This window comes from Protopterus annectens, chromosome 3.part0 (genome assembly GCF_019279795.1).
Source record: "Protopterus annectens isolate FY-2018-M chromosome 3.part0, PAN1.0, whole genome shotgun sequence".
NCBI classification, from domain to species: Eukaryota; Metazoa; Chordata; order Ceratodontiformes; family Protopteridae; genus Protopterus; species Protopterus annectens.
In genome coordinates, this window is record NC_056731.1 from 658,851,962 (window position 1) to 658,924,050 (window position 72,089).

Sequence of the window (72,089 nt, forward strand, 5' to 3'; positions counted from 1 at the left end):
TAATTAATCAATGGGGAGGTGAAAGCCAACACACTCTGGCTAGGCTTATAAATGCCCTCGGGCAGATAGCCTAGTACCTACATATGAACCTATATATATATATATATATATATATATATATATATATATATATACACACACACACGTCTGTCAGATAATCGCAGTTCCAAAACTTCAAAACGTATATGGTCAAGATAATATTATCAAAGTTTTGGAACTTCCAACATTTAAAAAAACTAAAAAAAAAAAAAAAATTTTTTTTTATGTTTATGCAGGGGGGCAAGATAAAATTGCCCTCCTGCAAATTAAATATACCAACTCCAGAATTGCACTACATTGAGGAAAAGGGCAAATCTCACATTCTGTGATGTACCGTGATCTCCATTCAAACCATTCAAAGTTCCAAAACTTTGATCATATGGTCCGACCATATGAATTTCGAAGTTTTGAAACTTCAGTAATCTGATATGGACTCATGCTGCACACACACACACACACACACATATATATATATATATATATATATATATATATATATGTGTGTGTGTGTGTGTGTGTGTGTCCCATTTAGATCATCGAAACTCCATATAATTGAAGACCTTGTCATCAAACTGACAATATCAAAAACCCATTTCAGAGAACCAAAGCAGCAATGAAGATCTTCCCAGGGTAAGTAACCCATTGGCAAACAGGGTGAACTTTGTCCTTTTTCCAACTGTAGTGTGATCTTGGAGTTGGTATATTTAGTTGGGGGGGTGTAGCCCCCCCCCCCCACCTGGTGGGTTAGGGATGGTGTCATTTAGGTTTTGTTAATATTTGGATGATTGGTTACTTACCCTCGGAAGATCTTTGTTGGTGTGGTGGTTTGCTGAAATGAGATTTTTATATTGTCTCGACATTCCAGTCTTCGATTATATGTGGTTTTGACGATCTGAAGCAGACACACACACACACACACACATACATATATATATATATATATATATATATATATATTTTTTTTTTTTTTTTTTTGCAGGTGCAATGTTTCAAAGTCATTCTGTTTCACTAGATTGTTTGTGCTCATTTTTGAGTTCTGTAGCAGAGACCACTTATTTCCATTCAGTTAACTGATCTCTATATTCTACAAATAGTTTTCGACATTTAATGCTATCCTTTTCTGTTAGGATTGCCATCCACTTAAGGGCACACTTGTGTGCTGCTGCTGCTGCTTTTCCATGTCTTTTAAAATTGCCTTCATATGGGTCATCATCAACAAAAGAAGTTGATGCTTGTAAACATCCTGTCCAGCAGTTGTAACACACCTCTGTTTCTGTGTAGCCAATGGGCAGACCATGATATATTCCATTATCAGGTGGCTGCTATGCTTAAACAGGTTACTAAGTGTAAGTGGGTCCCTTGAAATTATAGTTCTGAACATCAGGCCAATCAGTCTTCATTCTCTTCTCCTGATTAAATGGTATGACGGGCAGGTGCTGCTGTTCTGATTATGTCCGTCAGCTCAATGAACTAGCTTGTATAAACTTAAAAAAAAAATAAAACTCTAAAAAACTTCTGTGAAGCATTGCATTCCTCCTTCTGGGAAAGGGTTAAAGTATTGAAAGGAACTGTAGTATCACTTTGTAAAATATACAAAGATAGTTTACACCACAGGTGGGGAATATGCTGGGATAAGAACATATGCTACCGTGCATTATTAATTTGTTCATGGAGCCTGAGATTCTTTGTACATATGTTTGAGTGACAATTATGCTTAGTATTAATAATTATCATTATTATTACTATTGTTATTGTTATATTATTAATAATTAGTATTACTACTTAACATTACTGTGCTTCTAACAAAGCCTGTTCTGAGATGCCTGATGGTGGGTGTCAACTGAGACTATGACATTTTACACTGAACTTCAGTGTAACAGAAAAATAGCATAAAGTGTTTTAAAATAGTTCTAGAAAGCAATATTTGGTATTGTAATACTTTTTTTTGATAGAGCTGTGAAATACTCATGCATTTTATAAGCATCAGAAAAAGAGGAAGAAATGAATATACATTGTTAACAACCGAGCATAATTGTGTGGTAACAACTGCTATTCTTCTCTGAGATACAAGAACTATGACACTTTGATTTCCATGCTGCCATCACAGGAAAACAGCAGACAGTATTTGAAAAATGTCAGCAGAACATTTGACACACACTGTAAAATGTAAGCTGCAAAGCTAAAAATAGGGCAGACGTTATTAGGAAGATAGAATTATAGTGTAGTAACAAGCCCTATAATGTCCTGTAGAGGCTGTCCAAACTTACTGTACTAATTTAAAACTGAGCTATAGTGCCTATAAACATCATTATAGCTGTGCAGTGGTCACTGACAGTGCTTATACACATCATTATATCTGTGCAGTGCTCACTGACAGTGCTTATACACATCATATCTGTGCAGTGGTCACTGACAGTGGTATATACATCATTATATCTGTGCAGTGGTCAATGACAGGGCTTATACACATCATTATATATGTGCAGTGGTCACTGACAGGGCTTATACACATCATTATATCGGTGCAGTGGTGACCGACAGGGCTTATGCAGGGCTTATACACATCATTATATCTGTGCAGTGGTCACTGACAGGGCTTATACACATCATCATATCTGTGCAGTGGTCACTGACAGGGCTTATACGCAGAATCATATCTATGTAGTGGTCACTGACAGGGCTTATATCATATCTGTGCAGTGGTCACTGACAGGGCTTATACACATCATATCTGTGCAGTGGTCACTGACAGGACTTATACACATCATTATAACTGTGCAGTGGTCACTGACAGGGCTTATACACATCATTATAACTGTGCAGTGGTCACTGACAATGCTCATGCACATCATATCTGTATAGTGGTCTCTGACAGTGCTTATATACACCATTATATCTGTGCAGTGATCACTGACAGTGCTTATATACATAATTATATATGTGCAGTGGTCACTGACAGTGCTTATATACATTATTATATTTGTGCAGTGGTCTTTGACAGTGCTTATACACATCATTATATGTGTGCACTGGTCACTAATAGTGCTTATATACATTATATCTGTGCAGTTGTCACTGACAGTGCTTATACACATCATTATATCTGTGCAGTGATCACTGGCAGGGCTTATGCACATCATTATATCTGTGCAGTGGTCACTGACAAGGCTTATGCACATCATTATATCTGTGCAGTAGTCACTGATGGTGCTGATACACATCATTATATCTGTGCAGTGGTCACTGACAGTGCTCATACACATCATATCTGTGCAGTGGTCACTGACGATGCTCATACACATCATTATATCTGTGCAGTGGTTACTGACAGTGCTTATACACATCATTACATCTGTGCAGTGGTCACTGATAGTGCTTATGTACATCATTACATCTGTGCAGTGGTCATTGACAGTACTTATATACATCATTACATCTATGCAGTGGTCACTGACAGTGCTTATATACATCATTACATCTGTGCAGTGGTCACTGACAGTGCTTATGTGCATCATTATATCTGTGCAGTGGTTACTGACCATAGCTCTTCTTCACATAGCAGACTGTAAGGAACATAGTGCTTTTTGATTGTATGGTTTTGGTGATGGGACTGCAGAACTAGCAGTACCTTGTACTGAACTTGTTAAAGCAATTCATGCAGTGAAACATACTTTCCCAAGTAGAGCTGTGACATTTTGCTTTCCACGTTTTCATGATGAAAAAGCAGGATTGACCAGTATAAATATTTGTCGAAAACAACATTTGATATTCTGATAAATAAAACAATGGCAGTGCATACATTGCTTATAAGATAGTATTCTTGTGGGGTGTCATACTCTGTTCTAACACTTGATGTGAGTCCTAAATGGAGTTTTGATGTTCTGTATTGCAGTTTATAACAAAACAGAAGTAAATGCCATAGAACAAAAGTAAGTGGCTGTACAGTTCCAGCTGTACTTAGATAAAGTTATTTTGAAAGGTTTATAAGCTTTACTCTGTCTGGTTAGTACACAATGACAGTAGCATTGTTTTATGTAACAGATTTATAGGGAACAGAGCACTATTCAATGATAACATCAACAAAGAAGTAGAATTGCATTGTACAATATATAATATTATAGCACACTGTACCTGTTAGATATATATTTAGAGATTTATAAATGCATGTACTTCTGTTTGCTAGTTAGATGCATATACACTTCTGTTACTATAAGATATGCAGGAATAATATACTCAATTAGATGCATACGTTTCTGTTTGCTGTCATACATATATTAAAGGGTTAAACAGTTCTCAGCTAAAAATCAAATAAGCGGCATTCATCTGTAAATGTAACATGAGGGTCTAATACAGCTTGAGAAAAATGCTGATATGGATAAGCTGCATGTTTAGTGTTTGATGCAGACTTCAAGGATTACAGATAAGGAGTTCCTAAGATGCAGGTACAAGGAAGGAACTGAGCTGCAGGCAGGAACAACTTACTGAACTGTCATGTAATTCACCTTGAAACAAGAACACAGAGGAGCTTATTAACAGACTGCATGACATCAAGTGCGGGCAGTATCAAAAGACTTGTTCTCAAACAAAAACATTCTCAAACAGGAAAAACTCCCTAAAAGTTTAATAAACAGACTGTATGGCATCAGAAAATACCAAAGTAATGACTTTGACAGTTCCCAAAAGACTGCTTGCATAAGAATGTATATATGTGAGCTGTAGTCCGATTTTTTGTTAGAGCCGCTTAGTGGAGAACACCTTTCATGTTGTATGAGAAGCAAACTTGAAGACATTAAAGCTGTAAAGTGTACAGTATTGTACGTCATCTGTTATATAGACAAGTTACTTCAATAGTTCTGCACAAGAAAGGTAATAATAATATACTGCTTAAAAGGTTAATAATCTGCAAAATTTATGTACACTAACTAGACTTTATTTCTTACAAGGCAGTAAATCAGCAGCTAATCAGACTTTGGTTCCAGCACCCAAACATTTATTTCTACTAGGCACCAACACAGAAGCTGCAGTTGGCAGTATCAGTATGTAAGACAAGACTGTCATTTAGTGCCATTCATTCATTTATATAACTTTTCAATTGCGAGCCTTGCCTGCATTCGAACACAGGGGGAGTGGTGCATGTGTCTTGTATAAGGTCACTTCAGTAAAAGCACAGTAACTAACATTTATGTAAGTGATTGAGTCTGGAATAGGAGCACTTCAATTTTCACAGTTTGCAGCAGTATAGTTACCCAGACGTCTGGATCCAGAGAAGGACTACAAGGCATGAAGTAAGTAGTGCCATAAATTCTCCAAGCTGGTGATACTTCAGGTTCAAATCTGCAACTGCCAGATTCATTTCACCAGCTTTTCAAGTAACTACAAAAGTTTTCCAACCATCTATGGTCATCAGAATTGGCCCGCTTAAGTTATTGTGGACTTTGGTAAGCAAATTTTTGTGGTTACATGACAGCATAAATGTCCTAGAAACACAGTATTACTGTTATTATATCAATATTAGATAGACTACAGAAGTTGTATAAACAGCATATTAGCAAACGTAAAACCTTATTAGGGCAAGATGACAGTCAGGAATTATGTAAACGGATTACATTTGACTGGTATCTTAAACAGAGACATGACTGGTATGACAGTAAATGTTTATTGTGCAAGTCATATGAAACTGCTTTCTGTGTGCAATGTCATAAAAGTACAGTTCAGGCCATTGTTAATGGTAAACAACCAGATAAGGGTCATACACTTGCATTATGTCCTGTCACCACAAGTAAAATGTTAATTTCAGAGTTGCAACAGCAGTCAAATCAGTTATTGTCAGAATCTTCTGTACATCTTGTTAGACAAAAGTGGCATAAAACCACTGCACAGTACAACACAGATAAGAACAGAGATGAGGTATAAGGTCAATTCAGTAAAAGCACAGTAACTAACATTTATGTAAGTGATTGACAGAAAATTTTAATAAACTTCTAAAAGACAGACAGAGTGAGTTCAGAAAGTGTAGATAACATATGCCAACACTTTTTCAGAAGTGCATAAGAGCTTTAAAGTCAGCAGAACAGAATACTGAAAAATATCAGACAGCCCATGCAGAATCACAAGACAAAAAGAATCTGGTTAGTAAAGAGTTAAAGCAACAGCAGTTAGCTACACTTATAAAAAATAATTTACGACATTCTACTCTACATCTAGAAAATGGTTAAGTGTACACAGCAGTTATCTAATGTAACTGTCATTCAGTTAAAGCAAGACACTTATCAGTTAAACAGTAATATAAAACGTTTGACACTATTCCATACTTCTCAACCTGGAAACATATCAAAAATCTGGACATAGGCCCATGAAAAAAGATATAAATCGGTATGCTAATTAACATAAAATTTGCATACATTATGTAACCCCACCCACTCTGATGTAATTGTGGGATACCATCTTTCAAACACAAACTGAAGAACAGACAACCAAAATAGGGCCCCAGACCCTGTAGAAAATGGTAACCATTTTTTTGAAATGTGTAGCAATGATGATCACTGGGAAGGGAGAAGATGATGAACCTCAGGATTTTGTTTTTGGTGACTTGCAGTATGTGGGTTTTGTGGTAAAAGTAGGGCATTTAATAGTAGGCAATATTCTAATCTTAGCAAAAGAATATTGCAGTTTGCTAGGATTTCCAAAAGCCACTCTCCATGCCATACTGATCAGTGGCATAGCTAGAGTTTGTGTGTCTTTGAGTTTGCCACCCTCTCCCCCTCACAAAATCATGGTCGAATCGCCCCCCCATAAATAGCCCTCCCCCTGCAGCCATTTCAATGTCCCATTACTTGACTATTTCACCCCATTTACCATAAACACTATAATGTGTATACTGCTTTACTTCTACAGTGATTATTTGGATTTCATTTAAAACTTTTATTTTACATATTATAGCACAAACACCAATAGAAATCTGCTAAACAAAAGCAATACAGTCTCACAATGAAAATAGACTTAGCATTAAAACTTCTCTGCCCTTGAAAGTAAACGTACATTCATTGAAACAGCATTGAAACCCACATTCAAAGAAAATGCATGTGTAATTTGAAAACAGCCCAGAGATAATCTTTATCCACCACTGGACAGATGTTCTTGAATACATATTGTTTACACTTAGTGTACAGTTAGTGTAGGCTTTATTGAATCTGGCCTTAAGTGAAAAGGGTAAAAATAATAAAAGAAACTGTTTTTTTTTTCATTTTCTTCAAAAGTCTTACAACCCAATAATATGAAAAATCAATGTATGATATATTGAAACCTTTATAACTTGAGCAGCTGGTAAAGATATGCATCACGTTTTCAGAAACACACCTGATGATAAACTATATTTCCCCATTTTATCTGCAGTGAGTTTAATACTTTATCTGCTGTGATATGTATTCTACCTTCAAAGTCACAAGTGAACAGCAGTGTTTCTTGAGTGGTATAAGATATTGCCACAGCTCTGGATCTGTCACTTGGACATTTTTTTTTATTTATTTTTTTAATCAAATGGCTACATTACTTAATGACACAGAGGATTATGATGGATCACTGATCTTAATGTGTATATTATGTGTTTAAGTTATGGATGGAAAGAAACTCTCAGAGAGGAAGTGGTTTACTTCTTCACATATCTCCTGTATATGGGACACAGTTTGTTTCAAAACAGTGGATGCAATGTAGTGGGCAGCAGGCAGAAACAGAGTTGAAATGAAGCCAATCAATGTTCTGCTGCTGCTCTTTACTGGCCAGCACTGTCAGGTTTTAGTCCCAGCCACGATCTTAACAGTACATTCTAAGCATTGTTAAGATCAGGTCTTACAATACAGTAGCTCTGATCTAGCATGTTATTTAACTGTTAATGGAGCGTAGTCACTGTGCTTCATGCACAACGCAGATTTTATTGTCGTGAATGACTGTACTTCTTCCATTTCTTTTGCAAGTCACACAGCCCACATCAAAATATTAATGACCAACATATAACACATCGCAAAAATGCTTCAATCTGTGTTATTATAACTGTACCATTCTTTCATTGGGGTAAATCTGATATTAATACCTGCATATCTGAACATTTCTGGTGGCTAATTCACACTAAAAATTATAAGATAACATTACCATATTTGCAGCTTTTTGAAAACTGCAACATCTTCATGCAGAGAAATAACTATCATTAAATTTATTGTTTTAAACATTTTGTAATTCTGAATTAAATCTAATTTAAATAAATAATATTTATAAATCTGGACTCTGACTTAAGTTTGAAACTTGACAGTCAGTATAAAGGTAAGACGTGCACAATCCGTCCATAAGCTTTGTACTACTCATAGAAGAATAAACTTTCAATATTTTACTAATGGGGGCTACAAAAACAGTTTTAAGTAACCTGTCTCTCACACTATCTAATTTAGTCCAAATTTATATATAGTAGCCCTCTACAAGTCACATCGCATACTGGAGATTTACAAACAGACCAGTACATGCGGGCTTTACTTCATGCCATTCAGTGAATCTAATGTGTTGATTAATTCCTAGTAAATCCTAGTCCTGTCTTGAGTTATTGCATACAGAATACTTATTTTCATAGCTCCAGAAAGAAATTGTTCTGTTACTACAGTAGCATACTAAATGACTAATAGTTATTTTTCTGTGACATGAAATGACAGCCTTTTCAAGAATGATTATAGAAAATAATTTAAAATTGTAATTGCACTTTATCCTACACTGTTTATGCTCTAAGGAGTTCCAGAGCATGGAGATAATATTAGAAAAAAAACTTTCAATAACAGCAGATTTGTTTGTCAAGTAACTAAAACTGAGAGGTTTTAGTAATTACACTGGCAAAATATGTAGCATATCAATGACAACTTTTCAAGTACTAGGCAATATCAAGATGTATGATGCATTACCCTACAACATCATTATCCAAGATTTATGATGCATTACCCTACAACACCATTATTCAAGTTCATTTCAGCATGCTGAATTACCCTACAACACCATTAGCCATGTTCAGTTCAGCATGCTGCATTAGCCTACAACACCATTATCCAAGTTCATTTCAGCATGCTGCATTACCCTACAACACCATTATTCAAGTTCATTTCAGCATGCTGAATTACCCTACAACACCATTAGCCATGTTCAGTTCAGCATGCTGCATTAGCCTACAACACCATTATCCAAGTTCATTTCAGCATGATGCATTACCCTACAACACCATTATCCAAGTTCATTTCAGCATGCTGCATTACCCTACAACACCATTATCCAGGTTCATTTCAGCATGCTGTGTTACCCTACAACACTGTTATCCAAGTTCATTTCAGCAGGATGCATTACCCTACAACACCATTATCCAGGTTCATTTCAGCATGCTGCATTACCCTACAACACTGTTATCCAAGTTCATTTCAGCATGCTGCATTACCCTACAACACCATTATCCAGGTTCATTTCAGCATGCTGCTTTACCCTACAACACCATTATCTATGTTCATTTCAGCATGCTGATTTACCCTACAACACAATTATCCAAGTTCATTTCAGCATGCTGCATTACCCTACAACACCATTATCCATGTTCATTTCAGCATGCTGTGTTACCCTACAACACCATTATCAAAGTTCATTTCAGCATGCTGCATTACCCCACAACACCATTATCCATATTCATTTCAGCATGCTGCATTACCCTACAACACCATTATCCATGTTCATTTCAGCATGATGCTTTACCCTACAACACCATTATCCATGTTCATTTCAGCATGCTGTATTACCCTAAAACACTGTTATCCAAGTTCATTTCAGAATGCTGCATTATCCTACAATGCCATTATCCATGTTCATTTCAGCATACTGCGTTACCCTACAACACCATTATCCAGTTTCATTTCAGCATGCTGCATTACCCTACAATGCCATTATCCAGGTTCATTTCAGCATGCTGTGTTACCCTACAACACTGTTATCCAAGTTCATTTCAGCAGGATGCATTACCTTACAATACCATTATCCAGGTTCATTTCAGCATGCTGTGTTACCCTACAATACCGTTATCCAAGTTAATTTCAGCATGTTGCATTACCCTACAACACCATTATCCAAGTTCATTTTAGCATGCTACTTTACCCTACAACACCATTATCTATGTTCATTTCAGCATGCTGATTTACCCTACAACACCATTATCCAAGTTCATTTCAGCATGCTGCATTACCCTACAACACCATTATCCAAGTTCATTTCAGCATGCTGTGTTACCCTACAACACCATTATCCATGTTCATTTCAGCATGCTGCATTACCATACAACACCATTATCAATATTCATTTCAGCATGCTGCATTACCCTACAACACCATTATCCAAGCTCATTTCAGCATGCTGCATTACCCTACAACACCATTATCCAAGTTCATTCCTCATGATGCATTACCCTACAACACCATTATCCAAGTTCATTTCAGCATGCTGGATTACCCTACAATGCCATTATCCATGCTCATTTCAGCATGCTGCATTACCCTACAACACCATTATCCATGTTCATTTCAGCATGCTGCATTACCGTACAACACCATTATCCATGCTCATTTCAGCATGCTGCATTACCCTACAACACCATTATCCATGTTCATTTCAGCATGCTGTGTTACCCTACAACACCATTATCCAAGTTCATTTCAGCATGCTGTGTTACCCTACAATACCATTATCCAAGCTCATTTCAGCATGATGCATTACCCTACAACACTGTTATCCAAGTTCATTTCAGCATGCTGCATTACCCTACAACACTGTTATGCAAGTTCATTTCAGCATGATGCTTTACCCTACAACAGCATTATCCAAGGTCATTTCAGCATGCTGCATTACCCTACAACACCGTTATTCAAGCTAATTTCAGCATGCTGCATTACCCTACAACACCATTATCCAAGTTCATTTCAGCATGCTGCAACATGAGCTAGGAGTCAGAAGGAAGCCATTCTTTGGAACTCATGAACCAAGACCACATTTACAATTACTTTGGCAACTCCAGTGTAAGCCATATCCCAGATGTCATCAGTCCTTCTTGGCTACTGTCATCATTGGGCTCACTTTAGAATATATACTGTCCCAGAAGATGACATTCTGCTGCTTGTTCATTCCAGCCAACATCATTACCAAAGTATGCAGGCTTTCATCTTTACAGACCATCAAGACACACACAAGCAATTAATTCAATGTGGACTTACACACACACAGTAGAAATTAATTCAATATGGACTTGCGCGCGCGCGTGCACACACACACACACACACACACACACACACACACACACACACACACCAGTAGCAGCAGCAATTAATTCAATATGGACTTACACACACACACAAAGCAGCAGCTAACTGAATATGGAAGCAGCAGCAATTAGTTTAATACAGACTTGTACCATCTCCTGGAGGCAATGTTCTAACCTGCTTAGCAGCAGCAATTAATTCAATACACAATTAAAGCAAAAGCAATTAATTCAGTACTGAATACGGACTTGCACAAGCAACGTTCTAATCCGCTTATACTAAATAAATCTACAGAGCTCAATATGGATGAAAACAATGCACTGAATAAACATTAGCAGCAGCAATGAATTCAATACACACACACACACCTCCACTGAAATGAAAACAGCAGCAATTAATTCAATAATGAATACGAACTTGTACAATTTCCTGGAAGCAACATTCTAATCTGCTTACTGAATAAATCTACACAGCTCAATAGGGAAATGCACTTAAATGAAAACATAACATGAGCAACAGCAGCTCCACTTATACTGAATAAATCTAGAGAGCTCAATATGGACTTACACAGAGCAGCAATCCCCTGTACTTACACAGAGCAGCATTCAAAACTGAATACTGAATATGGAGTTACATGCACAATTTGAAAATAAACTAGTTTTTACTTAGAGCAGCAATCTCCCAGAAGCAACCCTTATAAACATAGAGCAACAATCCCTATTTCCCTCCAAAACAGTTCAAATATCCAGTCCAACAGGCAGTCTGTCACACGAAGCTGATGTCATCATGCACGCCCCTGTAGGCTGGCGATGCATGGTGATGTCAGCTATAAATTTAAAGTTGTATTTGTATATTAAAAAAAAAATAATCCAAAAAAATCGGGAATTAAAGGGGCCACTCAGAAATCCATGACACCCTATTACTTTGCCCTCAAAACCAGTAAATACCGAGGAATTCGGTATGGTTGAGAGGTATGCACTGTTCTCATAACTAAGTTGTTAAATAATTTTAAAATCACCATTTCAAATAACAGAACAGTTTCTAGGGCATAGAAACAAATGAGAGTAGTTAATAATAAAGACATGAGGTCAAAAGACTGACATGCATGCATTTTCTTTTCACCTAAAGTGCATCTGTTTAAAATGCACAAGAGCAAAAGGCAGACAGCAGCAAATGTAAAGAATGCAAATACATCTGTTTTAAGCATGTATTAGTTAAGCCAATATCTATTTTGTTTCTTAAGATACTTTGTAATTGTATAATAGAATCAAAAATAGCAGAGTCTCCAGCAAAAACAGAATTCAAAAGCAATGTTAGTAATATAAAGTTGTACTGAGTACATAATACTACAAATAAAACCCATGTTTAAAATGTATGCATAGTTATGCAAATTACAAATACTCATTATAGTTCTAAGTGTTTTACAACAGTATTCTAATATCAAGTTGCAAGTGTATTAAGAAATGACTGAAAGTAAAGAAAGTCCTGAAAGGGTTACAGGGTCTGGAAAGCGCAGATTGGAAAAAAAGTAAGATATTTTGTTTTATGTGAATTTGGATCTTCCCAGGTTTGGATGGGTAGTTACAAGAAATGTTGGAGAAATAAAATGTTACTGGTACTGACACTTATAAGGTAAAAAACAAGACTGGTTGCTGAGCCAGGTTGGCTTACATTTTTCTAAAACGTTGTTACTAAAACATAATTGTTAAGTATTCACATGCAGCACTAAGCGAAAAGCACAAAAGTTTGCAGAAATCCTATTTGGTATTTGTAATACAACGTCACAATTGTGTATACATGTCATTAATAATCTGTTTGCAGGTAAATGTTAAAAGAAAAACTCAGTTTCACCGAGTATTGGTCTGTGTTAATTATTAAAAGACAACCATACCTTAGTGATTTGGGTATCATTAACTTGTACGGTAGTGAGACAAAAATACCAAAAATACATTTTAATGTTTTAAGTAATGTTTAATTAGCAGTCTTCAATTTAATACTAAGTTTGCAAACTAGACTGAGTGTACATGACAGCCCATGTATGCACAAATACAAAAACATTCTGTACAAGCAAGTGTATTGTGTACAGTTAGTAGTTTAATATGCAAACAGTGTATAAACCATGTTTTCTACAGCACTCTGTAAATCTGTGTAAATGGACAATTTTGCATTCAAGTTTTAAACTGTTCACAGAAATTGATCCTCTTCTCATTAGTATGTATAGTAACATGTCAAACCTTGACATTTATGACATATGTGTTTATTCCAAAAAACAAGACTGCAATGCCTTTGCAATAAAATTCACAAGCATTGTTAATGTAAAATCACTGTATAGAGCATCACAGTATAGAGTCATATTCAGCAATTGCAAAATACAGCTCATAACTGGTGGAACATTTTTACAAGATGGTCTTCAAAGAAAAAAGTTGTTAAACTGGATAGTTCATTCAGTTCTAGCAGTAATGGTTGTCATCACTGCATTGGCAATATAAAACTGTGTTGCATCAAAAGAAAACTAAAGGTTTTGTTTCCTAATGTGTTTCATGTAATTGTATCAGGCTCTGGATTGCATTGCATAAGTGGAAATTCCTTAAGATTCCAAGAGCAGGGTAAGTTATTTCACTGAATTGCACTTCTGAAATGCTTATAATTGTGCTATACAGTTGATCTACTACATTTTGCACTGTTATAAAGCTTTTTTTATTGTTTCACTGCATTTATGTATGTTTTATATTGTTTTAACTGTATTTTTCATTGCTAGATACTGTTTCATTACTCTAATTGCATGTTTACTGAATTACTGTTTGTGAGTGTTCTGTCCGAGCTTTTCTGTGCATTTTTTATTTTTTGAGGTTTCTGTGTTCTACAGCTAGGAACTGTAATAGTGTGCATTACTATAATTGGCTGTTTACAGTTAAAAGCATTCGCTAAAGTCTGCTCCTTGATCTGTTTAAAACTTTCATTTAGTGGCTACAGATAAGAACTGTAATTTTTCCCACCCACTCTCCCTAGTGTCGTGTGTTCTTATACTTGGTGGCTTTGCAGTTGCCTGCCCATACTGTATATTTGATCTGTGACACTCCTCCCAGTCTAGTGTCATTAGTTCACTCAATCTAATTGAGAACATTTGTGAAGGCCAACCCACTCAGATTCTTAACGTTGAATTAACTTCTGTTCCAGCTTTCTCCATTTCCACTTTTACTGGAAAAAAAATTCTAAGCTTGCTTCCCCCCTTTCCTGTGACAGGTCTTGTCCAGATACAGATTTGCTGTGTCCAGGACTGTTTGTGAGCTACTATGCCCCCCCCCACTTAACTGGGGTTAAACTATTCCTGGCGCCATAAAGTCTGTTTTTCAAAACTTCCCTTGCAGCTAGCCAGCTTTTTAGTTTTAGCACTCAAATCGGTTTCTTTGAGCTCAGCACTTGTTCAGAACTCATTGTAAGCACTAAATAAGTTACAAATTACTACAGCACTCAACTTTCCTCACTTGTCTAGAGGAAAACAGTTTTTAGTACTTAATAAATAAGCACCTATTCAGGCATGTCTAAAGGTCAGCTCCCGGTGTTTTCTCCTATCTACCTGATGAATCTGTGCATCTTGGGACAATGCAGCAATTGCCTCATGTACACAGACAACCCTCTCCTCCTACCACCCAAAACTACGACCTGTGAGAGATGCACTTATATAGCCAAACTGGAAGCAAAGCTCTCTTCTCCAAAGACTGGCCTAGACAGTCAAGAGGAGAAGGCAAACACTTGCACCGCACCACACTCATCACATAGTCCCTCAAAACCTACACCACCAAAACACACACACAGAGCACAAACCACACACTTACATTCATGGAGGCTCTCAGTATAAATCTGCCCAGACAACAGAGACCTCCAAAGCAGAAATGCAAGCAACCTCCACCCCCCCAACACAACCCAAATGACACATAGCCCACATACTCAGTGTGCTACTCAACTACAGCCCATAAGGCATAACGTACCCAGCACTCTAGTCATAGGTGACTCTATAGTCAGGCACACTGATGTTCCACTCACCAGGCTAAACAAGGAAAAAGTTACTGTCAGCTGCCTGTCAGGTGCCAGGATCTGCCACATAATGCACACACTCAGGTCACTCCACAACAAGTACAAATATGACTCTGTCATTGTCCATGTTGGTGTGAATGACCTGAGACATACCTCCCTGGACTACATGAAAAGAGACATGGAGGAGCTCTCCGATCTTGTAGTCCATGCAGGTATGACCCTAGCCCTGAGTAGCATCCTGCCATCACCTAGAATGATACCACAGTACAAGGACAAAATGATTGACTTTAACAACTGGCTAAGCTTCTGGTGTCATTCTAAGGGAATCCAGTATCTGTCTGCATGGGATGACATGATTGACAGACCACGCTGCTTTGCCAGAGATGGCCTGCACCTGTCGCCCTTGGGATTCCGGATACTGGCAAAGGCTCTTGCCGCCCCTATAGTGCCTTTTTTAGACAAGGTTCAAATGACAAATTCACCACCGTAACAGGTACAAGCAAGCAAAATATGAGGGTAATGCTACTCAATGCTAGAAGTCTAAACCTCAAAATGCACTCACTCGAGGCACTCCTTAAAATGGAGAACATTGACATCTGTGCAGTGACAGAGACCTGGTTCAAAGCTCCAGAGAGCACCCCTGCATTACCAGGCTATAATTCATACCACATCTTCCGGCCACCAAACCCGGACCAAAACACTAAAGGTGGAGGCGTGTCCATATTCATTAAGGATATCCACATCTCCAAGCTAGTTGCTCAGCATAATGCATCAGAGATTATCCAAGTTCAACTAACTCTGGGCAAAACCACAATCCAGATTGTAACTTGCTACAGACCTCCCACCATGCCCCAGGATTCCCACTCCTCTTTTCTTGATACACTGGAAAATATTAAGGTATAACCCAACACTCTAATAATGGGTGATTTAAACTACCCTACCATTAACTGGGAAAACTACTCATGTACCAACTCTTTTGCTCAACATTTTCTGGAAATCATCAATTCCAATGCCTTGGATCAACTTATCCACACCCCCACCAGGGGCAGCAATATCCTAGACCTGGTCATCACCAACATGGGTGACCGGTGTTCCACACCAGAGGTCAGCTCCTTGTTGGTCAGATCTGACCACAAGCTAATCACCCTAGACATCCACATCCCGCTCCCACCCCCCATTAGGAAAACAACCGTAAAAAGTTTCTCCAAAGCCAACTTCACGCTTCTTAAGACAGAAGTGGCAAACTTCACAACACCCATGCAGATGGACACTAGAGGTACGATCGCTGAATCCTACACAAATGCACTTTATAAGCACTTACATGACTGCATGGATTGTGCTATCCCTAACAGAACCAAGATGCTATCCTCCAAAAAAAAGAAGCCAATCTGGTGGTCTTCTGTCATAAACAAACTCTATAACTGAAGAAAGAAACTGTTGCAAAAAAGAGTAAAATCCCACGATTGGAGGAACTCCCTGGTCAGCCTCAGTAAGAAGCTGAGATCCCTCATAAAATCCTCCAAAGCTAGTTATGAAAACAAAATTGCCACTGATTCTAAAGACAACCACAAAGTATTCTATAGCTATGTCAAGAATCTCAATGGCAACACTCACATCTGCTCTGAGTTACAGCACAATGACACTAAATATACAGAACCAACTGATATTGCCAACATCCTGGCAGATAGGTTCAGTGCTAACTTTACCCCCCTCTCACCCCCTAAAGGGCCCATATTTATACCGGAAGAATGAAAAGTTCCTGTAATCATGGCTGCACAGGTAAAAACCTCACTCTCCAAAGCCAAGAACACAGCATCCATGGGACCTTACAACATCCCAGGCTGCCTTCTGCATGAACTACAGAATGAACTGGCACCCCACCTAAGCACCATGTTCAGTCATAGCCTCACCTCAGGCTTTGTGCCCATTGAATGGCACACAATGACAGTTATCCCACTCCACAAAGGGGGGGCCACAACAGACCCCGGGAACTACCGCCCCATTAGCCTGATGAGCCTGGTCTACAAGGCCATGGAACGTATCATCATGGAACTCATAAACAAAGACATTGGAGATCTCCAAACTCTGGACCCCACACAGTTTGGGTTTGTAAAAGGCAGATCATGTCTCCTAAACCTGATAGACTTCTTTGAAGTAGTCACCAAAGCCATAGATGAGGGTAAGATGGTTCACACAGCCTATCTAGATCTCGCCAAGGCGTTCGACACCATCACCCACTCTGGAATTATAGATAAACTCACTAAACTAGGTATAAATCCCTATGTCACAAGGTGGGTTGCCAGCTGGCTTACTGACACAACCCACACTGTGAAAGTAGCAGACTCCAAATCAGACTTCAGACCAGTGACAAGTCGAGTACCACAGGGTTCAGTCCTGGGTCCTCTCCTGTTTGGTATCTACTTCTCTGAAGTACAGGCTAACACAGAAGGTCTTTGGCTAACTAAATTCACAGATGACTGCAAACTAGGAGCCATAATCGAAACTCCTAATGATGTGGACATCCTACAAAAGGGCCTCACTGAGACAGATGCCTGGTGTCAAAGCCATGGTTTCAAGCTCAATGCCAAAAAGTGCATTGTCATCCCCTTTGGTAAAAACTCTGTACCCATGAACTACCACATAGGCGGTAGTCTACTTAACACCGAAAGTGTGATAAGAGACCTTGGGACACAGGTAGACAGTAGTTTCTCCTTTGATAATCACATCGCCACAGTGGTCAGGAAATCCTTCTATGTGGCACACCTCATCACAAAAGGTTTCTCATCCAGAAAAAAAGAGGTCATTGTTCCCCTCTACTCATCACTCATTAGACCCATTATAGAGTACAACGCCCCTTTTGGTATGTACCTCACAAGACATCTACAACAACTGGAAAGGCCACAAAAATACCTCACAAAGAGGATTACTGGCCTCAAACAGATGCCTTACGCAGACCGTCTCAAAAAACTCCAGCTTTACTCCGTCGCATATCGCCTGCTCAGAGGTGATCTCTGCCTAACATACAAAGCTTTGTCAAATCCAGAGCTGTTGGACATGCTCCACTTAAAGAAATCCCAATCCCTCTGAGCTACACACTCTAGGGACCTAAACCTTGTCACCACAATAAACAGAACATGCTGGAGGGATAGATTCCTATCCCAGAGACTTCCCATACTCTGGAATAGACTACCTATCTATGTCAAACAGAGCTCCTCATTAGCACTCTTCAAGAAAAATCTTGATGATCGGATGGGTAATAGGAAATTCACTCCGGAGATCACTTCTGTGGTTCTGCTTGACAGGGGAACAGGAAAATAATTTTCTTGGGTGGCGAAAGCCAGGGTACCTTTTTGGCTATGCTTGTATAGGCCCTAGGGCCAATAGCCTAGTACCTACCTATGTACCTATGAGCCTATAATCAATGGTTTCAAACAAAACAGAGGGAACTGTTAGATATATATTTAGAGATTTATAAATGCATGTACTTCTGTTTGCTAGTTAGATGCATATAAACTTCTGTTGCTATAATATATATAGGAATAATTTAGTCAGTTAGATGATACATTTCTGTTTGCTGGCATAATATATTAAAAGGTTAACTGGTTCTCAGCTAAAAATCAAATAAATAAGTGACATTCATCTGTAAATGTAACATGAGGTTCTAGTACAGCTAGAGAAAAATGCTGATAAGGATAAGCTGAATGTTTAGTGTTTAATGCAAACTTCAAGAATTACAGATAAGGAGTTCCTGAGTTGCAGTTCCAAGGAAGGAATTGAGCTGCAGGCAAGAACAACTTACTGAGCTTTCATGTAATTCACCTTGAAACAAGAACACAGAGGAGCTTATTAACAGACTGCATGACATCAAGTGTGGGGAGTATCAAAAGACTGTTTTCACAAAGAAACATTCTCAAACAGGAAAGACTCCTTAAAAGTTTAGTAAACAGACTGTATGACATCAGAAAATAGCAAAGTAATGACTTTGAGAATTCCCAAAAGACTGCTTTCATAAGAATGTATATATGTGAGATATAATCTGATTTTTTGTTAAGAGCTGTTTAATGGAGAGCATCTTTCATGTTGTATGAGAAGCAAACTTGAAGACATTAAAGCCGTACTGTACAGTGTTGTACATGTCATCTGTTATATAAACAAGTTACTTCAACAGTTCTGTGCAAGCAAGATAATAATAATATATTGCTTAAAATGTTAATAATCTGCAAAATTTAGGTGCAGTAACCAGACTTTGTTTTTTACAAAGCACAAAATCAGCAGCTAATCAGACTTTGGTTCCAGCATGCAGAATTTTATTTCTACTAGGCATTAACACAGACTCTGCACGTGGCAGTATCAGTAAGTAAGACAAGACTGTCATCATTCATTTTAAATAACTTTCCCGAACCAGGGAAACATACTTTCTAAGGTGAATTGGAACATTTTGCTTTGTAAATTTTCATAATGAAAAAGGAAAATACAGCATTTGAAAATGTCTGTGAAAAATAAGATTTGATGTTACACTGCTAAATAAAAGAAGACAGGGAACACAAAGCATTATTGTAAGGTGATGAGCCCTATTCTAACATACCCAAATGGGAGTTTTCTAGCTGGAGCTGTAATGTTTTTATAGCACTTCACATAGACACAAAAATCAACAAAATGCAGAATGATGGCCCAGGAAGGATTCCAAACAAAAAACTATTGTTGGTTAACACTTTCATCCCAAATAATCAGAACAACAAATGTGCACTCAATCAATACCTATGTAACATCTGTGAATCATATCGGGACACCATTGTCATTTCCGACACAAAAAAAACATTTCAAGTAATATTGAAAACGATATGTTATTAACAAAATCTAAATTACAATTTTGGCAGCATGTAACTTTAAGATTGAGTTCATAGATAGTTTTTTTCAACCCCTGGGAAATGTTAGCATTCTTAATCTTGTCTTTCCAAAGTTTCTTTCCAGTAACCATCCCTTGGATTCCTTAATTGAGTTTCTAGTATGCTAAATATAAATTTCTTAAAATTAGTACAGATAATAAAATGTTTACTCAGGGCAATTTTATACACCTATTTTATGTCCAGCATATGTTCACATATGCATTTTCTTAAACTAACACTCGGTCTTACCTGCATAATGTGCTGGACATGACTGTCAAACAGCAAAGTATACTACAGGCATGGATTCACAGGTCCAGTAATTTTTGAACACAGCCATGGATTCACAGGTCCAGTAATTTTTTAACTTTATGAATCTGTAACTATAGACTTGAGTACAATCAACTTCAGAAACAAAAGGACGCTATGAATTATGTCCACATTTATAAATACCAGCATTTTGTAATGCACTTGATCTGGTATCATCTGTGAACTTTTAATATGTGTTTTATATTGTGTCCTATAGGAAATGTAAACCTTCAGAAATGAGAGAACACTGTGGGTGAGTTTGTTTGTTTGTACTGGGAAGAAATATTAGAAAGACAAGAATTAAAATGGCAATTGCTTTTTAATGCTGTTTTCCCAGAACTGATAAAAATCTTTATATTAACTCAGTGTTACATGCAGCAAGATTATAATTTAGATTTTATGTTTATTTATTAACTTATGGTTCTAAATATTACTTGAATGTTTTTGTAGTTTTCACTTATATGTAGCAAACAGTGACTAAAACTGAAAAATGCACATATCCTGTTGTAATATACTATGACTGTGTTGTAGAAAGCCCGGAAACAGCACACAGAGTTTGTATTAAACTTACTGCAGTATTAAAAAGCTGTGATGCATTCTTTATCTACCTTATTATGTTTGTGCAGTGCATAATGAGTTACACTACTATGTTCAACAACAGTTGAAAAGAACACATGACTGTGATTGGGTCTATGATCATAACCTGCTTGTTATGCATTCGAGACATGGATACCAAGAAATTTACTTTGAGAGTGAAGCTCAAGTGGTGAATCGTGGCATCCATGTTAAGAACACATAATAAAGGGTTATGATTGGGAGAGCCAGTTATAATTCTTTGTAATGCATGGAGCTTTATCCGCTCCATTCACTACTAGTTACAGGAAAAAGTGTTTTGCCAGCTTTCAAAGCTGTAAAGCACTTAGTGAGAACTGTCAAAAAGACAGTGTAAAATTCTGTTATGTTAGAAAAAGTCAGGGGTACATTACTGGCACAGACAGCAGGCAGAAACAAATCTGTTTTTTATTCTGCTACTGTCATTTGCTAGTCAGTACTGGCAGGTTTAACTGCCTAATATGATACCTGATCTTAGCAAGTGAAGCAAGGGGTGCTTAAAATTTGTTAAGGTTGAGTCTCGCTATGGAGGCATTTAGCTGATTTGTCTTTTTCCAGATACTAGAGCATATTTACTGTCCTCCATGCACTACATAATGCTATCCACTTAATTCATTTTGCTCAATAAAGGAGAAGCAAGATAACATTTGAAAATGTTTGCAGAAACCAATACTTGAGACAGTGGAGTTGAATAAAAATGATGGAACACACATTGTCAGCAATACAGTAATACTGTGTGTTGACAAGCCCTAGTCTGAGATATCCATGTGGGTTATAATAGTAATTGAGGAGTAACAAGTACTATTTTTAAATAATTCCCTAAATAAACCTTTGGCCCTGTAGTACTTTTCTGACTGGAGCTACGACATTCTGTTTTGCATTGTATGAGACAGAACACAACATAACACCAAGGCACTATTATGTGATAATGCAGACTATTTTGAAATAACCAAACTATGACATTATAGTTCACATGTTATTACAATGGACAAGCAGCATACAGCATTTCAAAAGTCTGTGGAAGACAGCATTTAACATCAAATTGTTGAATTAAAAAAGAAAATATATATGGGACATACACAGTTAATGTGTGTTTACAACCCCTATTCTGAAATATACATCTGGGTGGTAAATGCCAGCTGCAGCTGTAAGATTCTGTCTTGCACTTTACTGACAGCATGCATTATTTTAAAATTATTCCTAAAAGTAATGTTTGCCACTGTATTATTGTATTAAAAATGCACACACATTGTATTAAGATGCATACACACTGTTAATGAGCAAGAGAATGACAGCCATTTTCCCTTTCATGACTTCCGTACAAGACACCCCTTCTCATTCATATTAACTCATTCATGCCTCTAACAGGCACACAATTCCAAGAGCTGAGAGTCAGAATGAAAAATTATAAGTAAGAAAATCTTTTCAGCTAAGAAAAAAAGCTTATTGCAGTTTTTTTCAGCTGAAGTCATTTTGTAACATTTTATGTGCTTAAATATAGAAGTGAATACAGAAATTCAGTACCACACTTAAGTTACAGTGAAGCAAATTCCTGGGTGTGCTGAACCCTTTAAGCTCTATCACATTGAATGGGACATGACAACCCACTCAGGTAGCACTGTAGGCATGAGTAACACCACAGAGCAATTAACACTGTCAGCATAAATAGATTAATGATAAATGCATTCATCAGTGTACCACAAGGGTTAATCCTAGGCCCAGTACTTTCAATATTTTCACAAACAACCTGCACAAAACCAGCAAACTTGCCACCTTAGTACAATATGCAGATGATGCCATTGTAATCTGTTCAGCCTCAACACTTCCACAACTTCAAGACTCCTTCAGTTCCATAGAATTATGACTAAAGGGTCATCAGTTAATCTTAAATACCAAAAAACAAAATTAATGCTTTATGTGCCCAGATCTTTCAACAACTAGTACACCCTTTAATATTACCTTAACAAATGACATCACTATAGAAACTGTAATAAATGTCAAGCTACTAGGACAGTAACCTAATATTTGGTCTGTATATCACTTAGGCCATCAAGAAAACTCACCAAAAACTGAGCTTCCTCTACATAACAAACCCTACAGCGTGGACTCCTCAAGAACATTCTTAGCATCATCTTACCTTCTCCCCTCCCTTGTCCCCTATGTTCTCTATGCATCACCCATATAAACAAACATTCAAATCACCCTACTAAATAAATTAGAGGCATGCTTTAACAAAAACAGCCAAATTTGCACCTAATGCAGTCTACCATATGCACCACTGCTTAAAATTAAAGAAATTGAACTGGCTAGAACTACCTAATGACGTTATATTCACTCATCTTCAAATTACCCACAAAATAATACACATCCCAAACATATCCTCTTCTCTACATAACAGTCTCAAGCACTACTCCCCACCATGTTTCCTTCACTCAGGTAATCAGATCCTACTAATAACTTCCAAATCCCATAATACATCTGGAAACTCACTATACTCATCATATGCCACCAGCCAATGGAACTCCTTGCCAATCCCTGTAAACAAGACAGCTGTGCATCTGGCTTTAAGCACTACCTACAATAGCACCTAGACTCCTCCTGGCTCTGTTCTTGCTCACTTCCTGACTAACTTTATCTGTCTCTCAGATTTCCATACTATCACCAACCCCTAATTCTCCAGTTCTCCTTTCTTGTCCTATAAAAATTTTAAATAAATCATATCTACACTTATAACTATATATTGCTTTTCACCACTCCTATGTAAATGAAATTTGTATATTTCTGTATATGTAAATGCAACCTGTTTATTATTGCATAACACTCCTACAGAAACCACATTGCATTAACCTCTGTCTTGATTATATTACCCATTGCATGATTCTAAAACCCCATTTCTACTGTTAAGAAACTGAAATTCTTTTTTTTGTGTAATTTTTTTGTAGTTTTTGTAACTTAAATGGAGTTTTTCTCCCCAAGTTGTGCTGAGAATTGGTCTGATTGCCCAGTTAGACCATCCAAGTAAATAAAAGGCAATAAATAAATAAGAAGCTTTAGTCCATTACTGTTACTTTGCATACCTCTCAAATACTTTGCACATTCATTACTGTCATCTGTCCAATTGGCATTGTTACTTATTTAGTGCAATTCTCAATTTTAGTAGCATTTATATCTGTCAGAACTATTTGAAGTTTAGATCACTTTACACAAGGACCGCAAAAGAGATTACACTGGAACAACATGTTGCTCGCAATGTGCACAAGCCAAAAACAAATAATTGGCTCCTTGGCTAAAATAATCCATCCATCCCTAACCCCTTTTTCCCATTTGTGCACATGGGGTTGGGTGTCACTTCAACAGTAACAATCATTTAGAGCCAAGGTTTACACTACTGGGTGGTTAGCCCTGCCATGGTAGTTCTTCTACACCACACACTCCCACATACTCCTCAACTTCTTAGAGCAAGAAATCTGGACAAAGCCATAAATAAAAGTGGGAGAAAGGCTCAAAAATAAGGATAATTTTAAATATTGCTCTTACAAACAACTTAGAAAGTTGATAGCATAACAGGTTTTGCAGCAGCATGAATTTTTTGAAAGGCATGAATTCTGAAACTCAAATGTCTATCATTATTTTCTAACTTTAATCTTTAATGATTTGTTACTAATTTGCCAGAAAACCACAATTTTATGAAAAACGGACCAAAAATATGAGGCAAAAATCTGGACTTCTTCGAAAACCTGTACAGTTGAGAGGTATGCACTCATACACCTATGGCCAATTTAGAGTGTCCATTCCACCTACTTAATGTCTTTGGAATATGGGAGGTAACCGACACAAACCCAGGGAGGACATGCAAACTTAACACAGATGTCACCCCAGCTGACAATCAAACCAGGAACCTCCTGCTGTGAGGAGACAATACTATTCACTGTGCCACAATGAATGATCTGCTATAATTTCAGTGGTTTATTTTATTTCCCATTTTCTTAATGACATGTTTACCCTACTTTCTGTACATTCCTGGACTCATTTGGGTTGTTTACCATGCTCCAGCCCCACCCCCATGAAAAAAGCAGGAAATGCTTCTCCTTGCAAGTTGTAAAATATGTCTATATTACCTGCTGATATACATCAATATTGTTTGAAGTCCAAGTGTAAATGCAAGTGTTGTTACTGTAGTTCATTACATGATACACTTCAAAGACACATGTATACACAGGTACACAGTATAAGGAAACATCGTACCAAATGCCATTGTAGACATGTTATTTTTTCTCAATCCTTTCATCTCTAGAGAGGTATTCCTACCTCCCCTCTTTATTATTAAATATCTCTAGTAATAAATATCTAAGATACCTACTTGGTTAAATGTAACTGATTTCAAGGACTGATACAAATGTACTATATGAGTCCAACTTACATACATGAATCTATCCAGACATTGAAAACATAATCATAATGTTATCCATTCCAAACTGGTGCCTTAATATAATGTTTACTTAGAATATGGGATTCCACATATATTGCTTATTTATCATAAACTTTAATTTCTTTTCCTACCTTTTAGTACTGCCAGTGGGAAAAATGTGCTTTTAAATCAAGATGATTAACAAACCCCTTTCAAGTTTTTTTTTTCTTTAAGTAGAATGTACTGTGGTCATGAAGTTAGTAGATTTACAATAATATAAAGGCTTATAATGACTTTGTGCCTGAGTAGCTGCACAGTGTATTCATTCAATACCAGAATGTAGTACACAACCTAAAAATTATAGCACCGACAGCCATTAGAAGAACAACAACCATTCTGGCAAAACACTATTAATGGTCAGGAACAATTATAGAAACTAATATGACTGAAATCATAGATGTTAGCAATATGTACTTAATAACACGGAGCAAAAAAAATGGTATATGCACTTATATGTCAATACCATTCATAATCATATTTTATTTGTATAAAAATATAACACTGTATAAATTATATTATCTGTATAAAATTCATGTATCTAGACCTCAAAATTAAGTAACAAAAGAAATATAAGCCATCAGATTCTTGAGTAAGACAAAAGAATTTTGTAAAGCAATACCCGATTATAGACAAATTCTTAACAAACATATGCAACACAAAATTATTGGCGAACAGTTGTGAGCCACATACCCTGACTGACCTATATTCATATACTTTTTCCCCAGGCTATCACCTCTATCATAATAATGCCTCCTTTCCATACAATGAAACAAATTGTACCACTACTACCTTAGATTTTCAATACTCCATTTAATCAATGGCAATTAGTATTATACTAGTCCTAAAGACTTTTTGAAGACTTCAGTCTGCAATCATATTTGTTTCAACAAATTGATGACAACCTGGGTCTTCTTCTCCTTCTAATAACCCACATTGAACCTCAAATTAAAATAACATGTTTCAGTATTATTTACTATGAATATCAATGAAAAATAATTAACACTGAATGTATGACAGACCCTTTTAATGTGGAACTGTGAGAAATCTGAACTTTGTAATAGTTAAAATGAGAAACACTCCTCATAAAGAGGTACACTTGAAAGGTGTCAATGACTATAAATATCAGACATTGTTAAACTCTACCCTAGCTAAGTCATCCTTCTTGTTTAAGCATATTTTACTTATAATATGTATGTATACTTTCTTGGCATTTTAGAATATTTCTTGTATAAATGTATGATTTTACAGTAATTTACTGCCTTTAAAAATACAGTATTATTGTCACCATACTGTTGTTTTAAAAACTGTTCATGCTTATTATGTAGATTGCCTTAGTGATATACATTTTCACAGTTTGGATAATTTTCTGGTAATACAGATACTTTTTCAGAATAAGCTTGAGCTTCTTCACTTGGGCAAGCAGTAAAAGTTAGTCTAGAATGTTTTAAAATATCAGGTATAAAATAACAGTTGAGGAATCACTCTATTTTCACCGCATAATACGTTGGGCTTCCAGAACTGAACTTCATATTTGGTGGATAGTCAAGCAGAGCAAGTAAACAGGGAGTTTACCTGTTTATATGCTCTTTATTATAAAGTAAAGATAATCAAATGTCACACAGTACATCTAGAATTACTTATTGACTTCTTGTAGAGATTAGTTCCTTAGTAGAAGAGTGAACAAAGCACAGTGTGTGGGTAAAAGTGCTGAACACATTCTTTATAATGAGGAACAAATTCGCACAATATGGAACACTTACTAACTCCTTAAAAACAGTGTTGACTAGATATCACACAGCATGGTTAAATTGTGTTTGTTTTATATTTATAAAACATTGTTTTGATGGATTAACATGTTTCAGTATTATTTGCCATGAATACCAATCAAAAATGAATAACAGACGTGTGCAGACCCTTTCAATGTGGAACTGCAAGAAACCTGAATTTTTTAAGATTCAAAATGAACATTCCTCATAATGAAGTACACTTGAGAGGTATGATAAAGAATGTATATACGACATATTATAGAGTAAGATCTGCCCTATGTAATTCTTTTTTCTTGTTTTAAAACATTTTACTTACATGCTTAAAGATGAATCTACATAGGTATATATGACTTAACTAATGTATAAATAAACTTTCTTGGCATTTTAGCATATTATTTCCTGCAGAAATGCACTTATTAGCAGCAATTTACTGTCTTAAAAATACAATATTACAGCACCTTACAGTTTTCTTTTTTCGTATTTAATATGCAAATTGGCTTATTAATATGCATTTTTTACAGTTTTGGCAATTTTCGTGTAAGATATTTTTCTCAGCCTAAGCTTAAGCTCCTTCACTTACAGAAGCAATTAAAGTTAGTTTAGAATGTTGCAAAAGCTCTAGGTATAAAAAATAAGTTGGGGAATCACTCTGTGACTTTTCACTGTACAATAGGCTGGGCTTCAGGGACTGAGCTTTCTGTTTGGTAGATAGTCGAGCACAGTAGCTAATTTAACAATGAGTTTACCTGCTTTATATACTCTTTATTTAAGTAAAGATCATCAAATTTCACAGAATATGTCTAGAATTACTTACTCACTTGTAGAGATTAGTTCCTTACTGGAAGAGTGAACAAAGCAGATTGTTACAATAAACAAAGCAGATTGTTACAATAAACAAAGCAGATTGTTACAATGAACAAAGCAGATTGTGAGGTAGAAGAGAAGTATGTAGATACAGCACGTTATGTGAGGTTAATGGTGAACACATTATTTATTTTATTTTTGCTGCTGAAACAAGATGTGCAGATTAATTCCCTCATATAAATTGCAGAATATTCTGAGTGAATTATATTGACTGAAGAAGTATCTAAGTGACGTTTTAAGATATGCATTGTTCTTTTACTCGTGTGCAACTGTTTGCTTTTAAATACTGAGTTATATGTAGCAGTGTCTTAACCCAGTTGTTTCTTTTTTCTCTTCTTCTTTCACAATGTTAAATTTTGTTTTTATCTAGTTTTACAAAGACTGCATTATATTTATGGGTGCCATTCGTGAGGATCTTTTTCTTGACAGAGAGTAAAGCCTTATTAGTATTTTAATTGTGATGTCAGAGTAGTCTTTTGTTTGTTTAAGGTGGCAACTTGAGAAGTAAAAAATGTGAACATTTAACAGACACTTACGCTGATCAAAAGTATTCTCAGGTTTCTGCTGGTTCCGAAGGCAACGATCTTAATATTTTACTTCCAAACTCACATTCATCTCATCCCTCAAAGAATGTAATTGGCATCCTCTAAAGTACCTCAGTCTTGATGATTCAGTTGACTTTTTAATACTACCTTCCTGAGTATCCTTAATTACCATGCCCCCATAAGGCTTTCCAGAACCAAAGCACAACCCTCCCCATGGCTACAGAAAACCATTAAGTCAGAAATGAAAAACAGGGATAAAGCCTGGGAGCACTGGCGCAAAACCAAAACCCCCTCAACTAGACAGAAATTCATAGAACTATTCAATAGAGTCAAAAAGCTAATAAAACAGGACAAATTCCAATACTACCAGTCTGTCCTAGACTCCTCACAACACAGCCCCAAACAATTCTGGTCCTCCATAAACTCCATCCTCCACCCAGGTAAAGTCAGTACCCCTCCTCCTAACATCCCTCACTCCTCAGAAAATATTGCTACCTCATTCAACACACATGTCACACAAACCATACTATTACTAGCTAAACAACATAACCCCCCTCCCCTCCAACCCACACCTTCAATTAGTAATCTCCCCACTGCCTTCTCTTTTTCTTCTGTACCTACCTCCAACATAAAAAAAACTCTTAACTAAACTTAAACCCACCAAATTAGAAGCAGACAACCTCCCAAGTGAATACCTACAAATCGCAGCTGATGCTGTGGCCTACCCAGTATCCATCTCGATTAACCGATCTCTGTCAGAAAGTTACGTTCTCACACTGTGGAAAGTATCACATATAATTCCCCTCCACAAAGGCACAGAACTAACCAATTACTGCCCCATAGCTATTCTCTCGCCACTCTCCAAAATACTAGAGAGATGCATACACTCTCAGGTCTCAGACTACCTCCTTACTAACAACCTCCTTTCCAATACTCAGCATGGTTTCTGACCAAACCATAGCACCACCACTGCCTTACTCTCCTTTACTAACACTATCCTTCAGCATAAAAACAATGGCTATCTCTCCTCTGCTACTTTTCTAGACCTATCTAAAGCATTTGACATGGTCCCACAAAACAACTTATCTCTGTCCTCAATAACCTATCCTTCTCTCAATCAGTCACCAACTGGTTTCAGAGTTACCTGTCTGACCACCAACAATCCGCTGTATGGCAGAATGACATATCTCCCCAACTACCTGTCTCCATAAGGGTTCCCCAAGGATCCATCCTTGGACCCCTACTCTTCTCTGTTTTCACCAATAATCTAGCCTCTGCCACCAAACATGGCACACTCATACAATACGCAGATGACTCAACCATCATCTGCTCAGCCCAGTCCCTACCCTAACTGCAAAAAGTCACACAGGAAGCCTTTTCCTCTGTTGAAACTTGGTTATCTGATGCCCAATTAATACTCAGCCCAAACAAAACTAAAGTACTCATCTTCCAACCCACCAAACATACTCAAAGCAGCACTCACTTTAACATCACAGCAAAAGACAACACCACTATATACCCAACTGAACACACCAAATTGCTAGGAGTGGAAATAGACAATAAACTAAAATTTGACATTCACATATCCATGATCATAAAAAATGTCCACAAAAAACTAGGAGCGTTATACAGAAATAAGCAACTTCTCACCAAAGCAGCAAAGATTTCAATAGCAAATTCCCACCTTATCTCCACCCTACTTTATGCCTCTCCAATATATACCAACCTAAGGCAATGCGATCTAAACAAGCTAGAGACCTGCTACAACAAAATCGCCAAATTCGCCACAGGGGCATCCTACCGTAGTCACCACTGTCTCTCACTTGCTGAAGTGGGCCGGCTTGAACTCCCTCACCTCCTTCAATGGTATCAACTCTCACTCGCCCACAAACTAGTAAACCATCCACTAAATGTCCCATCCCTCCAGAATCTACTCCAACCCTATTGCACCACCAGACCACTAAGATCCAGCAACATAAATCACTTGCAGATCACTAAAGCCAATAACTCTGCTGGTGAAGCACTATTCTTTTGCACCATAGCCAAATTATGGAACTCCCCCCCACCCACAATTACCTCCATACCATCATGCACCCACTTCAAAACTTTACTAAAAGCGCACCTAAAAACATGCTGGCTATGCCCTTGCAGCTCCCACTCTAATATCACCCACCACATCCAACCACTACCTTTCTTTCCACTCCACTAACTACCTTGATTATAGCAAGCTCAGATGCTCATAGGCCTAGTACTTATTATATGGCAAGAACTTTATTGCAACATTTGTTAATGTCTGTTATGTACTTCATAGATAAAGATTCTAGCTGTCTACTGATGTACTATGGTCTTTATCTGTAAATATGTTGTAAATAATTGCTATGTTAAATTGTTAATCGTTATGTAATCCAATGTAACTACTGTCTGTTTATTTTAACTGTGGAGCTTTTCTCCCCGGGCCTCCGCTGAAAATGGACCTACGTCCAGTCGGACACTCCCGGTCAACAAATATAAATAAATAAATAAAATTACTTGATAAGGCTCATCATTTTAATAACATGTTTTAAAATATTGTTTAGCTGTACAATATCATTAATGCATATTAATTAAAGCAAGCATGTATACGTTTTAAACATTCATATAAAGCTATTAATGCAATGCGAATGAAATGTGACCCAAATAGTCTTGAAAATGCTGACAATGAGAGCTTGAAATTGTCAGCTAATGATAGGTAGATTGAAACTTTGAGCTGTTGACAAGTTATTTCTTGTGGTCCAGGCTTTGATTCCCTCAGCCTCCTTCTGCCTAGTACATGACTTTGAGTAGCAGTAGTGTAGCTAGTGTGGGGCAAAAGGGCAGCTTCCCAGGCACAAAGTATTATGGGGCATGATCAGCCAATCCTGAGTACTCTTTAGTGCATATTGGCATTTAAATGCCAGTTTTGAATTTGCATTCCTAAATTGAAGCTCTGTAGCACTCTGTGTATAGTGGAAAACAGAGGCAACTGCTTCTTCAAATGTTGTAAGCAGTCTGCTGCAGTTTAAAAGATAAAAGTGCTTGTTTGTTAGTTTGTTTGTCTGTTTGATGGTTTTTGGAGGGGGGTGCCAGAGCAAGGGGATGGAACCAGGATGAAAACAGCTAGCCACACCTGTGCTGAGCAGGTTACTTAACCAGACAGTGCTCTAGGACTTACAGGAAAATGGGACAATCTCCTAAGTAGTCTTCTTGACTACATATCTACTATCGACCTATGAACCTAAAGGTTAAACATACATTTAAATGGATAGAAACCGTTACATTATAATAAGGAGATTAAGTCAAAACAGTTAACAGCTTTTGAAAACTGTTTATTTAATTAACATTTCTTTACAGGGAAGGTGAGTTGGTCTACTGACCCTGTTCATTCATGACCTGGGAACATAAAGTATATTGCGTAGGTAGAATGGTACAGTTTGCTACACATACTGTATAGGTAAATGTTGATTAATATAGAACAAGTATTTAATGGTGTGACTAGTACTCATATGTGAGCAATAATAGTATTTACAGTTAATTACATAATTTACTGTTGCTAAGCATTCAGTAGACAAAAAGTGCTAGTCATCTTTAAAAATGAGACGTTAGCCTAGAGGCTGTGAAATGCAAATGATGAAGTATATAGCCACTGTTTCTGAAGCATGTGAAGATGGCTTAATTTTGATGTGTTTTCTTAATGTTAACTTATAATTTTGTGTAGATTCTTTATATTTGTCTTCACTTGGTAGCTGGTTCCAGGTGGAACGACCAAGTTTAGAGAAGGCTCTTTCCCCTACAGTAGTTTTAAACTATGATCTAGTTAGTATAGGTATATATGTTCATTGCTGTGTACTAGGCTAATGGCCCTGGATCCGTTACAAACCTAGCCCATAGGATTACCCTGGCATCGTACCACCCGACCTTAGTTCCTAGTGCTTCTGTTGAGTACAGCCACTGGAGTGATCCCCGGGGTGAATTTTCTATTTTCCATCCACTCATCAAGATTTCTCTTGAAGAGGGCCAGTGAGGTGCTCTGTTTGACATGTATGAGAAGTCTATTCCATAGCATGGGCAGTCTCTGGGTTATGAACCTGTCCCTCCAGCACATTCTGTTGATTGTGATAATGAGGTTGAGGTCTCTGGATTGTGTGGTGCAGAGCGATTGGGATTTCTTTAGCTGTACCATTTCTAACAGAGCTGGGCCAGACATGGCTTTGTAAGTCAAGCAGAGATCGCCTCTAAGTAGGCAATATGAGACAGAGAATAGTTGGAGTTTTTTGAGTCTGTCGATATAGGACAAGTGTTTAAGGCCTAGGATCCTCTTTGTGAGGTACTTTTGCGGCCTCTCCAGTTGTTGCAGGTGTTTAGTGAGGTACATGCCAAACGGGGCATTGTACTCAGTGATTGGTCTAATGAGGGAAGAGTAGAGGGAGACAATGATCTCGTTCTTCCTGGATGCAAAACTCTTAGTAATGAGATGTGCCACATAGAAGGACTTTCTGACCACAGTGGCAATGTGGTGGTCAAAAGAGAGGCTGCTGTCAACCTGTATTCCTAGATCTCTTATAACAACTTCTGTGTTAAGTGGACTACCATCAATGTGGTAATTAATGGGAACTGGGTTTTTCCCAAAGGGGATGCTGACACATTTTTTGGCATTGACCTTAAGGCCATGTTTCTGACACCAGTTGTTGGTCTCAGTGAGGCCTTTCTGCAGGATGCCAACATCACTTGGGGAGTTAATAATAGCTCCCAACTTGCAATTGTCTGTGAACTTTGTCAGCTGGAGTCCTTTTGTGTTGGCCTGGACTTCAGAGAAGTAGATACCAAACAGGAGAGGACCCAGGACCGAACCCTGTGGGACTCCACTTGTGACTGGTCAGCAGTCTGACTTGGAGTCAGCTACTTTCACACTGTGGGTTCTATCTGTAAGCCAGTTTGACAACCCACCTAGTGATATAGGGGTTGATGCCTAGCTTAGTGAGTTTTTCTATGATTCCTGAGTGGGGAATGGTATCAAAGGCTTTGGCCAGATCAAGGTAGGCTGTATGAACCACCTTGCCTTCATCCACAGCTCTGGTGACTGACTCAAAGAAGTCGACCAAGTTGAGCAGGCATGATTTACCCTTCACAAAACCAAACGGTGTGGGATCCAGAGTTTGGAGATTCCCTATATCCTTGTTTATTAGGTCCATGATGATGCTTTCCATAGCTTTGCATATCAGACTTGTCAGGGTAATGGAGCAATAGTTCCCAGGGTCTGTAGTCGCTCCTCCTTTGTGGAGAGGGATGACTGTAGCAGTGCGCCATTCTGTAGGGACAAAGCCTGAGGTGAGGCTATGATTGAACAGGGCACACAGGTGAGCTGCCAGTTATCTCTGTAGTTCATGTAGAACACAGCCAGGGATATTGTCAGGTCCCATAGAAGATGCATTCTTGGCCTTAGACAATGCTGTTTTAACCTGTACACCAGTAATACTGGGTACCTGGCAATTTACTGGTATTGCGATTGGTCCTTTGGGAGGAGAGGGTTAAAGTTCGCACTGAAGTATAATAAAACTTCCTTCAGTGACTCTTAAGAAATGATGTTGTTTCCTCACTGCGGGTCTTCTCTTGACAATTGTGGTTGACATTATCCTGGGGAGAATACAAAACTGTACATATATGCAGGTCAGTATGACAACCACTGCACCCAGTTGGAATGTCTGCCATTTGTTGCTTTTATATAGTGGTCTATGTATTTAAAGTAAGGACAGAGAGCGTAAAAGACAAGTAGAAGAGCAGTATGAATGGTATTTGTATTAAAACTAAGAACCTTATGTTCCATGGAAAGGAAATGGTTTACTTGTATTTTAGTTATTTAATGTTGTTAACTCCTTGTTCCATGTGTCATTGCTACATAAAATGAGCTCTCGGGCAATAGTTTCCCTTTTGTTTTCATATAGCCATTATTTTAAGGACCAGAGTTATTATGGAGATCACAGAAAAGCAATTAATAATATGATTTTGTATGTAACTAATATAAGATGTTGTCTTTAAAATTTGGTTCTTTAAATGGAAATGGCCTCAGCAGTGGCAATAAAAGCTGTAGTTTGCTTAAGTATTAAAAAATATATAAAACACAAGTGCTTTTTATTATAAAGGAAACATTCTTATTGCAAAATGATATTACTAGATTAAATACAGAGGAATATACAGTGCATGCAAGCTCTAGTTTTACAGAAAAGAGAGAAGGAGAACAGCAACCCTACGGAGAAGTTCTATTATAATGCCTAGGCCTATTGACTTGTACATTGATGATAAAGGTAAGATGTGTTTGTCATTAATGAATATAAAAAAAATCGTAACCGTAGCAACCTTAGCAAATAAGTGCTGAATTCTGGGAAATGGAGCTAAATTCTCTAGGAAGGTTTGGAACATAATTCTGTAGGAAATATCTGGAAATTTGAACTTCAATATGAAGAGAAGCACAGTCATGATGGAAGAATTTAGCTGTACACTAATAAAATGATAGTTGTGCAATTGGCAGACTTAGAGTTCTTCTTTACCCATATCCTTTCTACCCAGCCTAAGTGGCAGATGATATGGCCCTAGCACTATGAGTCTTTGTCATAATTAGAGTTAGCTATCCCCTCTTTCTTCACTATTCTACGCACCTCTCAACTGCTCATTTCACACAGACCAAGTCACAGATTGACTTTTCTATTTCTGGTAACTTTTCTATTTTCAGTCAAAGTAGCTGCTAGACTGGTCTATCCTTCCCCATTTCCTTATCCCCCAAAGTTCTCATTTTTTTCTATTCACCAACATGTAGCTTTACACATACCTGACAGAACAGATTTTAGTTCTTACATGTACCTTTTAGACTATAGATTTTCACTACTAGGAGATTCATACCTATATTTCTAAGAATCAATACTTAACACAAATTTATTTGCAACAATCTTCAAATGAAGTCAGACAATGCAGAAAGCACTGTTATTCCTTATTTTACTAAGACATTCTTTACTGAGACAAACTTCTTAAATCAGGTGATATACACTCAAACACTGGTCCATTTTTTCCAACAAATCCACACACTACAAACTGCAACCCTTCCACAACCACTGCAGCTTGCAGTTATATTGCCACTGCTACAGGAAAATACTGTATCAAATCCCATGACTAACAATACCTGATTATAAACAAAAAAGGCCTAAAATCAAAACATTAATACCAGCAGCATTAATAACAAATGTATCATGTTGGAGATCTGGATTTCCACTGAAAACTCATTAATTCTTGCACTCAGTGAAACCTGGCTTAAAGACAATATCTTCCCTTCCCCTTTATGCAGTCTAACTACAATATCCTTTATGACAATGGGTCTGGTGTTAGATCATAGGTTCATAGGTAAGTACTAGGCTATCTGCCCAAGGGCATCTATAAGTCTAGCCAGAATGTGTTGGCTTTCACCGCCCCCCTTAGATTAGTTCCCTGGGCCTCTATCTAGCAGAGCCATTAGTTCCCCTTGCCTCTGTCCAGCAGAGCCACTGCAGTGATCCCCGGGGTAAATTTTCTGTTTCCCATCCACTCGTCAAGGTTTCTCTTGAAGAGTGTTAGTGAGGGGCTCTGCCTAATGTAGATTGGAATCCTGTTCCAAAGCATGGGGAGTCTCTGGGACAGGAATATATCCCTCCAGCAAGTCCTATTTATCGTTGCGGTGAGGTTTAGACCCCTAGTGCGTGTGGCTCTTGGGGATTTGTTTTTTTTTAGGTGGAGCATGTCCATCAATTCTGGGTTGGACATGTCCTAGTATGTCAGGCAGAGATCACCTCTGAGTAAGCGGTATGCAACCGAGTACAGCTGGAGTTTCTTCAGTCAGGCTGCATAGGGCATCTGTTTGAGGCCAGTAATCCTCTTGGTGAGGTACTTCTGTGGTCTTTCCAGCTGTTGCAGGTGTCTTGTAAGGTACATCCCAAATGGAGTGTTGTACTCTATGATGGGTCTGATGAGTGATGAGTAGAGGGGCACAATAACCTCTTTTGTTCTAGATGCGAACCCTTTTGTGATTAGGTGGGCCACATAGAAGGATTTTCTAACCACCTTGGCAATATGATTATCAAAGGAGAGATTACGATCTACTTGGGTCCCCAGATCCCTTATTACATTTTCTGTATTTAGGGGACTACCACATATGTGGTAGTTCGTGGGTACTTTGTTTTTTCGAAAGGGGATGACTATGCACTTTTTTGGCAATTAGCTTGAGGCCATGATTTTGATACCAGGTATCCGTCTCAGTGAGACCCTTCTGGAGGATGTCTGTATCAGCCGGAGAGTCAATTATGGCCCCCAGTTTGCAGTCGTCTGCGAACTTGGTCAGCCATAGTCCTCCTGTGCTTGCCTGTACCTCTGAGAAGTATATACCGAACAGGAGAGGTCCCAGGACTGAGCCCTGGGGGACGCCACTTGTAACTGGTTTAGAGTCAGACCTAGAGCCTGCATCTCTCACCATATGGGTTCTATCCATGAGCCAATTGGCAACCTATCTCATAATGTAAGGGTTTATGTTCAGGCTGGTGAGCTCGTCTATAATACCAGAATGGGGAATGGTGTTGAAAGCCTTTGCGAGGTCTAGGAGTCTCTGTTGACTTCCTTTACCTCATCTAAAGCCTTGGTAACTGTCTCAAAGAAGTCCACCAGGTTTAGGAGGCATGATCTGCCCTTAACAAAGCCAAACTGGGTAGGATCCAATGTTTGGAGGTTCCCAATGTCTCTGCTAATGAGTTCCATGATGATGCGCTCCATAACCTTGCAGACCAGGCTAGTCAGGCTTATAGGGTGATGGGTCTCTTGTGGCTCCACCTTTGTGGAGTGGGATAACTGTAGCTGTGCACCACTCTATGGGTATGTAGCCAGTAGAGAGGCTGAGTTTGAACAGTGTGTTTAGGTGAGGGGTTAGTTCATTTTGGAGGCATGATCTGCCCTTAAAGCCAAACTGAGTAGGGTCCAATGTTTGGAGGTTCCCAATGTCTCTGTTAATGAGTTCCATGATGATGTGATCCCTAACCTTGCAGACCAGGCTAGTCAGGCTTATAGGGCAATAGCACCCAGGGTCCGTTGTGGCTCCACCTTTGTGAAGTGGGATAACTGTAGCTATGCGCCAATCTATGGGTATGTAGCCTGTAGACAGGCTGAGTTTGAACAGTGTGTTTAGGTGAGGGGTTATTTCATTTTGGAGCTCATGTATGACACAGCCTGGGACACCGTCCGGTCCCATTGAAGCTGTATTTTTGGCTTTGGATAGGGCTGTTTTAAACTGTGTGTCAGTGATTGCCAGGACTCTACATTCTTCTGGTATGGTTATGGGCCCTTTAGGGCGTGAGAGGGGGTTGAGGTTTGCACTAAACCTGTCTGCCAGAATGTTGGCAATATCAGTGGGTTCAGTGTATTTTGTGCCATTCTGGACTAACTCAGAGCAGATCTGAGAGTTTCCACTTAGGTTCTTGACATAGCTAAAGAATGATTTGTGGTTATCTTTGGAATCCTTGGCAATTTTTCTTTCGAAGCTAGCCTTAGATGATTTTATGAGGGATCGTAGTTTCTTGCTGATACTGATCAGGGATGTCTTTCCTTCTTGGGATTTTACTCTTTTCTGTACTAGTTTCCTCCTTCTATTGTATAGCTTGTTTATGGCAGGTGTCCACCAGACTGGTTTCCTTTTCTTGGAGGAGTGAGTCTTGGTGTTGCTTGGGATAGCACGATCCATGCATTCTTGCAGGTGCTCATAGAGTGCCTTTGTAAGTGATTCAGCAGCTTGGACAGCATTGTCCTTTAGCATGGAGGCTGTGAACCTTTCCACCTCAGTCTTAAGTAATGTGACATTTGCTTTTGAAAAGTTTTTCAAGGTGGTTTCTTTGATTGGGGGTGGGGGAGGACTGTGGATATCCAGAGTGATTAGTCTATGGTCTGATCTAACCAGTGAGAGGTTGACCTCTGGTTTAGAACACCGGCCACCCATGTTGGTGATGACCAGGTCCAATATGTTGTCACCCCTGGTGTGGGTGCTGACCAGTTGATCCAGGGCGTTCAAGTTTATAAATTCTAGGAAGCGTTGGGCAAGGGAGTTAGTACTTGAGTAGTTCTCCCAGTTAATGTTTGGGTAATTGAAATCACCTAATATTAGGGCATTTGGTAGGACTTTCATATTTTCCAGTGTCTCCAGAAATGCGGAATGGGGGTCCTGGGTGATGGTAGGTGATCGATAGCAAGCTACAATTTGAACTGCAGTTTTGCCCATTGTTAGTTGCATATGGATGATCTCTGAGGCATTGTGCTGTGCCACTAACCTGGAGGTGTGGGCATCTTTGATGAATATGGATACACCCCCTCCTTTTGTGTTTCGGTCTGGGTACTGTGGCCAAAAAGTATGGTATGGTATGAGTTATAGCCTGGTAGTGCTGGGGTGCTCTCTGAAGCCTTAAACCAGGTTTCTGTTACTGCACAGATATCAATGTTCTCCATAATGAGGAGTGCCTCGAGCTCATGCATTTTGAGGTTTAGACTTCTGGCGTTGAATAGCATTACCCTCAGGTTTTGGTTACTTGTGCTATTTACGGTGGTGGGTTAGTCTTTTGAGCCTTGCCTAAAAAAGGCACTATGGGGGTGGCAAAAGCCATGGTCAGTATTCAAAAGCCTAAGTGTGACAGGTTCAAGCCATCTCTTGCGAAGCAACGTGGCTTGTCGAGCATGTCATCCCAGGTGGACAGATACTGGATCCCCTTTGAATGACACCAGAAATTTAGCCAATTATTGAAACTGATAATTTTTTTTTTATACTGTGGCATCATTATTGGTGAGGGCAGGATGCTACTCAGGGTCAGGGTCATACCGGCCTGGGCTATGTAATCAGAGAGCCCTTCCATGTCTCTTTTCATGTAGCCCAGGGAGGTACATCTCTGGTCATTCACACCAACCTGGACAATGACAGAGTTGTATTTGTACATATTCTGGAGTGACCTGAGTGCTTGTGTTATCTGGCGGATCCTGGCACCCAACAGGCAGCTAACTGTAACCTTCTCCTGGTCCAGCCTAGTTAGTGGGACATCAGTGTGCCTGACTATAGAGTCACCTATTACTAGTGTGTTGTGTATGTTATTTTGCCTTAAGGGCTGTGATTGCGTGGCACACTGATTATTTGAAGTATGTGTTTCATGGCTTGTGATGGGGTGTGGAGGTTGCTTGGGTGTCTGCATTGGAGGTCTCTGTTGCTTTTGCAGATTTTTATTCAGAGCCTCCGAGTATGTTTTCATGTATTTATGTGTGTTATTTGCCGGTGTTGGTTTAGTAGGTCTATGTGAGACTGGTGGTGTGCTGCAAGTATTTTCCTTCTCTTCTTGACTGTCAGTTCCAGTCTTGGGTTGAGAGAGCTTTGCCTCCAGTTTGGCTGTATAATTGCATCTCTCGCATATATTAGTGTTTGGTGGTAGGAGGAGAGGGTTGTCTGTGTACATGAGGCAGTTGTAACATTGCCTCAAAATGCCCAGATTGACCAGTTGGACTGGAGAGTACACCTGAAACTGCCCTTTTCACATGCCTGAATAGGTAAAGTGAGCTGTTTTACTGATTGGCTGGTAAGGACGAATAGAGAGCCTTGTCCTTCTGGAAGGTATAGCGGGTCTAGCGCTAGGGTTAATTAGTGCTTACTATGAGTTTTGAGCAAGTGCTGGGCTGTGAAATTAATGGTTTGAGTGCTTAAGTTGAAAGTTTGTCTAGTTCCAAGGGACAAATTAAAGAGTAGACTTTGTGGAGCTGGGAATAGTTTAACTCTAGCTAACCGGGACTGCCCGGTGCACAAAACCGCTCAAATGCATTTTTTATCGTAGGGAAATGAAAGAGATAGAAATTAGCCCAAAATGGCCAATAAACTACTTAATTCTGGGCTACAGCAAACAAGGCACACAAATTTCAGAAAGAAACAGATCAAATAAGCAGGCGAAATAAGCCTTTAACCAGAAATTCCCAGCTCTGAAGGGCAGAATCTAGCCTCTCCTCCCACAAGAGTGTAGACCACAAACCTTCTTAATGTAAAATAACTGGCCTGAAGACCAAGTGCTTAAACCAGAACTAATGCGCTTTTAGAATAACAAACACTGAGCCTTCAATCAGCAATTCCCAACATAGAAGGATGTAAGCTACCTGTCCTGCCACAACAATGCAGTCCACAAATCTTCTTAATGTAAAACAACTGGGCTGAAGCCCAAGTGCTTAAATCAAAAGGCTTAGAATAACAGTTACAATTTAATCCAGCTACTACCAAGCAGTAATAACTGCAGCAGAATAATACAATTGAGTACTTTTAAGAAGAAGCACAAGCAAAATAAGGTAATAAAATGGGAAGAAACACAATTACAGTAAAACCAGATGAATAAAGTGCACTTTTTTTTAATAACAATAGAAAACGAGCAAACTGATTTAAACAAATTACCCAATTAACCAGTAAAAAAAACTCAGAACTGAGCCCTGTTCCAGCAGTCTTCAACCGGACAAGTTCTAACTGCACATTCCTGCCACTAGGGTGCAGGAGAACCGTCTCCAAAAAAAGATGGCCTGGATTGGTGCTCAAGTTATACAAACAAAGCTAGATTTGGCAGGCCTGAATCTAGTATATGCTACAGGCAGCAGACAAGGCGCACCAATATCAGAAAAACAGTTCAAATAAGCAGGCACAGTAAGCCTTTAACCAGAAATTCCCAACTTAGAAGGGGAGAATCTAGCCTCTCCTCCCACAAGAGTGCAGACCACAAACCTTCTTAATAACTGGCCTGTAGCCTAAGTGCTTAAACCAGAACTAATGTGCTTTTAGAATAACAGACACTGAGCCTTCAATCAGCAATCCCCAACTTAGAAGGATGTAAGCTACCTGTTCTGCCACAACAGTGCAGACCACAAACCTTCTTAATGTAAAACAACTGCTCTGAAGCCCAAGTGCTTTAACCAAAAGACTTAGAATAACACTTACAATTTAATCAGGCTACTACCAAGCAGTAATAAATGCAGCAGAATAAACACAACTGAGTACTTTTAAGAAGAGGCAAAAGCAAAATAAGGTAATAAAGTAGGAAGAAACATAAATACAGTAAAAGCAGATAAAGTGCAAATTTGTTTTTGTTTTTTTTTTATATATAACAATAGAAAACAAGCAAACTGATTTAAACAAATTACCCAATTAACAAGTAAAAAAACTCAGAAATGAGCCCTGTTCCAGCAGTCTTCAATCAGACAAGTTCAGAGCCTAAGTGGATATGCCTACTCAAATGTTCTCTCGTATTAGGCAGGATGAGCTAATGAGACTAGACTAGGATAGGGATGGGATAGGGCTGAACAGATGGGAATGGTAGGAGTGTCTGAAATCAAAATATGATCTCACTGTACTCGGCTGAGTGAGCAAATGAGATGGGTCCAGAAGGAGTGTTCAAACACAATTTTACAGGAGGGGAGGTCAATTCCAAAGCCACCAAGATTAATACCACAACAAGAACAGAGAGGGTGGGTGGGGAAATTAACTGCAGACAGAGAGCTCACCATTTTCAGTGAACAAATAAATAAGCAGATAAATGCAGTACTATTTTTAACACAATGAAACAATAAACCGAAAAAATAAAATGCAGTACTATCTTATAACACTGCAAGTCTGTACTTATCTCAGCTTGCAATAAAGTTGATGTAGCTACGTAAAAGCTAACCAAACAGCTCAAGTATGCAACTATTCAGTAGAAATAATTTCAGAGATAATGGACTAAGACTTTAAGGCACAAAGAAACCCTCTAGGCTAAGACTTCTACACCGAATATCAATGAAGTGAGAAGAAGAAACTAACTGCAGACAGAGAGAGAGAGAGCTCACAATTTTCAGTGAGCAAATAAATAAGCAGATAAATGCAGTACTATTTTTATCACAATATTCAATGAAACAATAAACAGAAAAAATAAAATGCAGTACTATCTTATAACACTGCAAGTTTGTACATATCTCAGCTTAGATTTTATAATAGATTTTTAGAATATGTAAAAGCTAACCAAACAGCTCAAGTATGCAACTATTCAGCAGAAATAATTTCAGAGATAAAGGACTAAGACTTTAAGGCACAGAGAAACCCTCTAGCCTAAGACTTCTATACCGAATATCAATGAAGTGAGAAGAATAAACTAACTGCAGACAGAGAGAGAGAGAGAGCTCACAATTTTCAATGAACAAATAAATAAGCAGATAAATGCAGTACTATTTTTAACACAATATTCAATGAAACAATAAACAGAAAAAAAATGCAGTACTATCTTACAACACTGCAAGTTTGTACTTAGCTTAGATTTTAGAATAGATTTTTAGAATATGTAAAAGATAATGAAACAGCTCACGAATGCAACTATTCAGCAGAAATATTCTTTACTATCTGAGACAAACTTCTTAAATCAGGTGATATACACTCAAACACTGGGCCATTTTTTCCAACAAATCCACACACTACAAACTGCAACCCTTCCACAACCACTGCAGCTTGCAGTTATATTGCCACTGCTACAGGAAAATACTGTATCAAATCCCATGACTATCAATACCTGATTATAAACAAAAAAGGCCTAATATCAAAATATTAATACCAGCAGCAGATCAGGAGGGTATGTCAATCTTATCAAAAAGTGCTCCTGATTACGTAGGTTCATAGGTGTGTACTAGGCTAATGGCCCTGGACCCTTACAGGACTAGCCCATAGGATTACCCTGGCATTGTGCCACCCGACCTTAGTTCCTAGTGCCTCTGTCAAGTAGAGCCAATGGAGTAATCCCTGGGGTGAATTTTCTATTTCCCATTCACTCATCAAGATTTCTCTTGAAGAAGGCCAGTGAAGTGCTCTGCTTGACATGTATGGGAAGTCTATTCCATAGCATAGGCAGTCTCTGGGTTATGAACCTGTCCCTCCAGCATGTTCTGTTGATTGTGGTAATGAGGTTGAGGTCTCTGGAGTGTGTGGTGTGATGGAATTGGGATTTCTTTAGATGTAGCATTTCTAACTGAGCTGGGTCAGACGTGGCTTTGTAAGTCAAGCAGAGATTACCTCTAAGTAGGTAATATGAGACAGAGAATAGCTGGAGTTTTTTGAGTATGTCCATATAGGACTAGGATCCTCTTTGTGAGGTACTTTTGTGGCCTCTTCAGTTTCTGTAGGTGTCTAGTGAGGTACATGCCAAATGGGTCATTGTACTCGATGACTGGCCTAATGAGGGAAGAGTAGAGGGAGACAATGACCTCTTTCTTCCTGGATGCAAAACCTTTAGTAATGAACTGTGCCACATAGAAGGACTTTTTGACAATAGTGGCAATGTGGTGGTCAAAAGAAAGGTTGCTTTCAACCTGTGTTCCTAGAGCTCTTATAACACCTTCTGTGTTCAGTGGAGTACCATCGATGTAGTAATTCAAGGGAACTGGGTTTTTCCCAAGAGGGATGACAATACATTTTTTGGCATTGAGCTTAAGGCCATGGTTCTGACACCAGTTGTTGGTCTCATTGAGGCCTTTCTGTTGGACGTCAATATCACTTGGGGAGTTAATAATAACTCCCAACATGCAATCGGCTGTAAACGTTGTCAGCCAAAGTCCCTTCGTGTTTGTCTGGACTTCAGAGAAGTAGATACCAAACAGCAGAGGACCCAGGACCAAACCTTGTGGGACTCCACTTGTGACTGGGCGACAGCCTGACTTGGAGTCAGCTACTTTCACACTGTGGGTTCTATCTGTGGGCCAGTTTGCAACCCACCTAGTGATATAGGGGTTGATGCCTAGCTTAGTGAGTTTTTCTATGATTCCTGAGTGGGGAATGGTATCAAAGGCCTTGGCCAGATCAAGGTAGGCTGTATGAACCACCTTGCCTTTATCCACAGCTCTGGTGACTGACTCAAAGAAGTCGACCAAGTTGAGCAAGCATGATCTACCCTTCACAAAACCAAACCAAGTTCCAAAGTTTGTAGATTCCCTATATCCTTGTTTATAGGGTCCATGATGATGCATTCCATAGCTTTGCATATCAGACTTGTCAGGCTAATGGGGCGATAGTTCCCAGGGTCTCTAGTTGCTCCTCCTTTGTGGAGAGGGATGACTGCAGCAGTGCGCCATTCAGTAGAGACAAAGCCTGAGGTGAGGCTGTGATTGAACAGGGCACACAGGTAGGTGCGAGTTCACTCTGTAGTTCATGTAGAACACAGCCAGGGATATTGTCAGGTCCTGCAGAAGCTGTATTCTTGGCCTTGGACAGTGCTGTTTTTACCTGTGCAGCAGTAATACTGGGTGCCTGGCAATCTACTGGTATTGTGATTGGTCCTTTGGTGGGGAGAGAGGGGTAACGTTGGCACTGAATCTGTTGGTCAGTATATTGCCAATATATGTTGGCTCAGTATTGGAGGTACCATTGTGCAGTAGCTCAGAGCAAATCTGGGTATTGCTGTGGAGATTCTTTACATAACTATAGAAGGCCTTGTGGTTGTCTTTACTATCTGCTGCAATTCTGTTTTCATAGCTAGCTTTAGAGGATTTGATCAGGGATCTCAACCTTTTGTTGAGGCTGATAAGGGAGTTTTTCCAGTCTTGGGACTTCACCTTATTCCACATCAGTTTCCTCTTTCTGTTGTAGTGTTTGTTTATGGCAGGGGACCACCAGATTGGCTTCCTTTTTTTCTGAGGAGAGCGTCTTGGTTCTATTGGGTATGGCGAGATCCATGCATTTGTGTACTTGATCATACAGTGCATTGGCGTATGATTCGGCGGTCATGCAACTATTCTCCATTTGCATGGGTGCTGTGAAGTTAGCCACCTCTGTTTTTAGGAGCCCAAACTTAGCTTTGGAGAAGTTTTTCATGGTGGTTACCTTTGTGGGGGTGGTGGGGGTGGGGGTGGTTGGGAGGGATGTGGATTTCCAATGTGATTAGTTTGTGGTCGGATCTAACCAGGGAGTAGTTGACTATTGGTGTAGAGCAATGATCGCCCATGTTAGTAATGACCAGGTCAAGGATGTTGCTACCTTTAGTGGAGGTAAGAATGAGCTTGTCCAGGGCACTGGAATTCATGAATTCCAGAAAGTGTTGGGCAAGTATACTGGTACATGACTAGTTTTCCCAGTTAATGGAGTGTAGTTGAAGTTGCCCAGTATGAGAATGTTAGTTTGGACCCTAATATTCTCTAGGGTGCTTAGGAACATGGAGTGTGAATCTTGGGACATGGTTGGGGACCTATAGCAGGCTACGTCCTGAATCGGTGTCTTACCCAATGTTAGCTGCACCTGAAGTATCTCAGATGCATTATGTTGGGCTACCAGTCTGGAGGTGTGTGCATCCTTTATGAATATGGAAACACCACTGCCTTTGGAGCTTCGGTCTAAGTTCTGGGGCCAAAAGGTGAGGAATGAGTTATAGCCTGGTAGTGCAGGGGTGCTTTCTGCTGCCTTGATCCAGGTCTCTGTTACAGCACAAATGTCGATGTTCTCCATTTTAAGGAGTGCTTTGAGCAAGTGTATTTTGAGATTTAGACATTGAGCTGCATGACCCTCAAATTGCATTTGTTTGTAGCGGCTATGGTGTTAATTTGGTCTTTGGAACACCGCCTACAAAACGCACTATAGTGATGGCAAGAGCCTTGGCCAGTATCCAGATGCTCAGAGGTGGCACATGCAGGCCATCTCTGGCAAAGCATCAAGGTCTGTCAATCATGTCATCCCAGGTAGACAGATACTGGATCCCCTTAGAATGACACCAGAAACTTAGCCAATTGTTGAAATCAATTATTTTTTGATTGTACTGTGGTATCATTCTGGGTAATGGTAGGAGGCTGCTCAGGGCTAGGGTCATACCCACCTGGGCTACATAATCCGAGAGCTCCTCCATGTTTCTTTACATGTAGTCCAGGGAGGTACGTCTTAGGTCATTCACACCCACATGTACAATGACAGAGTCATATTTGTACCTGTTGTTGAGGAACCTGAGTGCATGCGTTATGTGGCAGATCCTGCCAGCTGACAGGCAGCTGGCTGTTACTTTCTCCTTATTCAACCTAGTGAGTGGGATATCAGTGTGCCTCACTATTGAGTCACCTATGACTAGTGTGTTAAACATGCTGTTTTGCCTTAGGAGCTTTGGTTGAGTGGTACACTGTTTAGGAGAGTTATGTGTCTCATGATTAGTGTTGTGTTATGGTGGTCCAGTGCTTTTCTGCCTTTGAGGTCTCTGCTATTTAGGTAGATTTTTATTGAGAGCCTCAGCGAAGGTGGGTTTGTGTTTTTATCTGAAGACAGTGCTGCTGTGTGTTCTGGAGGGCTATGTGTTCCATGTGATGTGGTGCAAGTGTTGACCATCTCCTCTTGACCAGCTGTTCCAGTCTTGGCTGGAGAGTGCATGGCTTCCAGTTTGGATATATAAGTGCATCTTCGCAAGTCTGAGTGTTGGAAGGCAAGAAGAGAGGGTTGTCAGTGTACAAGAGGCTGTTGCTACATTGCCTCAGAATGCCCAAGTTTCTTAATTTCTCCAGTTCTCAAAATAGTAATGACAGAGCTCCTAACTACATAACAGCTAATCTCACCATAGGAAATCATACATGTGTAACTGTTTCTGTAACATACATTTCTCTATCCTCCTCAGTGAAAATAATAAAAGATACCCTGCATAATGTTTTTCCTAAGGGCTTTCCTAACAATACTATTATCTGCATAATGTTTTTCCTAAGGGCTTTCCTAACAACACTATTATATTAGATGTATTTTATGTAAACATAACAGGTGCAGAAACGAGCCAACTTAAAAATAATCTGTCATAAAATAACCTTGAACAACCAATAAACAACTCTACCAGACCAAACCAGATGTCAGAAAGCATTACTACTCTAGATCTCATTTTTAAAAATACTGGACAGCACTACTCCAACATCTCAATTCTTCCAAACTAGCTAAGTGACCATTGTCCTGTTTTCTCCTATTAGTCTTTTAAAAAGACAGATATCCCCTAGAAATGGTAATAGGTTGACCATTTCCAAGGCACATGTTTCCTACTCTAGATTAAGTTTTGCAAAGCATGGATTGGTCCCCCTTAAATTTCATAAACAACCTTACAAATGCACTGGCTTACTTTACAATATCCCCACCTCCATACAAGACTCACACTTATTCTGTTCGTGGAGGAAATGAGGGGCCAAAAATGCCATTGTCTCACTAGTGGTATTAAATCCCTCATGAAATTGATGGATAAGGCATGGTTAGCCTTTAAACAAAACTAAATAATTCTAACGTCCACTGACTATATCAAACACTAAGAAAGCAAACTAGAATAGCAACTAACTCGGCCAAATCCATACATTAAAGAAATAAACAAACTGCTGCTAGTAATATGAAACACATTTGGAAGGAAATAAAGGAACTAACAGGATACTTGACAAAACTTAAATAATCTCCCACAACTTTGAAATACAACAACATGCCTTTCCTACCAGAAGAGTGCAAAAATGTCATCACTGCCAGTATATGAGTAATCAGGAATTCTTTTCAACTCTCTCTACCCTATTTCAATGCAGCACTCCAAATGTCTGTCAACCAACACTATACCCACTAGCTGGTATGCAACAACATTCATTTTCAGAGAAATTTCATTAAAGGAAACCCATCACACTCCAGAAAAAAATCTTAAAAAAAAATCATCCTCCAAAGTCACATATTCACACCACACCTCCCTAAAAAGAGCAGTAGATAAAATTGCCAAACCCTTAACCTGCATATATAATCTCTCCTTTACAACAGGAATAGTGTCTCCAGCATTAAAACACTCCACTGTAATTTCTCTGCCCAAAATACCCTCTTACAAAGCTATAAAGGACTTTAGACCTTTATCCACTCTCTGCCCATTTGCAAAAATATTTGAAAAAAAATCCTGTACGAACAAATAATGAAAGATATTAATAGATATAGCTTGTGATTAGACAAACAACATGGGTTTAGAATTGTCTTCAGTAACACTACTGCCTTACTCGCTGCAACTGATTCCATTTTTGTAACACAACCTGGTATTATGGGATATTTGTAGATATGACAAGGGCATTCAAAACTGTTAACCACAACATTCTTATGAAACTGAACAAATTTAATTTTGGCAACAATACTATAAAGTGATCCCAAAGTTACATGGAGAATAGCATATCTAATTCCACACTAAAAACCTATCATCCCTTAGCTCTATAAACATTGGAGTGCCAAAAGATTCAATTCTGGGTCCCATATTGTTATTATGTATTAATGATCTTTCAGGTGACCTCTCATCCCATGAGGTCATACTGTATGCAGATGACAGCACTCTGATCTCCAGAACAAACCACAACACTCTCTCTAAGCTATGCAACTTGATTAATTGTAATCACCTTCTATTTAACAATAAAAAGATAAAATTATGCTATTTGCAATGTCTCAGAAACTCTCTCATCTAATTATTAACATCACTGACAACTATGATAACATAATTTCCATCATTTTTGAATACAAATACCTAGGACTCAACCTTCATCCTTTTCTAACTTAGACAAAACAATTAACAGAGTTCTTTCTGAACATAAGTCTGTTATAGAGTCTCTCATTTACTTTCCCTTTCAGTCTGCTGTTCCCTAGTAAAAAATGCTCTTCTCCACAAACTGAAATATGATTTTCCTCTGATTACTTTTTACTCAGCACAAAACCCCCCAAAACCTCAGATCACATAAAAAAAAATCAGATTTGACCAGCAGCCCTGACTGCAGTAATCTCCTTTAATGTTTAAAATGGTTTCCAGTCACTGAAAGGTCAGCTTATCTCCTATATAGTCTTATTCACAAAGTGGTAAACAGTGGCTATTGCATACCTTTGAGAAGGAAATTACCCATTTACTTCCTAAGAAGTGCACAAGAGAGAGGCAACAAATAAAGCAGACTTCCATATAAAACAGCTATTGGAGAGTATGCCTTCTCCTGACTAGGCCTTGCATTATGGAACAGACTCCCACTTGAATTAAGGGCCCTGTAATCTCTCACTGAGTTCAAAAGGGTGGCTCTGTACTTATGCAAAAAAACTGAGTGCAAGTACTTTAGGGGCAATGTTTAACCTATTTGCTATCAGACAGCATTCTACCAAAAACAAGATAGCCACCACAAAGGTTCTTCCAAAATGGCTGCACACTGAATAGAATCTTAATTTCAGCTCTCCCAGTGTGAAAACAGAAACTCAGAAAAGAGACCCAGTGAATTTTTCTATTTGTCTTTTTAGGTAAATTTCAATTACTGGCTATTAAGTGTACTGCCTGGATGCCAAAAAAGAAGAAATTTAGGGAACCTGAAAGAAAAAGAGGATAAAAGGTCTTAAACATATGTCATATGCTGCCCGACTGAAAAAACTCCAGCTCTATTCAGTCGCATACTGCCTACTCAGAGGTGATCTGTGCCTGACGTACAAGGCCATGTCCAATCCGGAATTAATGGACATGCTCCACCTCAGAAAATCCAAATCCATCAGAGCCACGAGAACAAGAGACTTAAACCTCAACACAGAAATAAATAGGACGTGCTGGAGGGACAGATTCATAACCCAGAGGCTCCCTACACTCTGGAACAGAATCCCAGTCCATGTTAGGCAGAGCCCCTCACTGACTCTATTCAAGAGAAATCTCGACGAGTGGATGGGAGATCGTAGGTTTACCCCGGGGATCATCTCTGTGTCACTACTAGACAGAGGCACAGTAAACTAAACCCTAAAAGGGTGTAGTATTCTCATCCTAAGGGGTGGTGAAAGCCACACACACTCTGGCTAGGCTTATGCCCTAGGGCAGATTAGCCTAGTACGAACCTATGAACCTATGAAAAGGTGAGAAGAAAACATTGGCTGGGAGAAATCCTGCAGCCATTCAGCAAAAAGCAATTCAGGCTCCAGCATTGATGCAAAACATATTTTTCCAGCAATCTAGAGGAAAAATTAAGTAAAATGTGCTCAGATAACTGACATTGTCTGTCTGGCTTACTGTAGCGGATGCTATTCATTCTACATAGGGAAAACAAATTGTACATTAAAAGAACACGAGAGAACATCTGTATGATATATCTAGGGGTGCTGAACCTAACGCCTTAGCCAAACATGTAGCTATACATGATCATACACACACATTCAAGTTCATGGTGATGGAAATAATCCCCAAGAATGAAAGAGGGGGAGACATCAGAAATAAAACAGAGACAGCAGAGTTAGAGTGGATTATAAGGATGAGAGCTAACATGGGCAGATGTATTAATGATGAAGTTTCTATAAAGCCAGTTTTACAGGCTAAGGGACTGTCCAGATGACTACTGTTTTTATTACTGTTTATTACTTTTTAAATTGTTCGCATTTGTATGCAATATGTTTGTTTTTGAATGTTTACTGCCTAGAAGATCATTTTTAAACCGATTATAGATATGCTTTTGTATATGTCTTTAAACAAGGACTGCACTTATTACTCCATGTAGTTGAACAAATTATTTTATTGGTTGTTTTTAGTTTAAAAGTAAGGCATTGCATTTCTTGTGTGTCTGATGAAGCAGCTTGATGTGCTGTGAAAACGCTTACCATTAAATGGAATTATTTTTTATTTGCTGCCTGCTGTGGTTTGGTTCATTCTCTTTTGTTTTTGGTTTATTTTTGTTCAGTTATTGGTTGAACCAATTATCTACACCACATTCTTGTTCTTTTGCATTCTTGTTGGTTGTTTGTGTTGTAGTACCATGGCTGAAGGAATTACCATTGTGCCCGAGTTAGAATATGTACCGGAGCCGAATGGCGGACAGAGACTCGGGCAAGGGAGACTGCAGCCCCTGGTGAATTACCTGAGAAATCCCTTGTTGGACTTTGATGTGTTGACCCTTGAGAAGGACTCGACAGAAATAAGTGACTTTGATTCTTTACAACTAAAGAAAGATATGTTTAAGTTGGAGAATGATTTAAGAAAGCTTAAAAGGCTTCAAATGCAAAGGTTTCTCTTTGAAGCCTGTTTAAAGTTACAAATAATTCCCCGTGGGCTATGGTTTCTCAAGATGCCCACGTATGGGGACACATACAAACAGTTATTAATTAAATGGCAACAACTTAATCTAGACTTGGGATTCCACTACATGCATCTTCTTATAGAACAGTTTCTACCAGAAGAAGAATCATTGGCTTGCAATATTCTTCAAATGCAAACTGAACTATATGAACATTATTCTCCCAGTACTGTGGATTTTAAAACAGACCATCAAATAGAAACTGTAACTTTATATGAGCAACAACTTTTGGGTCAAAAAAAAAAAAAAGAAAAATCCAGAGAGACATGCAAGATTTCTCTTCAGGCAAAATGTTCACCTGGCCACAAAATACATTGAATACAGTCAGTGCAGTGAACAATGCTGATATGCATGTTTCCCATTCAAGAACAGAAGCAGCAAATGTCTCTAATGGGGCAGACATGGCCCCTTTAAGAGAAAGTAACATTACTGGGTCTGCTGAAGCTGAAACAGTTATCACACCCCCTGATGACATCACAGCACACACAGCCAGCAGTGCAGTAATGGTGGATACAGCTTTCTTTACTGGGGGAGCACGCAAGAAAAAAGGGAACCATGCAGTTGATGTTTCATTCAGCAGTGTTGTTTCAGGGTCAAGTTTGAATCCTAGCAGTAAGGAAGCTAAGTTACCATTTCCAATTCACAACACACATTTTTGGAAGCAGTCCAACAGCAGGGGTCACCTGAAAAGGAAAGCTTAACTCGAGGATGACAAAACCATGACTATAAAAAAGATGTGGATGCAAGCAAGAAATCGCTAATATGGAACATTTCTTCTAGGAGACTCACATCACCTGAAAAGAGTGTCCTTGAAAAATGTATGACTTTTATACCAGCTTAAACCAAAACCAAAAAAATTATGCAGCCAGCATACTGTGACCCGTAAAGTAAATTTTATTAAACAGCAAACAGACCGGTTTCGGCTGGACAATACCACAGCCTTCTTATACCAGCTAACCAAATGAAATTAACTGATAACATCATTGAACTAAAAACTTTTACATGCAATTTAATGCTCAAAATACAGTCTGGGAATGTAAGTAAAGGGGTGGTAACATCAATGTGTTCAGTAAAAGCAGTACTTTTACACCTAAAAACAATCCAGTAGTTGAAGCATTTGAGAAAGTATGTACCAAAGAGATATATAACTTGTATGATAAATGTAATAGGGGGCTACATTTTCAAACTTGAACTTTTCTGAAAGCCAAGCCCTGTCAGCTTTATAGACAGACAATTCAATATTTATAAGACCAGCTGACAAGGGAGGGCCCTTGGTAATTATGGACTACTGCTACTATAAAGATACCATGAACTTGATGCTGAATGACCCTAAAGTGTATGACAAAGTTATTTTTTGAAGGTGAAACAGTGTACTATGAATGTATATAACAGTTTGTATGAATGTTTGCAATGTAGAATTATTGATATTGAGCTCTTTAGATATTTAGTTGTTAATAAATCTGTAATACCAGTCATACAAGGCTACCAAAGGTTCACAAACATCCTACACTACCCCCCATGAGACCAATTGTGGCAGGCAGGGGGTGGTGTACTGAGCCATTGAGTATCTTTGTTGAAAAGCATCTTAAAACAGTTTTGGGCAGGAATACATATATCCTCAAGAACACCAAACAATTTCTAACTGATTTATATACATTTACTAACAGCAAACAGATTAGTGATGGCTGTTTAATGGCTCTCTAGGCATGCAGCCACGTTATACTAGCATACCTAACAGTACTGACCTGGAAATGCTTATACAATATTTACTAGATGATACATCATATGATTCTGGTTTTATAGAGTTGTTTTCTTTATTTGCTGAATTAATTTTAGAAAATAATGTATTTTTGTTTGAACACAACTTGTACAGGCAGATAGATGGTGTAGCTATGGGCACTTCTTGTGCCAATAGCTACGCCAACATTGTCATGGCTGCAGGGGAAAAGAACCACCTGCATCTGTATGAGAGGACCGGACAGTTAATTTTTTATTGGTGTTTTGTCGATGACCTGTTTTTGCTGTGGGAAGGTAATGAGCATACCTTGAAGCAGTTTCATGACTATAAACAACAGCACTGAATTCCTTAAATTTACTATCAGTAGTTCTTACAACATCATTGATTTTTTTAGATGTAAGAATAACAAGGGATAGTGTAAGGGGATTCTTTACACAGATCCACAGGAAAGAATGCTATAGGAGCTCATACCTCCACAGGAAAAGTATGCATCCAGGCTACATTTTTAAGAATGTTATCAAAGGCAAAGACCTAAGAACCTCAAGATTAGTGGCAGATGATCAGAAGTTTAAGGATGAACTTGAGAATCTTAAAGACAAATTCTTGGACAGAGGTTATAATGAGAGGGAAGTTAGTGGTATACTTTCCCAAATACCCGAATATAGAGGGGAAAGGGATAGACCCTACTTCTCAGATATTACTGTCAATAATAGTGAGGGAAATAAAGGTAAGACATGTATGCATATACCCATCACTTATTCCAGTAATATAAGGTTACTGCAGGATATTTTTGTGAAATACTGGGATATATTATGTACAGATGATAAAGTGAGGGATATAGTAGGAGACAGACCTAGCTATACATACAAAATTTAAAAATCTTTGAAAAGGCTGCTATTATTTTGGCCGAGGGATGTTTTTATAAATAGGTCTGATAGTGGCAGGAGGGGTACTTTTCCATGTATAAAATGTAATTACTGTGGACATTTAGACACCATTAGTAAGTTCACTCACCCAGACACTGGTAAAGTATGGGAATTTAAGTTAACAGCAGACTGCAATACAAATGACCTTGTCTATCTGGCTTAATGTAGTAGATGCTATTCATTCTACATAGGGAAAACAGATTGTACATTAAAAGAATGCATGAGAGAACATCTGTATGATTTATCTAGGGGTGCTGAATCTAATGCCTTAGCCAAACATGTAGCTATACATGATCATACACACACATTCAAGTTCATGGTGATGGAAGCAATCCCCAAGAATGAAAGAGGGGGAGACATCAGAAATTAAACAGAGACAGCAGAGTTAGAATGGATTATAAGGATGAAAGCTAACATGGGCAGATGTATTAATGACAATGTTTCTATAAAGCCAGTTTTACAGGCTAGGGGACTGCCCAGATGACTACTGTTTTTATTACTGTTCTATTACTTTTTAAATTGTTCACATTTGTATGTAATATGATTATGTTTTTGAATGTTTACTGCCTAGAAGATCATTTTTAAACTGATTATAGATATGCTTTTGTATATGTCTTTAAACAAGGACTGCACTTATTACTCCATGTAATTGAACAAATTATTTTATTGGTTGTTTTTAGTTTAAAAGTAAGCATGCTAAGGAGGAAATATATAAGTATGCCCAACAAAAGTAAGCCATCAAAAAGAAGGGGATTCTGCTTCTTAGCCTTCTGATAATAAATCTAACAGAGAGCCAATGCCATTGAAAAAATTTCCAGTGTTCCAAAGGAAATGCTTGACAGACAAAAAACACAGGAGTTGACTAGAGGAACCAAACGTATGTTGGAAATTAACCAGATTCTGGGTTTGGGAGATGGAGATTGACAGAAATTAATGAATAAATGTGGGATCACAAAGTGTGAGCTACATTTGTGAAATATGATGCATCAAGAAAACCTGGAAATACTGGACTTTTTGACGTTGTTAAAGTTGTAGGGGACTCCAAAGCACATACCCTACTTCATGTAATTAATGTCTGTAAGAACATAAAGGTGGGGGAAGAGGAAGGAAAAAGGTAATTGTAAGTAAAACAAATTTTGTTCTTAACAGTAATTTTATAAACCATGACATGTACTGTGTGCTATAAAGTAAAGCCTTTTCAGTTATTTATTTTTGCAATAGAGATACTAGTAAACATGTAACTTTTTCATTCTTCTTTCTTTCTTCTTGTTTAATTTTAAAAATGTAGGTACTGCAACATAAAAAGAGAAGAAAGATTGGACGAACAGCATAATATAAGTAATAACTTGATATGCTGTTTCTTGCTTTTGCATAGGGGAATGACTTGAATGAGGCCCTTGGCTTGATCTAATAAATTTTAATGGGAAGCAAGAAATATAAGAACACTGAATATAAAGAAAAGCTTTCCTCTAGCAAATAAATGTTCATAGTACAACATGAGAAGTTTGTAGCAGAAGGCTGTGTCTAGTTCTCGTGTTTCTATGGCGGCAATCTGATAAGGGGACAATACAAACTGAATACTTATTTCAGTGGCTAGGAAATAACATTTTCTGAAAGCATTCAAATTGATTTTTACATCTGGGAGAGGAATAAAGATAAGATAAAAACAGACAGCACTTAGTGTAAGCATAAGCACAGGCTGTACCATTATACTTAGCATAGATAACATTTATTTTTTATAGGTTTATTCAAGCCCGTGAGTGTGGCTGTCAGTCTGGGGCAGTTGTTACTATTAGGAGGGTTAAACTTCATTATTTGAAGATGTATATAGTTGTGTGCTTGTATTAAGATAATGTGTTATGGAACTACTCTGGAGTGTCTTTTTTAAGGGTTTTCATTAAAACAAAAAGTCTTGTAAGATATGACATAAGTTCAAATGGATATGACAAGAACCAATTGTATAAAAGATCAACCTGCCAAACAATAGTGTATGTGTGTAATGCAGAAACTGAAACTAGACATTTAAAAAGCTCTTATACATAACAGGTAGGAATAATAACTTCTTATCACATTGCCAGCACTTTTCATAGTATCTTCAAATGTGACTAGTTTCACAGATATGTACAAAAAAGAAAGAGTTGTGACACACAGAGTACAAACAGCTATGCTACAAGATACACATTTGGAAAGGAATGAGCACATGAATTTAATGATGGATTACAGGATGGTTATTCAGCAGAATATCTGGAATAAAGGAAAAGGGGAGCACTTATATTAATTTTGAGAGGGGCTCCAATAATGATAGAAGAAAAAAGATAATAATAGCAGATTTGTAGTGCTAAGGTGCTACTAGCAAGCGAGAAGGCTTACACTGATGTATTTATACTGCACCTAAAACTGATACAATGGATTTTAAGAAAATTCTGGGAGAAATTATTAGCTTTCATCAAGGAATATTACTTATAGGTGGGGGCTGGAATTTGATTTGCAACATTGGCAATGTATCTGGAAGGCCTAGAAGGGAAAATATAACAAAAGATGGTAGATGTTTGAAGAAATTTTATCAGCATAAATTCAACAATCTCCTACATGAAATAGACTAGACACCCCTTAAACTACTACCCCTTAATGATGCTGTGCTATACTTTAATAACACCTTTTTTCGCATACGTAATACTCTAGCCACATTCATATGAAAAGAATCAAAAAGAATGCAGCCCCATGGGTCTCTAAGGAATGTAAACACCTGATAAAGCAAAGGGACCTAGCCTGGAAAACCTGGAAACTAAACAAAAATGAACAAAATCATGTCAACTTCAAAACACTACAAAACAAAGTGACAAAATTAATCAACAAAGATAAGAAATCATACTCTTTCCAGCTTCAACTCCAGCATATATTTTTTGGGGCTCCATGTCTACTCTACTTAACCCTGGGACAAAGAGAGATCACATCCCATCACCTGATACCTCTCCATCACAAATAGCTGAAAACTTTAATAAGCATTTCATAAAATCAATAGCAAATCTACTATCACCCCTAACGCTGGACCCCCCCCCCACACACCCTTCAACATATTTAGGCACCAATCCTGTACCATCTACTACTTTTAACCTTGTCATTAATAACCCCCCTACTCAACAAAGTGTCATACAAACCCCATTCTCATTTCAGCCCATACTGACAAACACTATAAAGAAACTACTACTTAAACTAAAACCCTGCTCCACCTTGGCTGATAATCTTCCACCACACTACCTCAAACTGGCTGACAACTCAATCACCTACCCAATCAGTATCCTTATAAATAGTTCTTTACATGAATCAGAAGTACCAACCACATGTAAACAATCCACCCATCCACAAAGGAGGCATCTCTATTGAACCAAGCAATTTCCGTCCTATACTCATCTTGTCACCCATACCCAAAATTCTCGAGAGAGGTATCCATCAGCAGGTAATGCAATACATATTGCAAAATGATCTTTTAACTCAAGCTTAAAATGGTTTCCAACCCAGCCACAGCACATCTACTACAATACATATTGCAAAACAATCTTTTAACCCAAGCTTAAAATGGTTTCCAACCCAGCCACGCACATCTACAGCCCTATTATCCATTACAGACACCATGAACAAGGCCAGAAATGCAGGATGCTATACAGCCTCAATATTCCTTGACCTCTCTAAGGCCTTTGATATGGTGTCTTACCCCCTACAACTGAACACTCTGTCTAACTTAGGCTTCTCACATAACACAGTAAAATGGTTTCAGAGCTACCTCAAGGATCATAAACAAGAAGTGAAATTGTCCAATGAACTCACCCTTTCTCCACAATCCTACTGGATTTCATCAAGGCTCCATCCTCGGACCCCTACTCTTCAACATTTTCACTAACAACTTTCAGACTTCCTCCCACCCTGGAACCCTCATTCAATATGCTGATGATTCCACCATAATCTGTACTTCTCAATCACTACCAGAACTGCTTTCAAAAACTCAACAGTCCTTTATTGCATTTGAACTCTGGCTAAAAATGTCCAACTCTTTCTTGTACCAAAGAAGACTAAATTAGTACTCTTCCACCCCAAAAACACATCTCCTGTCACCAATAATTTCAATGTCTTTGCATCTGACAACACTGTCATAGAAATGGTGCAGGAAACCAAACTTCTATGAATAATCATTGCCAATAAAATTTCCTTCGACCACCATATTTATTTTATGTATTATGTATTTATTTATTTACATTTGTTGAGTGGGAAAATCCAACTGGACACAGGTCCTTTTTCAGCGGAGGCCCGGGGAGAAAAGCTCCACATTAAAAACAATTAAAAACAACAATTAATTACAAGTTACAAGAAGTATAGGTAGGTTTTGTTTAACAATAGTAATAAACAGTTATAGTTCAAAATGAAATAATTTAGTTAAATGGTACAACACTTATATCATTGGTGCCATAAAGACTAGCAAGTATTTTAATAGCTGAGCTAGCAGCTATTACCCTTGAATAACAGTGGCTAAGATTACACCTGAGATATAGGTTTACAAGCGATGTATTTGGCTGCAATCCAAGGTAGTTAGAGGGGTGGAAGAAAGGGATTAGAGAGGTTGGGGGTAGAGATGTTAGATACAAGGGCATGTCCAGTGCTCATTTAGATGAGATTTTAGAGCAGCTTTGAAGTTAGTGCGACATATGCAACAAAATATAAATTAACTCATCAAAAACTGGGACTTTTATATAGAAACAAACATTTCTTAATTACATGAACAAACGTTTCCGTAGCAAAAGCCTTTTTACTTCCCTCCCTTCTTTACGGTGCTCCTATCCTAACTAATTTACAAACCTCTACCCTACGCAAGATGGAACAGAGCTGCAACAAAGTAGCTAAGTTTACCACAAACTCTAAATATCACAGACATCACTGTGAAGTGCTACTAGAACTAAACCAGCTTGAACTTCCTAACCAACTTGCTTTTATTCAGCTATCCACTTCGCACAACCTTATTTTCAAGCCTACTGCCTGCCCAGCGCTAGCAAACTTAGTCATACCTTATACACCAAATAGATCTCTGCAGTCAGAAGGCAAAAATCTCTTAGCTATCTCAAAACCCACAAAAAAACCCAGATCACTCTCTGTATTCATATTCTGTCAATAAACTATGGAATTCACTAGCTCTTGCTACCAGGTCTATGTCTGGCCTAACTCACTTTAAAGCCTATTTAAAAAAAAAAATCTCAAAAATACATGGGTCTACTCCTGTATAAATCCAGTCTAATTCTCAACTGTTCCTCTTCTTCCACACTAGCTTCATCCACTTCCTCTTTTGTCACATTTCACTTATTCACAGTCTAGAAAATCCTGTTTCTATACCACATCCTTAAGCTACTGGTCAGTCTGTAATGCCTCTTTTCATCTTAACTATCTTTCTGCATCACTAAGTCTTCTGCTATTATTTTCCTTACTTGAGCCAACATTTTATTTTTCATGTACTATAACATTGCACTACCTACATACTATTTTTATACACTATCTAGCAGTGAAACAGTCCAATGAACTCTCACCCTTTCTTCACAATCCTACTGGAATTCCTCAAGGCTCCATCCTCATACCCCTACATCTAACATCTCGCTCACACTTCCTCCCACCCTGGAATCCTCATTTAAGCAGCAGAAGAAAGAATGTTTGCCTCAGTTGAGAATCCAGACTCAGAGTGAAAAGTTGGAAGTGTTCATTGCAATATTTTTATATTGCTCGTTTTTTTTTTTGTCCTCTGTTTTGAGCAAAGCTAGTTGTGTTTTTGAAAGAAGGAATTATGACTTTAGCATCTTTAGAGGAATGCATTAGACATACTGATCATGTTTTGCTGCATAGGTTCTAGTAGGTCTTTAAAGGGGTTGTTTGCAAACAAGATCAGCATGTTTGTAGAACACTGCTGCAGCATAATTGTATAGTATAATTTCACTGGTCTGCTGCTGAATATTTCAGTCCCACCCAGGTTACCTAATATCTGGAGCAACTTTTACTTTAGCCTCACAGAGTCAGGGGTGCCATTTTTAAATCATACACTGGTCAGCTAGTCGTTTCACCACGGCGGTGCTTGCACGCCAAGTCCTCTCCAGTGTTCTTTTTTTCTCCTACCTGTGGTTGTAGCTAAGGGACTATCTTTCAGTTTCAGAAACTTAAAGCATACAGAAACACACAATGGGCATCTATATCATTCCTTGAAGGCAAATTGCCGAGGTACCAGATCGCTGGAATAAAGAAAGTGAGATACTGGTGAAGTGCTGACAGTCTGTGTGTTTTTCTATCTATATCATTCCACCTAAATGTGTTCTACTGTGTGATATAAAGTTTCTCTTAAGCCCTGTCCCATGTTCTTTTTTTTTTCTCCTACCTGCAGTTGTGGCTAAGGGACCGTCTCTCAGTTTCAGAAACTTAAACTGTACAAAAACACACAGTGGACATTTATTTATTATTTATTGCATTTGTTGACCGGGGAAGTCCACTGGGCCTAGGGGAGCCTGTTTTCAGTGGAGGCCTGGGGAGAAAATCTTCATAGTATTACATACATTTAAAATTAAATCACACAGCTCCAAAGTATTACATTCATTTAAAATTAAAACTAGTCATATGTTGTAGATACATGGATAAATGATAGATTTTTACATACAAGTAAGCCTAGAGCTGATAATAGATTAAAGCAGTTATTGATACTTAGATAAGCAGACAGTAACAAGGACTATTAAGTGGGAGGAAAAGAAGGCAGGAGACAGGAGTATGACAGTTGGAGTAAGATAGAAGTATGGAAGTAGAAAGGATATGATAGTATATATATATATATATATATATATATATATATATATATATATATGTATATATATATATATATATATATATATATAAAAGAAAATATGATGCAAAATTGGAGGGTTAGGGAGTACTGGGAGAAGATACAGGTTTTGAAATTCTGAAGGGGACCCGTGTCCAGTTACCTCTTTCTTCCCTATATTATGATCATCACATCTATATCTTTCCTCCTGAATGTGTTTTAATGTGTGATATAAAGTCCCTCCCAGGTTACCTAATATCCAGAGCAACTTTTACTTTAGCCTCAGAGAGTCATGGGTGCCATTTTTAAATCATACACTGATTGGCTAGTCATTTCAACACACCGGTGCTTGCACACCAATTCTCTCAAGCCCTCTCTTGTGTTCTTTTTTCTCTCTTACATATGGTTGCAGCTTAAGGGACCATCTCTCAGTTTCAGAAACTTAACATGTACAAAAACACACAATGGACATCTATATCATACCTTCTGAATGTGCTCTGCTGTGTGATATAAAGTGTAGGTGACTTATTTTACCCTATCTGTGCTAGTAGTTTTTCCTGTAACCAGTATTGGTGTACACAACACTGGTACGACAGCTGTTGACAGTGATATACTACTAGAAGTCACCAACAGCTACAATAGTTTTGGAGACACACTATATAGTAGTTTAGTGTTTAAAAAATGGAACTCTCTCCCCACTAGCATACAAAACACATCGTCCAAAGCCTCCTTTAAAAATCTCATTAGGCAACATCTCAAGCAAAGTTGGCAGTGCCATGACTGCTCCCCAGGGTAGTGAAAGGTACACATACTGAACCTAGAGTACTTGATAATAGTTTTCACTCTTACTCACAAACACTGACTTATTTACAATGTATGTACTGTACCTGTGTACTATGTATGTATTCTACCTATGTTCCAAAGTTCAGCTGTACACAACAAATCTGTTAATTACCTTTATTTTTAAATTAAGATTTTCTTGTTTCTTCTCTCCACTGTAACTGTTGATGTGCTGCATACCACTGTAAAAACATGTCTATTGTAATTTGAAGACTTAGGATATCTGTGTGGATGTGTTTTCATAGATATTTGTATGCCCCAAGCAGACTTGAAAGAATTTTTCCTCAGGCAGAATGCAAATGTTGGAGGTATGATAGGGAAGAAAGAGGTAACTGGAAATGGGTCCCCTTCAGAATTTCAAACCTTAAAACTTCAAAATTCATATGATCGAAGATCATATGATCAAAGTTTTAAAACTTAGAAATCCTGAACGGACATCGGCATACAGCGTGGAATGGGAGATTTCCCTTTTCCTCAGTGTAGTGTGATCTCGGAGTTGATATATTTAAGTAGCGGGGGTTGTGGGGGTATTGACTGCTTTTTTGGGGGGGTTTCAATTTTAAGATTCCAAGATCTCGAGGTTCTGAATTCGATATTCTGAACCTTGGGATTTTGGTATTTCAAAATTAAGAAGTTGTTGCATTTGACATTTTACCTTAAATGAAGACAAGACACTTCTTCCTCTCTTTCAGTGGTATTTATTACATAAGTGTGGGAGCTTCATGGAAAGTACCAGGGAGACTCCCCGAACAAAGGAATGCATAAGTTTATATGCTGGTAATATTGCTGACAGTACAAAAATATAAACTAAAACAATTAAATTAGTACAAAAGACAATTAACCGATCAGTGGTTTACCCGTAGGCTTAAAGCAGTTCACATTACTACATCTCTAGGCAGAGAGAGAAAATCGGATACACTTCCATATAAGGCACATTTCCTGCTTTCAAGCAGGCTCCTGTTTTCAGTACTTTTCCACTATTCACAGTTTACTCATCATTCGCAATACAAGTCCATCTCAATGCATACAGATTGTCACATACTCAATTTCCTTAAGCACATACTTTGGCCATTCATATTCTACAATCCCCCATTTGATGCTGTGTAAGCATCACCATTTAGTCCATCATAGATTTGCCCTAAATCTAACATAACCATGTGGCTGGTTCCTTCAACATTGTCATACATTTTTATTTCATCATCCATATTCATAACTGAAGGCATATAAAACGTTGGCACCTTTTTAGTAGCCTTAAAAGACATTAGTTTCAAAATCAATGCTTTGATTAAAAACACAACAAGGAAAGCAGTAAGAGCTAATACTGCGATTAATAAAATTAACTTCAATAGTCCACCTCCCCAACCTGAGAACAGGTTGGTTAACCATGCCCACGTTGAGTTATCAGCCTCCTTTTCCTTAGAGAGTTCGGAGACTCTCTGAATGAGTTCAAGATGACTTTCAATTTCGTGCTGATTGTCAGGAATAAACGTACAACACTCCTCTTGGATTAAAGCACAAGTTCCACCTTTCACCGCTAGGGTGAAATAGAGGGCCATACAGTTTTGGAGAACTGCAGCAGTCATTTCATCAGTTACTAGTTCTAAAGCAGAAAATGTGGCATTGCTTAATACTTCAAGCAATTTGGACAGTTTTCTCAGTTCCCAAATTGATTTTACTGCTCCGTATGCTGGAATTATACCAGCCCACGATATGATGTCATCACCCAAGTCCATATGAGATAGTCCTTTGGTGCCGGCATGGGCTAAGTCATGATGATAAATCCATGAAGCGTCAATTTGGCCTACCAGATTGGCAGGCTTTTTAACTTCTCGAATGTTCCGAATTTTTCCTCGAGGTAAAGCAGGTGTATGTGCTATAGGTGGGATACAGCTTAAAATCGTAGCTGGGTTTGGTACGATTGGAAAAACAGGCAAGTCAGCTTTATTGACTTCTCGCAAGTCTTGCACAAATCTGTAAGCTTGTTTACCAGGTTTCCTTACTGGTAGAATTGGAGTATTACATGGACTTGTTGTAGGTACTATAATTCCTTGTTGTACCAAGGCAGAAATGACGGGGGCAATAGCAGATGTAGCCTCTACCATCAAAGGGTACTGTGGTACCCAATGTAACTTTAATCCGGGTTTTAAGGTTATTTTTACAGGAGTAGCTAAAATCAGAAACCCAACATCATCATGAGTAGTCCATAGATGAGAGGGTAATGAATTTAAATGCTTATTTTTATTGAGGTCAGACTGCATACACATTGTTTGCAGAGTGACATTTTCATCTAAAGTAGCCAAAATACTATCTTGTTTATCTGAAGGTACTTGTAAATATACTCCATCAGCTGTGCAGAAGATGGTTGCTCCCATTTTACAGAGCAAATCTCTTCCCAATAAATTTAAAGGTGCTGAGGGTCCTACTAAAATGCATGATTGTCTTGTAAAGGTCCCAAAGTTACTGGGACTGTTTCAGAATATTCAATAGGAATACCAGAGATACCTACCCTTCTAGTTATGTTATTGGAGAGGGGGACATTTATTGCTACCTCGTCAGCTAACATAGATTTGGTTGCTCCAGTGTCAATCAAAAATGGGTACGGTTTATTTTTGACAAGTAACATAACATGTGGTCCATCTTGATCCACAGGGACAAAAGGGCACAACTGCTGTTGTCTTTGTTCAGGGAACCTTCATTGTGATGGCTGCCGATTGGATGGAGTGCAATTAGAATTCCACTGAGGTGACGTATCAGTGTGTGGGGCAGGTTGCTCAGCCAGATACGGACATTCATTTTTTTCAATGGCCTACTTGGCCACAACTGAAACACTCTGTCTGATTATTATAACTTTGGGGTGGGGCTGATTGATTTTCCTGCCAGTTTTGTCTATTTTGAGTTCCTGTCCCTTGGCGCCCACCTCTCCCTCTTCCCCGTCCTCCCCGTCCATGCTGCCCGAAGGCAGTACACATCTGAATCTACACTTTAACAAACTTTTCCTGTAAATCCTTTTTTTCCTGTGCTAAGTGGTCAGAGAGGTATTGCACTTGTGTGACTAATTTATGCAATCCATGACTAGACCAGTTTAAACATACTTCCTTTAGCTTATCCTGTACCTGTGGGCATAACCCATTTACGAAGGCAGCTGACAATCAGCTCTGTGCCGGCCCTTCGGTGGGTTCTGGGTAACCAGAGTAAGCCTCAAAGGCTTCAGTGAAACGATTTAAATACTCGTCCACAGGTTTGTCTTCTTTTTGAAGAACTGACTTGATTTTGGACCAGTTGGGTGTGGGTGGAACTATCACTGTAATAGCATCTACTATTCACTGTCTGACTGCTTCAAACCCATTATCTCCTTATGCATCATGTTTTGGAATCGGAGTAGGGATATTAGCATGGTCCCAAATCCGTTTCATCAGATCAGCCGCTATGGCATACTGAAGAACTGCCCTGACTTCTTCTATTGTAGGATTTTGTAAACAAATATGCCCCACCAGCACATGCTGGAACTTAGCTGGATTAATACGTATAGGCGGTAGCGATTTGGTAATGGCTTGAAAATCAACCGCCGACCACGCCCTAGGTACTACAATGGTCGGTGGTTCCTGTGCGCTTCTAGCATGGGCTGGGTTAGATACCTCTCTCCAAGGTAACACTCTGTCGTCATCTGACGACTCCGATTCTGAATCTGGATTAAATTTATCTGGCCCAAAATATCCATCCCCATTGTCAATTATAGTGGGTAACTGGCCAAAATGCCTTTGTCTGTGTAAACATCGCTTCCCTTTTCCTTTATAATAGGGTTTAGCTTTAAAATACATTACAGCTTTTGCTTCTTTATGAGTCTTACTACGAGTTCTTGGTCCCTTTTTTTCTATCGCTTGTTTCTGGATCAGACTCACTAGACTGACTGTCCGCAGCTTGTTTTCTCTCTCTAGGCATGGAATCTTTAGTGGTGAAATCTGGCTGTTGTGTTTCAGCTCCTTGTTGAGCGAGGGGGGGCTGATACTGTGGGGGTGCAGATACTCTGGGGGTGCAATCAGTGGTGCATTCGGTGGTGGGGGGAGCCAGGCATTATAGTCTTCTGATGATTCAGTTATCTGCAATTTAGCTAATTCCTTTACAGGATAAAGCCCATTAAAGGGTGGGTCCTTCAAGCATTTACTGTTTACTACATCTAAATTACTAGTAGTTTCTTGTAATTCTCTCAATTGCTCTTTTAATTTCTGCTGATTATCTTTTAGACTGCTAATAACCAAATCCTTTTCTCTTTCTTTCACCTCTGTCATCCAATCATTAAATGCTACCCAGCACAACCCTGGTATTCTTCTCCCTTTCTTCCTTAACTTTCCTTGGAGATTAAGCAAAATATTTTTATTAAAACTACAATTTTCTGGAAAGGCAAGTTTACCATCACCCTCAGTGAGGGCGACACATTGACTTATAAACATACTACTGTCCCGGGACACACGAAAATACATATAACCAGCTGGTGTACCTCTTTCTGGCTCTTTTATGGTTCCCACACTCGCTCCCATTTTCACACAATGAGCTATACTGTATTTTACAGATGTAGCTGTGACGTTTTGTAAACATCGTTTTCCCCACTCTTGTATCTCTTTTCACTCTTATGTCGCCAGTTTTTCGTTTTAACCCACTCTCATACTGCACAATCAATAGCAGAAAAGAAATGCATGCCACTTACCTCAAAACAACCGAATGAGAGGAATTATTACATTTCTATAAAATTATCGATACCAAATTTTAAAGCAGGCAAGTACAGGAAATTAAAGAAACACTGCCAGAACAGAAAATTCTGTCATGGGCCCTTTTACTAGCAGTATTTCGTTCAATCCCCAACTGCCGCAGCAGTTGTCAATTCAGATTCGAGTAAACGGCACCAGTTGTTGCATTTGACATTTTACCTTAAATGAAGACAAGACACTTCTTCCTCTCTTTCAGTGGTATTTATTTCACACGTGTGGGAGCCTCATGGAAAGTACCAGGGAGACTCCCCGAACAAAGGAATGCATAAGCTTATATGCTGGTAAACAAGCTTACAGATTTGTGCAAAAATATAAACTAAACCAATTAAATTAGTACAAAAGACAATTAACCAATCAGTGGTTTACCCGTAGACTTAAAGCAGTTCACATTACTACATCTCTAAGCAGAGAAAGAAAATCAGATACACTTCCATATAAGGCACATTTCCTGCTTTCAAGCAGGCTCCTGTTTTCAGTACTTTTCCACTATTCACAGTTTACTCAGAGTTCACAGTACAAGTCCATCTCAATGCATACAGATTGTCACATACTCAATTTCCTTAAGCACATACTTTGGCCAATCATATTCTACAAAGTGAATCCCTGGAAACATATTTTTGGGGAGTGTAGAGTTGGCAGACTTTAAAAATTAATTGCAGACTATTCTGTCAAAAATACTGGATGAGCAAATTGGTGTAACTAAGGAAATGATTTTTTGATAAGTGAAACAGAATCGGAATCACCTAGACATAGTAAGGCCTTGCAAGTTTAATTCTGCTGGTTGCTAAGGAAACAATTACTAGAAAACAGAAATCAAAGTGTAAACCAACTGTACTAGAAGTAGTGAATATAGTAACAGATAAAAAAAATGGAAGTTGGATCTTTAGAAAAGGGTAGTTGCAAATTACATAGAAACATGGGAGTTATATGAACAATACATGCAGAATAATATTTTGGAGGAGGAATGAGGTTTAAGGGAAGGCAAAAACTGAATGAACTATGTAATGTTTGACTGACAATGACTGTATAGATTATAAGTGATCTATAATATTAGCAACTGAAAATATGTCAATATGGTTTGTTTTCAATTATATAAATGTATGATTGCCTATGTCTTAAGTGACAACTCAATAAAGATGTTTCTTGTTTTTTTTTTTTTTTTTTTAAAGATAGCCAGCACAAAATTCAACAGCATGCTACCTACAGCATGACAGTCTTTCCCTGCTTGTTATCCTAAATACTGTTCTAATTGTTTCCTGAAATGCTGAAACTCAAAATAGAATTGATGTATATACTACATTTATTGTAAACAGCTTTGGTTTTACTCTTATCTATAGCTTTGCAACACTTCTCTATATGCAAGACTCTGTAACAAGCATAAATACCTGCAATGCTCGTATTTTCCTCCAAGACTCTAAGACATTTGATTTTGCATTTACTCTTGCATACCTCTCAACTGTCCATAATTTTCAGGGATGGACCTTATTTTAGTGTAAAATCTTGCACTGTCTCTCAGGGGTGTAGCACGCAAATTCCATTTTGTACTCACAAGCTCTTAGTATTACCCACACTCCCCACAACTATCACTTAAAAATGGACACATCTCTCAAAATGTTGCCCCACGCTCTTAATAAACATAAGTAACATTTTCAGGTGTTCCACCTAAAACTATTAAAGATATTGCTATTGGATTAGCAATACTGCACCTGTTGTATTCATTTAGACAGTTGTAGACACAATATAACTAAAAAGCCATATTGATGTGATGGTTAGAAAAAAATGTATTGATTAGAAAACAAAGGATATGCCTGGCTACACCCTTGTTGTCTCACTTCAACTGTCCTAAAAGTGGCCAGTCGGGGAGAAAGGGTGGTCGATTACACTTAAATAATGACAGTGATTAGAGTTTTAGACTTGTTTTACCTCAGAAATGCATGTTAATTCACATTCTTGTATTCTGTCAAATTTACCTCGATTCATTTCTGGATTTGTCCCTGATTCTGAAGACAAGAGGCTGAGCTATGTTCTTATGTATTGTATGCTTCCTGAATATTCTTGTTTGCTTTTGTTTCTGTACTTTTGAGTCATGACTGGAAGGGTCTTCGACTTCAGACCAGCCCACCTACCAGTTACCGAATAGCTAATAAAATAAATGATGTATCAGAGAAAGAAAGCAGGCACTCTAAAGTGTCTTGTCTCATTTTCATTAAAGTCTGAATGACTACGTCAGCAATTTTACAGGCACTTAAAAGAATGGGACAACTTATTTTTTAATCCATTTCCTTCTTCTCGGAGGGTCTCCGTCTCTGCTCCTAGATTATGAAACATTCAAAGAACAGGACCATCCATAAGGCCCTAGAAGTCCGCAACAATGACGTATTGTATCTATATAGCCAGGTGTGCCACAAGAAATTATACAATGACCCCCCCCCCATTAATATTCCAAAGCATGCACGCTGATTGGCCAGCGTGCCTGTTGTAAATCCCACAATATACCAACGGAAAAATGTCTGGTCGCCCAGACTTTTTTCCATTGGTATAAAGTGTCCACAACCTTTTTTTTAATAAAAAAAAAAAAAAAACAGAGCAACGGAGACTTTCTTTTCTCCATTGCTTCCGTTTCAAAGCACTGATGGGTACTTTTCCGTTAAACCCCTACCATGCGTTTTGGGAACCAGACTGGCATATCTCTCCCTGTTTCTTTCTTTATTTTCTTCAGGAATATTTCTCTCTTGTTTAGAAATCTTACTTCCCCATTATATTTGAATTTTTTTCCCTGGAAAAGCCTACACAGCAAAGTGTTTGCAGACCTGACTTTCCTCCATCTCAGTCAGACCATAAATACATTACGTTTCAGGGACTGCAGGCTATCTGTAGTGAGACAAGCCAGCTTTATTGTCACAGATGAGAGAGCAGCTTGACACACCTGGTAGGAAAACCAAGTAAGTGAAGAAGGAGACTTTAGCTAAAGAAATGTTGACTTCTTCCAAAAACCAACCATTGAATTATGTCCTGCGACAAGGAAGGCCCATCTAAGTCTTTTTAGAACACAACCCAGAGTATAACTGAGGATTACTTTATTCGCCTTATTTATCAGTGAAATGTGTACATTGGTGTCTCAGATGTAAGCTTCTGTCATAGTGGCCAAAGATTGCTTTGGCATTGACGGCCATTCCTACTGTCAGAAATATCAACCCCGCAATTTGTTTTTTTCACAGACCTTGCGGTCTTAATTGTTTGCAACTGTCCTCCCCTTTGCATTGCATCTCTGAGGGTGATTTCTTGTTCTTGATCTAGGTCACTGTCTGCCCTGAAACTCCCTTCCAAAACAGCGATGCACAAAAACGCAGATAAAGGTAGGGTAAGACTACAAGGTCTGTGAAAAACAGTGTAGTCCTAAATTGAGAAAAATAAATCACCCACACAGATGTAGTAGGAAGGTGAGGACAGTGGGAAACAAGTCAGACCGCAAGGTCTGTTAAAAACAAAGCACGGTGCTGATCCAAAGCTGTGGGGATAGGAATAAGGCCAAAAATGGCCACAATCATGTAGTACAAAGGGGAGGACAGTCGAAGAGAAGTAAGAGTCCAAGGTTTGCGAAAGATAAAGCGTGCTGCTGATCCGAGGCATCCGGGAAAGAAACAGGGTGAGATAGGCCAGTCTGGGTCCCAAAACGCGTGGTAGGGGTTTAACGGAAAAGTACCCACTGATGTACTGGGTATGCATAGGAATGCAAGCCCCATACGCATGCGCAGTACATCAACACAAGGAAGCAGTATACCACCACCGGCAGAAGAACAGTAATGCGTCGTTATACAAAGACATTATTTAAGAAAAGTATGTTTTTTTCCCCTTTAAATAATGCCATTGTATAATAGTAAAAACTGACTCCGTGGTTGTGGTATATTGAAATTTACCCACGGTTGGCTTTATTTAATCAATCGGGCTTCGCCCTCGGGATTAAACCACGCCAACCGTGGGTAAATCTTCAATATACCACACCAGGTCATCAGTTATTGCTTAAGTATATGATCAGAGCGCAGGGAGAAATGTACATTTAATACTCAAGCCTAATGTTGCTCCCTTAACTCCACCTACTTCATATAAAAATACATCTTATCCTCAAAATTTTGTTGTCCCTATACACACAAGAAAGGAACACAATATAATAGTCACTGGATTTTTATCACACAAGCATGGTTTGTATAGCTTCGTATTTTTTAAACAATGCGCATCATTGTAAACTCCATTAATAATAACATCTGCAAGAGATGCTCGGAAAAATAAATGTACTCATTTCAGTACACTGAGCATACCTAGATACAATTTTGTTATGATTTAGAACTGAAAAATACTCTACCCGGCTTTTGGCAGAGTCGACCATGCTGTGAATCTGTCTAAAATGAATGTGTAATACACCTGCAAAGATCTATTTACACCTAAAACGGCAAACCTTTACTGCTGCAATGCTTCATAAACATAAACAATCTCAGTTCAACGTCTTTCATTAAAATGAAACAGATATTAAAAGCTTCAGAGTTCAGTAGTTTTAAAAGTAAAACTCCGCCCATTGCCCCACCCCCTTCTGGTGTAGCTGTCTGGAATTCTTTTGCAAGTTAAGAGATTTGATCAAAACCGGAAGCCGCCAGGGCGCGATTGCAAACTTCCAAGCGTAATTCTGTTTTCTTTAATGAGTTACTTTTCGTATTATACGTAAAGTGCACAGTGGGACTAATGATACTGAGACTTCCCATTTTACGAAAGAGATTCCCCTGTTGTTTTCGGCTCCAAAGTCCATTACGTCTAGTTGTGTAAGGATTAGAAAAAGAAATCTAGTTGCAGGAGATATTCAGTAAAAAGGAAGGCAAAGACAAATGGATCGCGTAAACGAACTGCTTTCTTTTGACTATTTTAAAACTTTTTCTGATTACGGATATGGGGGGAAGTTAGAAGAAATCAGAGGAAAGGAGTTCAGAAGAATTAAAGGTATGCATAATCAGCAATTTGTGCAAGCATTGATGAACTGCATTGGTGGTGGAGTG